Here is a 68,786-nt window from a genome sequence, read left to right on the forward strand (position 1 = left end):
TCTCAAGCACTTTAACCTGCTCATCTGCATTTCTTCAGTGGCAGGAGGTTTCTTTAGAGGCTGTGTGACACACTGCCATTTGGTGCTCTGGTGGATCCACTGCTGCCCACAGAAGAGATGGAAGATGGAGGCAGGCTTTGTCAGAGCAAAGGATGGATTTGTTGGCACCCTCTTTGAAGGTTCAGGTGAAAGCCTTGCCTGCTGCGTGGTGGTGGGTGGTTTGCTAGCAGGGGAGCTGCAGATTTCTGAACGCTGTGGCTGATGAATTGGTTTTCCAGGCAGTACTGCCTGCTGGAGTACACAAGCCACATACCTGAAGGAAGGAAAGACTGATGCTGGGCATCTTTCTTCCACACTTGGATCATATCGGTTGGAAGAGAAAATAAGGCGTGTGCAGCCTGAGTCATCCTTGCACTCTGCTCTTACCATCCTTCGCTGAGATCAGCTGCAGGGATACACTGGCACGTGCTGTAATCCTGGATTTGGACCAGAGAATTTGCTTAGGAGAAACACACCTCACTGTAGGCCTAAAGAGCAGGGTTTCTGCTCTGTGTACAGCGGATGAGCGCTGGAATGTGCTCTGCAGCTCAGATACCCTTTGAAAAGCTGTGTGTGGCACGGGGCTCGGACCCACTTATAATGCTGTCAGGGCATCTTTTGTTTTCTGAACATGACTCGGGGTGTAGCCACCTGGAAAATGGGAAATTGTACCCTGACTCAGGGCAGAAAGGTTCCTTGCCAGACCAGGCTTTGACTGACTCTGACTGCAGCCTGACGCAGAGCTCGTTGCTTTGGTTTCATGGTGAGCGGGTCAAGGCACGACCCGAGGCAGCTGGATTTGCATCTAGTCATCTAGAGGCAAAGGCTGCAGTGAATTTTCTGAGTGTCTCTTAAAGGTACAGCTATCCACAAGAAGCTTTCCTGCTGCTGATGCTGTGTGATTGTCTAACAATAGCCTAGGCCCTAGCCATATTTATAGCCTATCAACTCGAATCATGACTTGCAAACAGTGGTTAGAGGAAGAGGCAGGTGTGAGACTTCCTAAGTGATGTTTTTCATCTTTCTTTCTGCTTTTCTTTCTTCCTTTGGACCTGATCAGTAAAGCAGTCCTTAACCAAATTGTGGTTTTCTGTAAAATGCACGAAACGAAAAAGATTTGGCAGAGCTTTGATTTTTGTCTGGTATGGTGTAGGGTCACCAAGCTACACACACGTGCCCCTTTATATCTCAATTCGTAATGGTGAAGTTACTTTTTGGAGAGGGATTCTTTGTTAATAAGTCAAAAGTTTATCTGGTAACGGTGTATAAAATATGGAAATGGACAGTTACAGCCACCAAAACAGTGCTGGCTGTTTTATCTGTGGGAAACATGCCCTTTCTTGCAGCTTCCTCATTTTAGGTGCTTATTGCAACAAGACTTTATCTGCCTGACTTTGTATTTTTTAAGTACTGATGTAAAGACATTAGAAACAGTTTAATCCTGAGTCATTTAATGCTAATCCTGAGTCATTTAATGTTATCCACAGCTTTTCTAAGCACAGCTAAAGCACAGTTAGAGGTGAGATGATATGCATATCTAGATTCTTTTAATATGAGTTTTAATATTTACTGTTGGTGTATCGTGCCGTCTGCCTTCACATATACGTAAGACCTGGTGTGCACAAATCTCAGACTGAGCTTCTACTACTCTGCAGAGCACAAATGTACACAGAATGTGTTCTCATACTTTAAAGAAAAGGTATTATTCCTGGCAGAAAACTGTCTAAACCCTTGATTTTCCATGGTGCTTTTCAGTCGCTCTGAATGCAGGTCAGATTGGTCAGGGAGAGATTTCTTCTTGCATCACAAGCATTTATCTTAATACTACACATTTCAGGTGTTTCTAAAATGAAGTTCCATTAGTTTAGGGAGAAATATGATACTGTTTTTGTATCACAGACACGAGAGTCCTCAGATTCTTCCTGCTTGGGTGTAACTGAAATGCCACTGAAGCCAGTTTCAATGTTATTCCTTACTTCACCTGACTGTACTGGGCTACGAGTTGGACTCTAGCTTACCTGTCCATCTGTCACAGAATCACAGACTGGTCTGGGTTGGAAGGGATCCCAAGGATCAGAGTTCCAACCCCCTGCCACAGGCAGGGACACCAACCTCTAGGCCTGGATAAATCTATGAAGTGCTAAGCTAACCTGAGCAGCCTATCACTAAGCTGTGTGCCCATTAGTAAGCATTAATGCAGATATGCAAAATGTGGCTAAACAATGTCCTCACGACCGAGAACTGAGGAGGTGGCTGCTATTTCGGAGGACAGCAGTAAGGAGGTGCACATTCCTTAGTTCCTTCCACTCGGCTTCCTCTGGGGATTGCTTTTTCATGGGTTTTTGGACTAATCTTTGAACCAGAGGGAATACAATCAGGCATAGCTCTTCATTTGATTAATTTGGGGGGGGGTTAATTAAATGGAATGCTACTGGTGCGTTGCAAAATGGTTCACAAAATAAACCCACTCTCAAGAGGTGTTTGGCATCCCTGGAAGGATGAAATTCTTTCCATAGTCTCCTGGCCCAGACTCCTGGACCAGATCCCACCTTGTTTGCTTTGCATAAAGAGAAATTTGTGAGAGCAAAATGTGAGGCCATGGCAATCCAGTGATTAAAAACCGATCAGGAAGGCAGGAGTGACAGAATCCAAGATACTTATCTGGGAGCAAGACTCCTAAGTCATTTTGTGGACTGATTTTAAGAGGTCCAAGAGATTATGTTCATGCAATGGCATGAATAAGTAAGATGTCACAGTGCTGTTAATGCGAAGAACTTACTTGAACCCAAGTCTCTCTCAGCCTTCCTTTGGCTTTGCGAGCTGTTTTGGAAGGGCTGTCTCTCCTTTCATAGGAAGTGTTGTATTTTGATAAAAACAAAACAGAAAAAAAGAGTTTCTTTTTTAAATGAAGGATGTCCTCGCTTAATGAGGCTTGAAGTGTTTACAGGTGTTTCCTCATAAGTTCAAATTTAGTGGCCCCAGGGAGTTGAGATTCTCATAAGACAGGAGCAAACACTCAAGTTTTGTATTTTAGAAGTGGTGTGTATTTAAAGGGCCAGGCAGACGTGGCATCTGGGCTGCTTCGGTCTAGCTCAAGTCTACAGAGCCAGTAGTTAGGCTCTCTGAAGCAGCTGAATGCTGTCTTGGGCAAAACAAGACTATCCTTAATGCCCCAGGAGATGAAATTCTTACTAAAAGCCCCTTGTGTTTCTGTGTGACCTAACTGTGCAAATGGATGATACAAGCCCCGTGACTTTTTGGGTTCAAATACATTTTGGCGACGCCGAGCACCCTGCTGTGCATAATATCTTCCCGAGCTCGCTGCTCTTGGAGGAACAGTGTTGATCGTCGTGAAGAACAACACAGAGCAAGGGAAAATGTAGAAGTGGTTGTGGTTGGGAGGATGTGATGACGTCACAGGGTTCAGCGGGAACATGGGGCTTTTAAAGAGCTGAAAGAAACATCCTGACAGTCAGTTATCACATCCCCGAAAAGGAGTCAAACACACATTAGCTATTAAACAAAAGGCAGGCTATCTTCATCAAAGAGAAAAAAAGGCTCCGTCCTGACCCAGAATATGCACTGGCAAAAATGTAAGTGAGCTCTGATTTGTTTTTCCTACCTGTGATAGAAGCTGAGGGTTGTAACGAATAAGTGAGCATGAGCGTAGCACGGGAGGCAGCGCTCGTGAAGAGCTGCGTGGCTCAAGAGAGGCGAGTGATTAAGGCATATGATGCTAATTTTCCAGCAGGGATATTAACACAGGGCGGCATTGCTGCTTTGTTGGCATTCATCACTATGAATCAAGTGGAAGACTATGATTCATAAAAACAATAACAGGATGCAGGTATTATATCAAAGGTTACAGTGGTTACATACCAGAAAATTTTCCTTTTTAAAAGTGAAACCTGTGAGAAATCTTATTTCTGTGCCTTTTTTTTTGATATGTGCTTTTTTCAACTAATAAAAAAGATAAGGAACCAAAGCAGTTGAGGGCAATGCAGTTATGACTTGACAGGAAATCAGTTTTCTTGTTTTCAACATAATTTCACTCCTCTTGGCCCACCTTTGCTCGAATAGTTTATTGATGGTAATACAGATAGGCATTTGCTGCTTGCAAGGCTTTCATTCTCACTGTCTGGATCTGTAGGTGATGCTGGTTTTTGCAGCTGTCCATCCTCTGTGTTTCCCCACGCCGTCCCATTAACCTGTAACAACACAATACACCTGACTGGAAGAAGCTAATTTCTTAAACATTTCCTAGTGACTCACCTGATATGGAACTAATATTAATCTTTTTTATAGAACAGCTTGTCAGCTGCTCAGAGGTTGCTTCACTATGCATGTGCTTTCTGATGTTATTAGCAGTTAATTCATTTTCTCTGTTACACATTTCTCATGCTTTTATCAGCTGAACACTTTGGAAGCTCAAATGTATATTTGTGAAATTCAATAGTGCTTAGATTTTTCTTACAAATATCCAGCAGCAAGAGCACAGCTATGGCAACACACCTTGTGTCCTCCTTCATCTCCTGTTTCCAGAATCATTACGTTTAGGATGTGGAGCATTCTGCAAGGTGATTAGATTTAAACCTGGAATCTTGTTTTTCATCTCAAAAGTCATTAATGGTTGGTTGGCTTGTTGGTTTGTTTGTTTGTTTTCCTGCAATGACAAAGTAATACTAACCACCTGAGGTTATAGGCAGAATGAAATTGGTAACTGAATTGGTATTTTTCCTGCTGTTAAATCGTGCAGTGCTTTCAAAGGTAAGCAGGAATGACAAGCCTACATGAGAAGAGGTCAAAACCTGTATCTTGATGTCAGCCATTCTCTGTTGATGGTTTCTGAACAAAACATCTGACCAATACCTGCTTGTCCCTCCATGTTCCCTGACCTGCCCAAGGCTCGAATCTCCTGTTACAGTAGTGCTGCTGGGCTGCATGAGACATAGGAACTGTCTTGATTTGACTTCTGCTGCTGAGGAAGTCCTCTCCATGCTGTTGATGGAGCAGCCAGACTCCTCTCCAGTTCCTGAGCTGGTTGCTGGAGGAGCCTGGCATTGCATTACCAAGATGCAGAAGGGGCTGAGGGGAGATGTCTGTAGGTGCTGCCTGGCTGGGTCTGTGCTGGCTGTTGGTGTCTGCTGTGTCACTGTATGGTTAGGGTTCCTTTTCCCAACGTGGAACTGTTACCTTATTAACCTGGCTTCTTTTCTATCCCATCACAGTAGTGAATTATGTGCCTTGGCTTTGAAGGTAGACAGGAAGAGTATTCTGATGACTGGGATGCAAGCAGCTCGGGTGCGATTGCCTGCTCTACTGGAGACCCCGAGTGACTTTAGACTGCTCAGATCAGTACAGGTATTCAGGTGTCATGGCCCAGTGTCTTCAGTGGAGGTTAGACTTGTTGGTATCTCTGTGTGTCTCCATTTGGTCTCTCTGGTGCACCTGTATTTCCTGTTAGTGCCACCAGAGAAATTTCCTGCAACATCTGGTCCAAAACACCTTTGACCACATGGATGTCCCAGTGCCCACAGGCAAGCCATCAGCTTGCTCTGAAGTATAGATTGATGTAGAGGTAGTATGGATGACCAAGGAACTTGGGGCATGCTTGTGTGAACCCTAAGCTGATATTGAGAGCACAGAAGCCCTACTCTACTCTGCTCCCTCCTTAGGAAATAGGAGGAGCTTTCCTCAGCCACGTAGAGAGTTTCAGTACAACTAAAATGAGTTCCTTCAGTATTCTGGCAAAAGGGCATCCTGGATAGAGGGGCAGTAATTCTGTGGGGAGCTTCTGAGGGGTGGCTGGAACTTTTGCCCAAGTATGAGACAAAGCATTCCTTGTAGAAACAGATGGTCGTGGTGCCAGCGAGAGCAACTGTGTTGTTTTGCAGACCTGCTCCCAGAGAGATGGGTAAATGAGACCTAGGCTGATACCAGGCCATGCTCTCCCAGGAACAGATATCAGGGTTTGACGTGTCTCACCTTGCAGATAAATTACTGTCCTGTGGTCTCAGATGCTGCATTATACAGTAACCAGGCTAGAGAGGTGTGTGAGCATGTACTGGGTACATGTCAGAGATGCTTATCCCACTTGGGATCCGTCAGAGACAGCAGGGATGCTGCAACCACTGAGCTAGAAGGAAGACCAATGAGCTAGAAGGAAGACCAATGAAGGCACAATCTGAAGTGCCAGTGAAAGCCAATGGGAGTAAGTAACTTCATTTCCCAAGGCTTCTACACTAACTTCATAGTATGGATCTGGTTTCTGAAGGAGACTGGATTAAAAACCAAGCCAATTATTAAGTCCAACTTTACATGCTTAAACAGCAGAGTGACTAGGGAATATGGGGATATGAGGAGGTTCTGTAGCATTGTGTTGCTGCGGGAAGTAGAAGGCATGCTGGATGCTCAAGTATTCCTGCCTTACTGGTACCAAGCTGGTTCCCTGGCTGGAACGCATTTGCAGTTTTGGTCAAATGCAGTGTCAGCTTGAAAGCAAAGGCAGAGACAGAAGGTTTTGTTCCTGTGTGAAAGGAGACTGTATAGAAGTCCTGGCAACCTCTATCATCAGGACACCTAGATTTGGATTAAATTTGGGGTTTAGCAAAATCAAAATGGGGTTTTAAAAGGAATGGTGTCATTTCCATGTGTTTTGGGCAGCTATACAAATAAAACAAAACAACAACAGTCACCAACGAACAAAAAGCTCTCCCAAACTGAAAGCCCAAGAGTGACACAAGAACTCATTTCAGGAGGTGTGACCTCACCAGAGGGCATTACTCATGGGCTACCTTCTGAGGGGCAGCGTCCCTCTTCTTCAGGGGACCCTGCTGTAGGAAGCCCGGCAGGACCAGAAGGCAAACTAACAGACCTTGCCCTCAGCTGCTGTGGTCAGAGGCTCTTGCCCCCCGGGAGTCTCGCATGGCTGGCTCTGCACGCTGGAAATGGTTCCCTCGGGGTCACGGCACAGTGCGTTTCTCTGCAGGAGTGGGGCCCAGAGCTCTTCCGCTCAGCAAAACCCCAGCGCGTGTCTCAGCCCGAAAGCATCCCCTCCCACGGCAGAAGAGAAGTGACTGGTCGGGGCTTCCCAGCTTTTGGCAGGATTCTGCTGAATGGAAGCAGGCCCGGCCCGCGGCCCAACGCCCCCTCAAGGGATGGGGAATCTCTAGTGGGCAGCACCAGCTGCTCTCCCCCTGTGTGTTTCTGTGCAGAGAGTTACTCCGAGGTGTGTTTTGAAGACAGAATGAAGGTACCTTTGGTGCAAGTGGTTTCTGTTTTGAGAGGGTACACAAGCAGGTTGAATGAGTTTAACGCTTAGGGGGTGCTTAAGGCCAGGTCAAAATGCTTTGCTAGGTCAAAATGCTTTGGACATTCAAGTCCTGCTGCACTCCTAAGGGCCTTCTGCACGTAAGGCAGACGTTCAGCTATTTACCTGTTCCACTGATGGCTTGGCTTCCCATGCAACTGAGATACAGGGATTTGCACCTTTTGAAAACCCTCTTCCCAAATGCTTTTTTGAGAGCACAAGGGCTTTTCTGCCCACAACAGATGTGGAGCTCTACACAGCCTTTCTGAAAGTATCAGCTAATGAGACTGAGACGTGAAACTGCAATGTGCTGCACCTTGAGAGTTTTAATTTTGGTAAAGCCTCACTGGGAAAGATGGATATTATGAAAGTTGAGCCCATCCATGCTTCACAAAGCAGGTGTCAGGCTCTACGAATGACCACAGAAGCAATTAAATGGAAAGCTTGCATTACTAAAATGGAAAGAGTATTATGGGCTGGGAGGAATTAGGACGTGCGGGTGAGACTCATGGTTGAGACACTTTCTGTCTATCTCAGCTTCCCCTTTGTAACAGGGGCTCTCTTCTTCTGAAGCAGGTAATTTTTAGTAGCCCTCACCGCTACATGGCAAATCAATCCAACTCCTATCTGGCACTTGGAAGGCCCTCTCTTCCCTCCCTTCCCTCTCTTTTTCCTTTTTCTTTCCCTTCAGAGCAGCAGGGATTTCTAACCAGCCTTTCATCCTGTTTCCTGAGTGTCTTCAGGTTTCCCCTTGACTTTGTTTCTCTCTAGGTGGAAAACTACACAGTCATATTTTGTTTGCTGATCTGCAATACTGTCCTTGTGTTGGCACAGCATGTAGGTTCTGCACAGTTCTTTCCTGACTTCACTCATTCAGATCATCCAGGAGGCCTTTTTTAAAAGGACAGAAGTCAAAAGCCCCAAGTCATGCCCCAAGAACGGTGCAGGTAGGGTTCAAGGGCACATGGATCTGCTAGAATCAAGGACAGTTTGATTCTTCTCAATCTTCCTACTGCAGATAAATGCCTGAAAATAAAGATACTAGACATGATTTTTAAATAAACCACTGTCAAACTAATATGTTTCACTGACTTTGGTAGTTAGAGTGCTAAGTAAGAGAGCAGAAAGAGAGCTAGTCAAATCCTACGCTGGGTTGTTGGTAAGCAAGTGAAATATTTAGTCTATTATCTAATTATGCTCAGAACCCTCCCAAGTTCGTTTCCTTATGCTGAGCAATGAACCATTGCTCAGATCTTTTGCTCATGCTCCGAGCTCTTCTGTTTATAGTAGAGCAGATTCTCTGCCCAGATGTTTGCTTAGTGCTTTCTGTTGAACTAAATCCTTATTGAAATAACAACTGATACTGCAAGAAACAGTACAGACAACAAACCACTCCAGTTTTCCTTGTCAGGATGGTCTACAAAAAATAATGGTAACACTTGAAAAGGTGATTTGGGATGTGTCAGACACACAAAAAGAGCTGCATGTTCAGCCCTTCAAATGCACCTTGGCATGAAAAGCTTGGGGGCTTGAGATATATTTTCGGATGGAAAGGCTATTGACAAGGTAATGGATCAAGCAATAGCCAAAGTGAATGCAGATAAATGTTTTCTGAGTCATTTAATTATTTGCTTAGCAGTGCTGTACACATGATTCTCTGTCTGAGCACGGTATGGCAGGTTTTTCATTCTCAGGGCCAGACAGAGCATTTATTATGTCTGTATTAGTCAGTTTAGGCCAGGTACTAGGGACCTACTAGTCACCCAAGCCTGTTAGCACCAACACAACTTGCTAAGATGAATCTTGGTAGAAATAGCTGAATTTTGTTTCCAAGAGCGTGAGCTGCAGCTGGGTCACTGCAGAGTGTTTCACTTTGGTGAGATCAGTGAAAAAGGGGACAGACTGTGGAGGATGCTGAGGGCTAGGGATGGGGTTGAAATGAAGAACATGATTCCCTGTTATGAGATCTGGGATCTTGGGCATTTAAATGAATTTCAGGGCTTTGTGTTCCTGCCCTGGAGTTGCCACGGCTCAGAGAAAAAGAAAGATTGCTCCCTTTTTTCACTCTAGCAAATTAGGACAGGGCTCATCTTCTCTGGGCAGGACTGGGGAAGTCTCATTCTGTGATTTACTTTGACTCCTAGCTGGATGGCTCTGCTTGAGGGAGCACCGAGACCTGAACAAACATGACACTATTTACTGGCTTGCATAAATGGGCACTGGTGGTGTGATTAGTCAAAGCATCCAAGCCCTGGCTGTTGCCATGAGAATGGCTGCAGTTGGATTACCTCTCCAGTGCCATCTAAATGTCCCTGTGGGGACTGGCAAGTTGTTGTCAGAGTGGGACAAACACAAGACAGGCAGAGGGAATAAGGACTGCTTTTCTGCTGGTTGTGTAGATTTCTAAAGTTCTTTTTTCAAGGGGAATCTAAATGCCCAAGAACTTCAGATCCTCCTTTGCAGGGATCTCTAAAACCACTGAGAGGTGCTTTTGACAGTTCTGTTAAAGCACTGATCCTCAGACAGCTGAATAACTTTGGAGGTCTACAGACTGTGTGACCCTTCCCTCTATCTTGCACAGGGATCCCAGCAGAGCTCAGAATTGGGCTTTCTTTTCCTTACTTCTTTTCCTTCCTTCTTGATCCCCTACTATGGCTGGTTAGGTTGGCTGGGTGTAAATAATTCTCATACAAAGGATTGCCTGCCTAGCCCTTAAGAGCTGCCTTTCACCACGGTGCTTTTTGCAGCGATCCATGATGTCCTCTGGAACGTTATCAATATCTTACAAGGAGCTGTTTCAGTTCTGGGGTCAGCTCTAATCACATCATTCATTTCCAAAGCAGCAGCGGACCCAAAATGCTATTACTAGCTTGAAAACTTAGAGAGCCCTGCAAAATTCTTTCAATCTGGAGTCAATGTAAAGTGCAGACAGCCATGGTGAAATACTTAGTCCCTTGGTCAATGGGCATTGGTGTCTTGTACAAAGGTTTTGGCTGGAGTCTGAGTATCTAGGCAGTGTATACAAAGCTCAGCCACATTTTTTTCCTGTTTATTAGCCAAAGTTCACTGTGGACAATAAAAATGTCAGCAGCTGCCTGATGTGATTTGGTCTTCAACATCCAAGCCAAAGACTCGCTATTTGTTAATTGCAATCTAATTTTTTTGTTATTATTATCATCATTATTCAAGAGTCACTGTTTGCTTTTTGGTGTTACTGCAAATGAGAAAATGTTTTCTATTGTGTTTCTTTTCATTTTGTCATTATACTGGAGGGGAAAGAAAAAAGACAAATATTTACGCTGTTAACGCCGATCAGTTGATAAGCTTATCACAGGTCATTGTGTGAGCAAAGACACAGTAAATCTTCTGAACCAGTGACAAGCGTGTCATTAGTTCTTAAAGATTAGCAGTGTGTTTCAAACTGAGCGCTGGCCTGATGGGAAATCATTGTGACTTGTTTGCAAGGATGAAGGTTTAAACTGATCTTGCAGCTCACGTGTGTGTGAAGGCTGGTTGTGCTAACGTGAAGGTTTAGTGATCTGAAACTTTTCATGCTTCGATACTTGCAGCCTTCCAACAGCTGTTTTGCCATTATATTCCCTCTGGTTTTAGCCATGGTTGAATTAAAAACATAGAACAAGGTGCATTTTGAAGTTGCTTGCTTTGTTTAGCAATGCCTTGGACACTGCTGACCATCCCACTAGATGCTCTGGACATAGAATCATAGACTGGGCTGGGTTGGAAGGGACCCCAAGGATCATAGAGCTCCAACCCCCCTGCCACAGGCAGGGACACCAACCTCAGGCCTGAATCTACACAAGGTTGCCCAGGGCCCCATCCAACCTGTCCCTGAAAGGTCTCAAACCACTGAAGGATGGGGTTTATAGGATTACCTCCCAAAGTGTTAGTCTGCTCAGCTTTTTGCTCACCTTCAGCAAGGGGTCTTGTGAAGCATATTTCTGAAGCTCTTTTCACCTTGTGAGCTGGGGTTGGAGCTGGTGCTCAAAAGCAGACAGCAAGCTCCTCTGTTCATCACCACATGGACTTGTACTCTTCAGGAATTACAATTGTTTTCCTAGGTGCAAACCAGTTGGCAAAGGGATAATCCGTGTGGGCTGACCTTTAGCAACTCCTCAAATGGAGCTGTCGAATCTTTGTCCAGAGTCCACTGGAAGTGGGGAACTTCAGCCTTGTCTGTGCAATCTGAACAGTTTCAGGCTGAGTTGCAGAGAGCTCTGAAATCAAACATCATTATGGGCTTTCTCCTGTTGTCACTTGATACCTAGAGCCAGTGGGACTGCCACGTTTGGTACCTGTGCTTGTTCATTAGCTGTTGAGTTATCCAGCCACTTTAAAAGATTACTCCAAAGCCTCCAAGGTTTGTGCTAGGCTTTTGTCAACGTTTGTTGACATTACAAACCCAGTGAGTGATAAAACCCTGATGAAAGGAGCCTAAACCTACACACACACCGTGGGTTTGTAAGGCAGGTTGACAAAAGCCCTGCATGAGCTAAAATAGATCTACGTAAATCCTACTGGTTGGATTAGATTCCATCCTCCTGGATTTCTGATGCTTCATACTGCCCTGACTTCAGAGAGCAGCTGCAAATTAAGCCCCTGTGCCTATGGTCCTTGGGTTGTGTAAGTCAAGGTAGAGCAGAGTGGGCACTGGAGCACAAGTTCTGCTGTTCCTTTTAATCTGTTTGAGTGTAATTTGGGTGTGCAGACCTCGGTTCGCAGCTTATGACTTAAATAAAATCAATTTTATTTAATAAATAATTAAATAAGAGTATTATTGAAACTCAGTCCAAGGCAGGCATTATAGTTTACTAAGCCCTGGTACAGGGAGTTGGAGACTACTAAATTCAAGTACTTCCTTCACCTGGATTCTTTAATTGTCATTATTTCACAAAATGCTTTTATTTTTTAAATTATCACACTTCTCTTACTTCATGAGGAATTGTACACTGAAGCCAAAAGCCATTTTGCTGTGGTTTGTCTGTAATGCTCAGCCCTGGTATACACTTCAGCAGTGGAAAAGCAGCTGTGCTAGCATTATTTTTATTTCTGGAGGTCAGCTTGGGGGAACTGAAATACCTTCTGCAGACTTTGGTGGGGTTTTTCTTCTTTTTTTTTCCTTTTTTTTTCTTCTTTATTTTTTTTTTGGTTGCCCTGCTTACACCGGAAACTCTGAATAGGTATATTTGTCAGCTTTTACAGTAAATTTCTTCTTTACCATCCCCCAAAACTGGAGCCAGAAACTGCCATCCTTCCCCCACCCTAACTCTGCACGGAGGCCCCTTGAAATCAGTGGGTGATGCAGGGATAAGACACTGCCCAGAGGAACGGTTCGGCCTCGTGCTGTCTCTAGCAGAGCTATTTGCTTTGGTGGAGTTGAGGTTTTCACTGAACATAAACAACAGGAGCAGTGTCTGACCCCACAGGGCTTTTTAGTAAATAATTTCCAAGTGTAAATAATTTGCTGGTAAGGCCAAAAAAGCACCTTTGTGATGGTCTTTAATTCAGAGCTCCTGTCTAGTATTTAGCTCCTTTTCAGTCATCAGTACAGCTCACACTACAGCCCTTTTTAGCACTGTTTTTCGTATTCAGATAAATTAATGCCAATTAAATTTTACAAGTAAAATATGAACTGCATTAAAAGCCCTTGAGGATGCTTGTATGCAGAATATGGGAATGCAAGTAACCCAGTCTGAAGTACCACAAAGAATGTCCACAGAAAGCCACAGTAGATCAGGAAAAGGTTGAAAAATCATATTTTTCCAGCTACTTCCTTAATGTAAAGTTTTTCCCAGTGTGCATAAAGGTAAAAATAAAAAGACAACAGTTCAATGCATAAATGTAGTGTTATCTGCTACCAAAAGTATGTATAACTTTTGAACGAGGTCTCATGATGAAATGGTGTGCAGTCAGTCAGAAAGAGTTAATGGTAGAGAAAAGTTGAAGGGAAATATGGAGTTAATTAAAAAAAACAGAAAGATACATTCTCTTGCAAAAATTTTGAGGTTGACTTACAATGTGTGTTTAGACTCAGTTTTTCTCTCCCTTAAGGTGTAACAAACAGCTCAGTGTGCATATAATTGCATGTAACAGGGAGAGATGACCAGAAGTGAAGCTATTAATCCTATTCCGTGATGTGAAGCACAGAATATAAATCTGACTAAATGTTTCCTGGGTGGAATAATATTCTGAGTTTAAGATGTGAGCTGGATATCCACTGGTACTTCATAAAACCAAAGGCCAGTTGTGATCTTTAGGAAAGGAAACTTATCAATTAGCATATTTACAAATCAAAGTGCAGTAAAAAGGGGCACTGCTGCTATCAATGGCTTTACAAATACCAGGCCTCTCTGAGCTTTGATATCCCATGGTTTCCTTCTATCAATTGCCTCCAAACACTTAATGTAAAATATGTGTAGATAATGCTGGTTTATGAAGAGCTGTGCTTCCTCCTCTCACAGTGCTAGGCCTGGCTGGCTGGCTGCAAGCTTTGCTTCTCAAAATGCATCAGAGTTTATGGATGTATAAACTGTCAGTGTAACTGTCTGCAAAGCTCTGTCACATCCCAGCTCACCACGTTATACACCAGGCTGGGAGCAAAGCTCTGTTTGGAACAGAAACATGACTGTGGTCCAGGATGGCACTTAATTATACCTGCCTGTTCTGGGAAGCTGTGAGGCACACGTGTCAAACCAGCGAGGAGTTAAACAGCTTTCCAAATGAGATGCTGTTCTAATTCGAGCTGCATTTGTAGCTTCTCTCCAAGTAAAGAAGAGAAAATAACTTCTCATGAATATCTAATCTCTACTTTTTTATGTATCTACCTGGCCAGTGATTGTGTTATGTCATAGTCTGGATACCTACTAACCAAACTGCATTACATGTCTGTTGGATGTGCTCTGGTTGGTCTTTCAAGTGGGTGTAAATCAACTGCACGGCAGACTGGTGGCACTGACGCAACACAGAGCAGATACAAGTGGAGCCAGGAGGAAAGGAGTAAACCATTTCTTTTCAGAAGCCAAAAGAGAACAGAGTTTCAGGCTCAGGTGTTAAAAAGGTGGAACATCACAATTACCACACTGAAACCTTGCTGAAGACAGCAGGATGACAGGTTTAGTCTTAGAGACAGTTTGAGGAAAGCCAACATTTGTTTGGTGCCTCCCTCTCTTTGATTTTTGGCTACTTGGTTGATAAGTTTTGAAGAGGGACACTGTTTTTTATCTCCCTTCAGATTGTGTGGCTCAATTCACACGTTTATAAAATACATCCCCAAAAGGAGGTGGAGACCTGTTGACAGCCATTGCTTTTAGGAACAGAGTATTGCCCTCTGTGTAAGAGCAGCAACCCCTTTTCCTTGTGCTGCATCCTCCCTGGCTTCCACAAATACCTAGTGTAATGTGCCTGTTTAATGGAGCATGTCCATTATACTCTGACAGGACAGAGCTCCTGCGGGCTGAAAACCCACCTGCCACCGTGGCAGGGAAACCAGCCCCCCTGGGCTGCACAGCCTCTAAGCTCTCCTGGCCTGAGCTATGTATGAATGCTCTTTTGCAGACAAAAAGGGGCTGAGCTCCTGAGTACTGCTGTTTCACAGCAGGAGGGAACCGCAGGCACACTTATTTCAGGTTAGGTTATCTTCATGATCCATCTATATGATTGCAGCATCCAAGCAGCAAAGGTAGAGAGGAGACCTGTGCCATCTGACATCACAAATGGGCCAAAAGGCGTCATTAGCTAAGAACAAGAATATGTTTGAGTCCAGACTGCGAGCACACTGAGTGGTACAGTCTGCAAACAAGCAGGCTGCCGTGGGGATTTGGGCTCTGCATAAATAGCAGGAAAAGAAAGTAAATGTCACCTGCGTGGGGTGTTTTGTTCCCTCAGCTTCTGCTCCAGAACAGCAGCCGCAGCCTCGCCCCTATCAAGGTGTCCGTGTCAAAGAGCCAGTGAAGGAGCTGCTGAAAAGGAAACGGGGAAACGTCCATAATGCCAGTGCAACGGCAGCTACAACGGTAGGAGAGAAAGCAAACACAGGAGGGGAGTTCTTCCTCAATAGCTAAATGATTGACCAGCCCTGGCACCAGCTGGCAGTGCTTTGGTAATGAAAGAAATCTTGGCATCTCTGAAGTGTTTTGAAGGCAACACTGCTTCACGTTACCAGGAGATACCATGAAATGTATCTTTACTTTAGGTGGAGTGCCTGTGGGGTGCCGAGCACCTTCAGTTAGCATTGGAAGGGTGAAAGTGGTTTGCTTTTGGTAGGATCTAATTCCTAGGAACAGAAAGTGGCTTGGAAGATAAGCAGCTTGTTCCAGAGGACAAAGAGAGATTCAGCCAGAGCCATCTTTGGCTGCTGCTTAGTTCCAGCCTACCTCTCTCTGTCCTCCCAGGAGGAAGCAGATTAACTGGGTCCTCTCTGAAGAGGAATTCACTCTGCAACACAAGGTTTAAATACTGTTTAAGGCCCCCTTGAACTGAAGGGACACGTGGGCTTTGGCTGGACCCATGAAGGGGCCTGGGATTATACATCCTGGGTGACGTGCTCTGTTCTGGCCCTTCTGTGGAGGCAGGTGGGAACGTTCAGGCCCTGACATTGAAGTAGTAGGTGATAATCAGTTGGCAGTAGCTTGCAGGTCCCCCTTTGTGCTTCTTAGAGGGGAATGACTTTAATGCTTATGGTCTTTTTCTTCTCTCTTCTAGGTTGTTTTGCCCCATCAGCCTCTTCCTTCCTATTCACCAATGGGTAATGCTTCCCTGATTTTCTAAGTGTTTGTCAGCCCTGCTGCAGGGAAAACTGTGCTGGGCTTTAATCCTCTCCTGTTTTTTAGGCCAGCCTTGCACTGATATGGACGTTGCTGCCCCTGCGTTGCCTGTCACAGATGAAGGAGCGCTCTGTTCTGGCTGGATCTCCCAGCCCTCTCCCACATCCTTACAGCCTTTAACTCAGTGGACCACTTACCCTGATTACATGTCCCACGAAGCAGTCAGCTGTCCCTACACAGCAGATATGTATGTTCAGCCCATGTGTCCCAGTTACACGCTGGTGGGACCCTCATCGGTTCTTACTTACACTTCTCAGCCGCTGATCACCAACTTTGCAGTAAGTCAGAAATACCTGGGCACCTTCCAGCAAGGGCCACAGAGAGTGCTGGGTGCAACTAATATCATTTACTCACTAGAATGCTGCGTGACTTCATCTCACAGGAGAGGCTGTCACAGGCAGCAGCTTTCAGCACAGGGTGTAACTGTCTCATGGGTTACACCGAGGGTGGGAGTGGGAACAGAAAGCTGGAGGGAACTTGCACTCATGTCAGCAAGCACCTGGGACACCCACAGCCACCGCTCTCATGGGAGCCTGCGTGGGAAAACTGTCACAGTCAGTATAATGCTGCACCCAGAGAGACAGGAAAAGGGATGTTAAAAGCGAGACTGAGCATCCTTAGTCTGTTGTTTTGTGTCTTTCCCCCATCCCACCTGGCCAGTTGTCTTATTTTGGGTTATCTGCCTTCTCTTGTAACAGCCCCGAAGCACCACCCCTGCCGTAGTGCCTCAGCTGGAAGTGACAGAGCAGCAGCCACCTCTCACGTACTTCCCGTGGGCACAGCCCCTATCTGCATTGCCAGCCTCCACTCTGCAGTACCAGCCAGCTTCTTCCACGCTTCCTGGGCCACAGTTTGTGCCCTTACCCATCTCCATCCCCGAGCCAGCCCCACAGGAGCTGGAGGACGCCAGGCGAGTCATCGGCACGCTGCCCATCGAGAAGCTCCTTCTAGAAGACGAAGACAATGATACGTATGTTCTAAACCATGCTCTCTCTGTTGAAGGGCTTTAAGTTGCACATCTGGTACCTCACCTACTCAGCACTCCACCTGGCACTGCAATGAGTTTTGAGTACAGAGAAAAAGCAGGCTGGGGGGTGGGGTGGGAACTTTCCTTGTGATTTTTGGTGTCCACCTCTAGCACACCATGACCTGTGTGTTGTGTGAAACTTGCTTTGTCCTGAGGCCCAGGGGGTACAAGACTTCTCTGCTGTTAACAGTTCCTGCTACCTCGCCCAGGCAGGCTTTTGATGCCACATAGTTCTTGTGCCCAGCATCAGCACAAGGTGACTTTCCTCAGACGTAGGGCATGGACTCAAATTGATGTGCTCCAGTGTAGCTGTGGCCAGCTGTAGCATCCAGTGATGGCACACTTCCTTCTAGACCTCATTTAATAGGACTTCTTTTCAGAGTTCAGTGTAAATGCCTTGTGTGTGTATGTCTTTGCCCTGCCTGTGGAGGAACCTCTACCTGATCTAGGACTCTAGAAAATATTTTGGGGGCCTAAACTGATTTTTTCTTTCCCAAATTGAACTGCCTCTTTGGAAAATAGGAAAATGCAAAGTGTGCTTTTGTGCTGCTGGTACAGGTGTGTTAGTCTGAAGACAAAAACCAGTACAGCTGAACCCAATGCCAGTGCAGTGAGACACCCCTGCTTACAGAGCAGCACAAAATGGCCCAGACAAAAAGTTTGAGTTCTCAGATGGAAGATACCCATTCAGGTGTGGGACAGTGCTTTGGAGTCATAGCTTTTCAGCTGCAGAATGTTTTTAGACTCTAAAATATCCAGCTTTGAGCTGGGGGGCTGATTTAGTGGCTGTCCTACTGATGGACAGATCCTGGTCCCACGAGAGTCGCCAGGAGTTTTGCCCGAGTCAGGGTTGCAAGACATGGCCCCATATCAGGAGATCACTGAGAAGACAGGGTGTTCAAAAACCTGGACTTCAATCTAACAAGGAATTCATGGCCTTACTCTTAGCTAGCAATGCATTTGCTTGTTCTGTAGCACTTGAATGTGAAGTCACTGATGTTATGCTGAGCCAGGGAACCTCAGTGACCTCTCTTGTGCCTTACTGTTATGGAGAGTTTCTCTGTGCTTTATCCCCCCAGACCCACAGACACACACATTTTCTTTATAGCTTTCTGATTTTCTTGCTTGGAGAATGAGTAGCTTTACTTTTTTTCCTCTGATGCAACTGTAACTATTATTGTTGATGTTCAGGATTGCCACACCACAGGCAAAAGATACATCCCCTTCTAACTCTGTTTATTGTTTTCTTAATAAACAAGGGAATCTTGTCTGGTGAACACAATTTCTCTGGGTTTTTCTGCTTTCTAAAGCCCAGGATCTTTAGGTCATTTTATTATTTGCAAGTCTAACTGCCAATAATTTATTGCAATATTACCGGCTGTCCAGCACTTCAGTTGGCACCCAGGCAATATTTCAAGTGACCTTAGAATTAATGCTCAAATGAGGTTTGCAAGCTCATGTCAAAAGTCTTTAGGACTTGGAAAGCATATTTTGTTATTTAACATTGACCAATCTGGAAGACATAAGCAATAGCAAACAATAGTTGTTTGACAATAGCAGTAGTTGAGGTGGCTTACATTTGCAGAAAAACCCAGCAAAGAAATGAATTAGAAGGTGCTTAGTTCACCACTGCTTACCCCAGTTTTATAGGCACATTCAGCAGGTGAAACTGGGATAATGCAGTTGTGAATCAAGCCTGTGGTTGCTAAGACTGCTTTTGAATTTCTTTCACTCCAATGTATGTAAATTCTGTGTGTGGATATGAAACAATGATGAACTGTTTCAGAATTTCTTTCTGGGTTGTTCTGGTTAGAAAAAGACAAAAATCTTTTTCAATAAAGATCTACAGTAACTTTACCATGCCTGGAGTGTTTTATTTCCTATCCAAAAGGATGACCCAGCATTGGGTTAGTGATCAGTTTGTTCCAGAACGGCTGCACAGGCTAGGACCACAGATTAGAGGTTAGGCTTTCTGCTAGTTTCACACATTAGAGCTGAGCCTGACTGACTGAAAATCAGACTGGCCCCAAAGCTGCATTTCTACTTCCCGAAATCACAAGGTGTGGCTCTGGGGTGCAAATCTACCTGAGGAAAGAGACCCCTGCCCACCACCTTCTGACCCTAAAGCATCAAATGAGGCTGTCTGGAGTGAAACAAGCTCAGGGGCTGGTATGGCTGCCTGTAGGATGGTCTTCTCCTGGTCAAAGAGGAAGTGCAAAGCTACCCATGCATGCCCAGCACCCTTGCAAATAGGAGCTGGGGGAATGGAAGTGGTGAGTGGCTCTGTGTCCTTCTCTTGGGATCCAGCCACAGAGCCAGGCAACCACAGTGAAGCAGTGAAGTGTTTTCCCCATCACTAAAGGCCAGGTCACCAGTAAGCCCGTGACGGCTACGGGCTGTGATAACTCTGTCTTATGCACAAGATAAGGACTCGTTCCCTCTCACCCCTAGTTCTGACAGAGAAGTAGAGCTTAAGGAGCTGTTTACAAACACACCATTTAGGAAAGGCTGTTTGTAACCCTGGCTGGTGAAATACCACCAGTGCCTCCAAGAGTGTATCACCCCAGCAAGTGATGCACACCTACGATATGTGTGCACTGGGCCCCAGCACCAGGCACTGTGTGGAGGGCTTATCTACCTCCCAAGGGTATTCCCACCTCAGAGAGTGCTGCAGAGGAAAGGAGACAGCTCAGGAGTGCTGAGGGCTCTGGAAAGCTGCAGTTGTTTTGAGGTAGGAAGCCCTTTCCATGGGCGTGGGGCGCTTTCAAGTTCAAGCCTTTTGGGGCTCATGGCATGGTTTTGCGGGGAAAAGACCTCCCAAAGTGTGGCTGTGCTACCCTATGAAAGTGTTTGCTCCCAGGGTGCTTGGTGGCAAAGCAGTGATCAGTGTCTTTATTTACTTGTCTTAGAATTCTGCATATTTATGCAGCTAAAGGTATGAGGGCGTATACACTGGCAGCTGCGGAGCGCATGAAACTGCTGCGGAGACTCGATGCCAAAGAACACAGAGGAAAGGTAATACAGACCACTTTCTCCTGCAAACAGTGGTGTCTGGGATGGGCATGGGCTTTGCATGACTGAGAGCGACTGGTGCCCTGGAAAATCCAGCTCTGTCTCTCTGTTACTGTAAGGAAGGCTTGGGCATTGGTGTGTCTTGAAGAGGTGCACATGGGAGGGTCCTAAAATTAGGTAGGATGAAAATGAGGTTTTTCTCTTTTCAGACTACAGTTCATAGAGTGATCTAAGACAGCACTGGTCTGGGAAAATAGGTGTATGCTGGCAGTAGTCTCTGTGGAATTGTTTTATGAGCAGCAGAATTATGCTAGCAGGGCTGCATCCGACATAAATAGTGTTTCAAACGTGCTGCACTTGGGTTGTCATCAAAGTCAGGGCCAAAGAACGCTAGAGGGAGTGCAGCAGGAACTGGGAAAGCATTGTCTCCTGCGAGCCCATGATGCTATGGGTCCCAATGCATGGGATTCAGGCTCTGCCTGTGAGCTAGCTGTCTTTGGCTTGGGATTCTAGATGCCATTCAGCCTTTCCCTGTTCCCCGTTTTCCAATAGCATCTGTTTTCTAGGCTCTCACGTTTTGTCTGCTCTGCGGCTCTTTTCAGACTCCTCTGCTGGTGGCTGTCACTGCCAGGCAGCCAGCCATTGTCTATGATTTGATCCAGGCAGGAGCAGATGTCAATGCTGTAGACAACAAGGGGCAGTCAGCTTTACATCTTGCTGCCACCTATGGCTATGCCCGCGTTCTTCAGGTAGGAAAAGCTTTTACAGTATTAACTGCTGGCAATGTAAACCCACAAAAACGTCAATGTCTTTATATCAATGTCTTTAAATAACTGCTGGAAGGCAAGATGTCAGTAAGCAAGGAGGGCTGACCAGAGCCTCCTTTTCCTTGGTGTTAGAAATCGATTTCCCAGGCTATTCCTGATCCAGGGCCATGCTTGCAGCTAACATCAGCCTCCTGCCACAGGGGAAATGACTTGAGCAAATCTGGGGGGAAAAGCAGCTTCATTCTGCCAATCGTTGCCCTAAATCTGCTGGTGGCAGGCCAGGCAGGGTGGGCTTGCTCCGGCTTGAGCCCTGATTGTTGTACTGATGCCTGCATTGGAGGGGCTTCCCCAGAGGCTGCAGGCAGCTGTGGGGCGTGAGGAGAGGAAGAACCCCAGAAACCCCTCCCTGATGTCAGCAGCAGCAGCAAATTAGTCCAGAATGGAGCCAGAGGTGGCAGGCATGACCCTGCAGACAGAGCCAGCACAGGCACAAGCTTCAAACTGAGGCACATTTGCCACTTGATGCTAAAACAAGATCTGTGGAGGGAGATTTCCCAGGGCATGAGAGAAACCAGGCACTCCTGTACGGCCAGGATCCACTAGAATTTCATGACTTACATGACCAGATCTTCCCTTCTCTATTGCTGCACAGGGTCTACATTCAAGCTGTGTGCTGGCCAGACTCCAGCAGTGATGAAGAGCAGATTAGCACCTTAGAAAAGGCACTGTGGGAATTTTTGGAAGGGGTTACCTAGCAGAGAGAAGCAGAGTGAAACATGTCTCTTAAACACTTCATTACTGGCTGTAGCATGGAATTAATAAAACATGCCTCCCTTGATTCATGGCTGCTGCTGGGTTTACCTGAGGGCAGGGCACAGGGTCCTCTGAGGATGAGGGATGTGCAGGGGCTACCTGGCGTGCTGGCAGTCTGTTTCCAGTGTTCATCAGCTCTGCCTGGCCCACGCCCTGGGTCAGTCATAAGCAGCAGTTAATGTGTAACACGGCGTGTTCTCTGGAAAGCAGGTGTCTCATTCAGTGGGGAAAAGTGTTTTACATCCAGACGATTCCAACAAAGCCTCCCAGAGTGCCCCGTGCCGCTCGGTGTTTATCTTGGAGTTGCTTTTCTTTTCCCCTCCACAGAGTGAGGGAGAATGTACACAGCCCTACCCCTTGCTGGGGTCAAAGCCATGAAATGCTTTACAGGGTTTTTTTTTTGTTTGCTTATTTATTTGTTCTAACGGATTAAACATCTAATCTCTGATCCTCGAGCAGCTCGGGGCTGCCTGTCAGTGTTTGAGCTGTTATATTAATTATTGTTTAGAAAAGGGAGCACAAAGCCTAACCATTCTGGGTAATCCTTCAGGAGAAGGGTTCTGTCCTGTCTCTTGTCTAATTTAACATGGGTCTGGATGAGTCACTGTGCTGCAAATATTCTTAGAACAGATGCTGTAATGTGAACATCTTTATTCAATCCAGAGTGAAAACACATTGTCTGTAATAATACAGGCAAGGACCTACCTGGCTGCATCGTACTGAATCCATCATTTTCTTAAATTCAAGAGTTTTAAAATGTTTCCTCTTCTAAATTCAAGCAGTACTCATCTCCAGACCACTCTTTATGGCATTTGCAGGCTCTGCATCCCCACTGCTGCAGCCATGTAACCAGCTGTGGGTTTAACCCATCACACTGCTGCTCATTAGAAAGAAAAAGTAAATAAATCTGGTCTGAGAATTTCCCCTGTCAGCAAACTCTTAGGCAGTAGTTCAGCTATACATGTCAAGGAGATATTTTCATTTATCCTTGCCAAGAATAACTCAGAATAAATGTGAATTGGTGTTACTGGTGCCTAAATTTTTTTTGACTGGTTTGGGTTTGAACAGCATTCTGCTGAACTAAAATTTCTCCTTTCTCTGTTGCTTGCAGGTTATACTGTCTCTAGGTTTCCCTCTTGATTTAGAAATGAAGGATTTCGAAGGTGAGACACTTCATAGAAATGTTTTATAGTGGTATTAGTAAAAAAAGCAGTTTGTATTGGGTTCTTCAGTGCCTGAGGCTCCCTGGGACTTGGCTGTGTGCTCGGAGTGGCCTCAGAAACTGCCTGGGGGAGGGTCATTGCTGTGCTTTCAAATGCCATAGAATTCAGTGGTGCTGCTGATTCCCTGGTGATTGAATGCACAACTGGAACAGAGTACACTCTAGAGTGTCCCACAAAGTGTCTACTCAGCCAGTATGGTACCCCTGAAACCAGAGAAGGGCTCCTGCCTTAGCAATGCATGTGCAATAAATATTCTTTCCCGCCAGCCCTCACTTCCTCTCTGTACATCAGCAGCTTTGCTGGGACCACTGTCATCTCCCTCCCTCACTTGGTTTTCCAGGCCATACCCCACTCCACTGTGCTGTTCTGGCCCACAACGCCCTGCTCCGAGACCAGGGCTGCCAGGCATTGCTGCAGGAGGAGCAGCAGAAAGATTTTCAGCACCAGAGTGAAGAGCTGGAGTCCTGTATCCACCTCCTGGTGCAGACAGGAGCCTCCATCTACAGCAGGGTAAGGGATCAGCTCAGTTATCCCTCCACTGTTTGTATGGGAACTCTCCATTGCCTGGCCTGATGCTTGTGCTGTGTTTGAACTATGGAACTGGCAGAAGGAGAAAGCCTGCTCCCCTTTCAAGTGATGGGTTGCAGAGTTAGTAGCTGCATTTTGGAGTTAGTTTCTTGCAGCCTGAAACAAACACTGGGCAGTAAGAGGGCTGCTGAAGGGCAGGATGTCCTCTGCATTAGCTGCAGAGCTGGCCTGGACTTTTCTCCAGTGGGTTTATATAGTGTCTTCAGGTTGTTCTGCAGAATGTTTCTTATTTTCTTTGGGTTTTCTGTTTTAAAATAGGATGTAAAAAGCAACAAGACAGTTCTTCATTACACAGTCCAAGATGGAAACATCTCCCTGCTCAGATACTTCTTGGAGCTGAATGCTTTCAAGTCCAAGGACTTTGTCAACAACAAGGTAAGCTCAGCCATGTGTGGGCAGGACCTGTGTGCACATCCCCAGGAGGAGGAGCAGCTGTGAGCAGTGTGAGACCTGTGCTGCTGTGGGTGGCTGTGTGCAGACAGAGGCATTAGGAGAGCTCTGGGGTCCTGCAGAAACCAGTTATTCTCTTCCCATAGACATTTTCCCTGGAGGAAAAAAGAGCAATAGTTTGTGAATCTGATGAGGGTGTTCAGGTAAATAAACACTTCAGTCAGTCTTGAACTCTGAGTTCTGTGTGAAACACGTGCCCCTCTTCCAGCAGGCAGAGGCTGACAGAGCAGGAGAGGGAGATAGCCAGGGGAGAGGAAAGTGGTTACTTGAGGAGGAACTTGAACTTTATTACAGTAGGCTGAGAAAACAAATCTGCACTGATGCAATGGGTTGCTCTTGACAGCAACATAATGCTGAAAGACAGCAGTTGAGGGCAGCCATGTATCACCTCTCCTGTCAAGCATGCTGTCCACAGGAAGCACAAAGCTGCTGTTTCAGTTAAGGGAGATGGTGACTCTTTATGCCTTAGATGCCATGTTTAACTCTTCTGGCTCTATTTGAGCCTGGAGAATCAAAATATTGACAGGGCCCACTGAGACCTGACAGCTTCCAGGAGCAGTAACAGAAGAAAGGCACATGAAGCAGTGGCTGACATTGCCAGGCATGAGGAAACCTGCTCTTTGGAGTCAGCATCCTTGCTGACAGAATGTAGGAGCCTAGGCACTGTGGCAAGTAGACCACCTCTGACTTTGGGGGCCTGAGACTCTACACAGCCCTGCTTACTGAGCTGAAGGTTTGCTACCATTGGTTCCTCAGGGCAGGGTTTCCTAGGTTGTATAAAGCAAGCTAGAAACCTTCCCAGTGCTGCTGTGGTCACCCATTCCCTTGCTGCCCCATACTTCACCCCTGAGCAGATACCAGGCAGTGACACTATCTCACAGATGTATCAGCTTCACCCGTCCTCCCAAGCAGAAATCCTGACATTCCTGTGCCTTAGCTGAGACATCGCTCTGCACCAGAGCCAGAGCTTTGCCTCTTGCCTGGCTACCCCATCCCAGCAGGAGTAAGGGGGTGATTCTGAGTGCTTCTGACAGGAAAGGGACAGGAGGACAAGGACAGAGCTCCATTTTGAGAGGATCCATGTACTAGCTTTTCATTTCAAGAGTTTCAGTCCCTTAGCCTTGCTTTTACTCACTGGAGCATCCACATTCTTGTATCCACCAGGAAGGAATCAAGTGTTTTCTATCAACTCAGTTGCTCACTTGGGAAACACACCAGGCAGCTTCACCTTTTCCCCCCAACAGATTTCTGTTGGACTGGACCAAACGTGTTTTGCTTCGTATATGTGGGCAATAACAGGGAGTTTCTGTCTTCCTGTGCAGTGAAGGACCCTATGCTGCCTTTCCATGACATTCTTCCAGTGTCTTTGACAACCAGTTAGGCAGGTGCTAGCTTGTCTGCAGGGGTCTGCTGTTGTCTCTTGATCACAATCCTGTGAGAGCTTCCTGCCCTGATAGGATCACTTGGAGTCCTCAGCCTTGTTGGTGAGCTGTCTGGGGCAGTGTAAAACACAAGGTTGCCTGATACCCATCCTGGCTTTTTAGTTCTTCCAAGGATGAAGAGGACAAGGAAAGAGGGATGCTGGGGTCCATGTTTCAGGCTCCATGGCTCACCCCCTGCTTCTTGTGGTTGTCTCGTTTCAAATCCACTTCCTTTTGGATTTCACAAGAAAAGCATCCAGGCCTTTGAGGTATTTTTCACCTGAAGGGTTCCTGGAGCCTAACTATTGGTGCTCTAGACTTGCATAAAGCTCTGTTAAAGGTGAGGCTTCAAGATCCTGCCCTGTCAGACTGCCTTGTTTTCTCAGCCCCACGCCTGGATTCGGAAGCTGTCAAGTACTCCTGTCACAAAGATACAGCCAAGAAATGCAAATGTTTCCATTTCAAGGAGTTAAGAGGAGTTTGTAACGATCCCCTCACTGAATGGAATGATGAAATCGATAGGCATCTGTTTGTTCAGGGCTTGTAAAAAATGCCTTGTCTCAGAATAGCTGTTAAGATGTTTCAGTTTGGGCTTCAATGTCTTTTATGGCTCACTGGTAAACAGGACCTGAAAATCGCTGGTATTCCTTTTAGCAGCTGGAATAGGGATACACATCACAGTTTGTGCCCAACCACCCAAGTTCATGAGGAATGTTTGACTGTTTCAGAGAGAAACAAATACCCAGCTGCCTGAACCGACTTCTGGTAGACTAAAAATACCTTGCCTTGTGCATTTGCTTATTAGGTTTTTCTCATTTAAAACCGTTACCAGTCATACCTGACTAGGCAGGGGCACAGATTTCTACACGGTCTGGTGACAGCAGAGCTTTCCTGCAGCAAACTGCTGGTGCTCGGCCCTGCGCCCTCCCGTGGCTTCATAAAGGTCCATTGTTTCTGTGAGCATCCTGGGGAGCCAGCATGTGGGTAGGTGGGCCCTTCACCTGAGGCCTCTGCTTAATGACAGCCCCGTGAAAGGAAAGCCAAGCAGCACCTTTAGCACTCTGGGAAGGAACCAGGAGAAGGTTTGAGCTCAGTGTTGTTTATTTTGCCCACTGCAGAGCCAAACCACCTCGCAGCTGTCTGGTCCTCAGCACACAGATTCACTGAGGGACACGAGCGGCTGGACCTTGGGCTTGGCTGGACCACAGGGACAGCTCAGCACCTTTCACAGCATCTCCTTTAATGCCCTCAGTTTGGTGACCTGGAGGAACTTGCACAGTCAAAGAGCACAAATGGGTCTGCTATTGCCAATGACTGCACAGCCCCCACAGGATGGGTAACACAGGGGAATAAGGTGTTTCGTGTCCCTTGGACTGGCTTCACTGTCTCCCAGTGAAGTAGTTCCTATTGTTTCTCCTGTATAAATATGGATGTCACGTGGTGTCTGTCCTTCTCCCTGTGAAATAACTCGTCAGGTCTCTGCTTCCACGAGGGTACAACTTGTCAGGGGTTTGGAAAGTGATCAGAAATGTCCCTGATACAGAACTATTTCTTAGCTGTAGCCAAAGCATCAAAGTCCCCCAGTTTGTAGTGTCCTATCAGAGGTGAAAATCTAAATACATAAATCCTCTGCCTGGGCATACATGGGAGCTATGGAACACGGATATTCCCTCACCCCCCAGTAAGCAACTGAGTGAGACTTTTCCAGCTCTTGCTTCACAAGTCTGTTTCTAGGATGGTTCTGTGCAGGTGGCACAGCTTATCAGGAGCTTTATCCGAGGATTTTATCTTTTTCTTCTATTTTTTTGTTCCACTGCATTAGGCACATGGCAACACAGCTTTGCACATGGCAGCTGCACTGCCTCACAACAAGAACCAGGAAGAAATCGTCCAGCTGCTCCTTGACCACGGGGCAGACCCAAGCATCCGAAACTTAGACAACGATCAGCCCATTCACATGGCTCCTCCTGGAAAAGCTGGGGATCAGGTATGTTATCTGCACTGCTGCTGCTTCCTAACGTGTCTGCACACACCCCAGCTGCCTGTCCTCACCAGGGAAACAGTGACAACAAGCCAGATGTCACAGGTTCGGCTCGGTACGTGTCAGTGCGATGGGCTTGGGGGCTCCCTGCTCCAAGAGCTCTGTACTGGAGGAGCACAAAGCAGGCATCTGGAGTATTTGGTACCTCAAATACTTGGTGAGTTCATTTAGCCCATGATTTCGGGCTCCATTTGTCCTAACAGTCTCCCAGGGTATGAGTGAGAGGATGTGCCATCAGGTTGTTGCATGCTGCATCCTGGGCTCTCTGCTGATACACCTGGTGTGCTCCATGCTCAGTCTGTGGGTCAAAGGTTTAGTCCCATCATCGTGGTGCTCATCCTTCATCACCTTGTGTGATTCCCACTGTAATTCCAGGGGTACAACACACAGCAAGTACAGCAGTGATGAATACACAGTAACAGGTTATTTAGCAATTATCATCATCCAATGCATGTGGTACTCCAAACACATCTGGGGAGGTATCAATGGGCAGTTCTTTTGTAATGGCAACAAAGCTGAAAAGAATGATGAGGTTTCATGCCTACAGGTATGGAAAGGCTCTTGGAGCTCGCTGTAGTCTCTGATGTGTGTGTGTGTGTGTATCTAGTTACACATGTGTACAGGGGGTGCTGTGTGTGGGTATTGCAGCATCTGGATGCAGTTTCAGATGGTACATTAGGAGCTTCTACGTTTTTTGGCAGGTTAGGCATCTGCTGAAGAAAGGGAAAGTTGCATCTGCCTTCATTTCCTGTCGTGGAAATGCCAGATCCTAGGCTGCCTGCGAGTCCTGGCGTGGCTTTAACTTCAGCTTGCCTCTTCCAGAAACTGTGAGGATGGTGAATCAATACGTCCCTGCTCTTTGAGTCTTTAGATCAGGTTGAGGTGACAAGTGTTGCTCCACCCGTGGCCCATATGTAGCCTGTAAGATACCAGAAGATGAGCTTTCCAGTGGGTGAAGACTTATTAATTTTGTTAACAATGAATGCTAATAAACCTCAAGCATTGCCTGCAAGCAGAGAGGCAAGCAGAGCAAATGGCTGCTAGGTAAATAAGCCAATGTTTGAGGCACAGCCAACCTTTGATTTGGTGGCAGCTGAAACCCGTGGTGGGGACAGACTCAAGATGGTATTTTGGCTATAAAAGGTTGAGAAATACTGCTCTAAGACAGGCTTGAACTGTGCCTCTTACTAAGTCTTGCACAGAGGTACTTGTTGAAATGCTGAAGCCTCTGTTGTGTGCCTCCATTGTTCCTGCTGGTCTGGGAATGCAGGAACCTGAGGGGAGGGAGAAGACTGCATGGCAGAGGTCAGGGCAGCCTGAGGAGTCATCCCTGGCTGTATTTTACCGGAATGAATGGACATCCAAACTCAGGAGCTCCGAGCAAGGGCTCCTGCGAGCTGCTGCTATCCCGTCTCCTGGCCCTCTGTGGAAGAAAGCTGAAGCAGCTGTCGCTTGCCAGAGTCTCCCACCCAACCCAAGAAAGGGAAACGGATGCTTGTCAGAGGAAGTACACGGGGCAAGTTCTCAGCACTGCAGGTCCACACGGCTCCTGAGTGCTTCCAGCCAAGGGATTCCTCCTGGAGACATCTGGTCCAATCCAAGTGTCCAGCTTTGGTGTCAAAGAATAGCTCTGGAAGCACCTCAGAGTGAGGAGCTGAAGCCTCACTTGAGCTGCATAGCAGACAAAGGCTTCCTTTGGGTCTTCACCAGCTTTTCGGCACGGGCAGGGTAGAAAACCTGAGAGCCCCGTGGGGCTGTACGCAGCAGGGTCAGTGTGTGACAGGGTAAGTGCTTTCCCATCCCCATTCTTACCCAAGGGGACGTTTTAATAGATTCTTCTTACTCTTTCTGTGAAATGATTTGTGAATTGCTGTGCAATCAGCTGGCAACAGTGACTCTGCCAGGTCAGTAGGATTGAAGGAAGATGCCCAAAGGGAGTGGAAGCCCTGTTTTGACAGCCCTTTCATAGGTGTCTCATCTTCAGCACACATTCTGAGTTACAATCCACTGATTTCCCAATGTTGAACAAGTTATTTCCTTCTAACAAACAGGACTGAACAATAAGATGAAGGGCAGTTGCCTTAAATCACTGCAGTAACTTCCTTGATCACCAAACGACAGCATGAGGTTTTTCTAAAGCACTTGTCACTCTCACAGGCCTGGGCTGTTTAAACAACTGTTTACTAGACTTGAACAAAAGCTCTTAAGAAATGCAGAGCTCTTCTCAGCTTTCTCAGCCCTCCTCTCTGCTGGTTTGCTGTTGCTTCTCACTACTTGTACCTACAAACCTGCCAACATCCGCTGACCAAAAAAAAAAGCAGATGTGAATTTGCATGTGTTTGCATAAATTTGCATGTATCTGGGCACAGGCCAGCCAAAGCATGTGCTTCCATACTTCGAAGGGATGTTAGAACAAGCCCTGAACTGAGTGATAACTGCATGGGTGGGTCAGTGCCTGTGTGGCAAGACAAAATGGTCAATAAAATACCCCGTTCTTGAATTTGCTAGCAGCAGAACTGCAAAGCTGCAGCCAGCACTAGGGAAGAGATGAAAAGCTTTTGGCCACCCAGGAATGTTGGAATGGTGGAAGTCCTTTGGCAGCAGGTGGGAAAAAAAAATACATGAGCTGGTTTCTAGAGTGGTTTATCTCTTTCTTGGTTCATCTGCCTGCTGCTGGGTGTGTAATACAGAGCAATGCCATCAGTGACTTGTGGTCTGTAAACATCACCGTGTCCTGAATATCAGGGAAGATACCAGTCAGGGGAGGAATGGATGTGGCTTCAATCAGAGCATCACCCCAGCAGCCTGCACTGCTCAGAGCTGAGAGATGAGATTTGCAGAGGGAAGATGCCACGACCGACCCGGGAAGGATTTGTTCTCTGCGTGGGCACATCTGTGTTCAGCTTCCCAACGCACATCTGTTACAGGCCTGGCCTGAAGCCAGCCAGAGTCCACACGCTGCTCATATGGTCTTTGGACCAGATCCACGAGACAGTTGGAAGCTGCTGCTTCCCCAGTCACCTCAAGCACCTTCCCCTTCCCCGGTCAAGCCAGCCGGTGCCTGGCCTGTGCCCTGTGTATCCAGAAAATCCCTTGTATGGCTCAAAGGTTTCCTGAGTGTTAAACCTTCTGTGCTGTGGTGAATTGAATTGATTTGAGCTGTATCTTAGTTCCCAATTAACCCCTCAATTCTTTATGACTGTTTCAGGGGAAATGTGCCTTTTATGACCTTAGCAGTCCTGGCGTGTGCGATACCCCTCTATTTGCACAGTTTATCTCTTCCTACCTGTGGTTTTGGATAAGTTGCTAATAACAAAGGCTTTTTATCACCAAATAAATGCTCTGAAGTGGCACCATGGAAAAGGCACCCGGCGGCTGGCGAGAGAAACGTTTTGATCCAAATCCGCGTGCGATGTATAGAGAACCTGACAATAAGAACCTTTTTATTTTCTCCATAACTGTGGGTCACTTCTGGAGTTATTCATGGCTTTTGTAGGGCTGGCGTGCTCCTCGCTTTTGTGTAAACACCTATTTCTGTAGGTTGGCAGCACTTCACCTGGCAGGGGCTGATGAAATGCCAGCGTTTCAGCAGTGCTGTGCCAGCTCTGTTGGAGATACAGCCCAAAGCTGCTTTCCTTTAACACACCCCCCCCCTTTGTTGGAGTTTTTTTGTTGGGGGGGACAATAAAGGTGGGAATGAATGTATTCCTCATAGCCACAGAATGCAGACTCAGCCTTTGAATAGTTGTCCTCCTGATGTTTCTTTTCCTTTCTTGTGTCAACAAGGCTTCATTGTGTCAACAGTCAGCAAGCTTCTACTTGCACTGGGTATGTCACCTGGACTCCACTGAGATGGAGCTGGGGAGCAGTGTCCAAACCGTGTTTCCAGGGGATTGCAAAATAACCGGTGAAGGAGCAGTAAAGAAATAGGAAGAGGCTGCAAGGGAGGGCAGTGCTACTTACTTAACAGAGACTGTTAGAAGCCAGAGACCCTGGTGTATAGAAACATTTGGCTTTGTCCCAGCAGAGCAGTTGACAGTTCCAGAGCAGCTGGTGCCACGCAGCAAGAGGCCAATGGCTGTTGAATACCTGCTGTCTGTAGGAACTCACTGCATGATCCCATCTCAGGAGCTCGGCCACTGTGAGCCCTGGAAGCTCAGTGGACAGACTGGACCAGCCCTCCAGCAGACAGCTTCCCACACCAGAGGAGTACTTTGCTTTTTGCCTGGGTCAGGCAATGTCCACGGAGCAGGAATAAGAATGGGGCGTAGGGTGGATGTGGGAATGGCTCACACTGCTATCCCTAAGGGGCTGTGCCTAAACAGCAGCCGCCAGTTCAATGATGGGCACCACCTCTCTGTCGCACGCCACAGCCCTTGCAGGGAGCGATCCTCTCCAGAGGAGCAGCGTAACCGCTGATATCTGCACAAGCCTGTGCCACAACACGCTGATAGAGCTGCAGTCTGCTGATAACAGGCCACATTCAGGTACCCGCCTGGCGCGGAGGTTGGCCAGACCTCGTTAGGCTGTAAGGCTTTATTTGACTTCCTCGCCAGCGCTGGTGTGTAGGCTGGGATACTGTAAACCCTGCTGCAAGATGTGCTAATGGGAGCGCTCTCCTTAATGAGTGCTTACCTGCCCTTTTCCCTTTGCTGTGTGAGAACGCCTCGTATCGGCTCTGTTAAGCCCAGGCCGACGTTGCCAACCTGCGGGGAGGATGTGGTCACCCTGCTTCCGCTAGAAGACTCAAATATCTTGCCTCAGCCTTCGTGTGGTTCTTTCATGTTGCTGATAAGGGGCCCCATATATAAAGATATGCCCAGTCCTCAAGCAGAAGGCAGGAGTGAGTAGCTGGCACTGAGCAAGCTGCGGATTCAGTAGAAGTGTAACCCTCCAGCATCCTGAGATAACACCCAGGGGATGAAGTGCCTGCCAACGCTACTGAAATGACACCTATAGAGTGTTTCTGCACGGGGTTAATCACACCTTTATCTGCAGCAAAGATAACTGGAGCTGATAACTCCTGTTGGCTTTCTGGCACCAAACGCATTCGTCGCTTGGGCCAGCTCTAAGATTAGTCAGGTACTAGCAGGGGAGAGGGGAGGATATTATTTAAAGGTGTCAAAGTATTTTAAAGCAAGTTTTTGGGGAAAAAAGAGTAAAGGAACTGGGTGTTGGAAAGGTAGAGTTATCTTTATGTCACCTTCTTGTGTAGCATGGCAAAAACAAAATGTTCCATCTAGGGACCTCAGCTGGACGTGGGAATAACAGCATTTTCAGCAGGTCTCACTGAACAAATGTTACTCTTAGTTCTTCATACATTTCACAGGATGAGGAAACATTGGTTGGATTTTTTGGTGGAATGAAGAAAACCTCCCTGTTTGCCAGCCAGATGCATGTGTCTCTTGCATCCCTCACCATATGGGCTGGCTCTGGGAGAGAGAAGATTATCAGTTAAGTGTAGAAGTGTCTGGAGGACAAGGTGAGCATACAGCTAGTTAAACCCTTTCCTTTTCTTCACAGGTGCAGTTAGTTTTTTGCATTTGTGTTGGATTTGATATGGAGAGGTGCTGCTTTCTTTCCAGACTTGGGTGCTCAGCTGAGAAACTGATGGCCTGGCAATCTGCCTCACCAAGTGAGTAGGTGAGAGAGAGTCTCAGAAAGGTCTGGGTCTGTGCAAGAAACAGGGAATCCTCAGGTATGGTAACCTTCCCATTTTCTACTTAAAAAAACATAAAATCATTTAGCTCCTTTTCAGCTGATTATGCTGAAAGACACAGAAAACCTGCCATCAACAGAGCAAACTCTACAAAGGGCTGCCAAACTACATCAGGCTCGCTCTGAAACTCTGCCTTCATGGGGAAGCAGGTGTTGAGTAGCAGCCAAAGAAGTTTGGCACTGGATCTAACCTCTGCACAAGCCTGAGGGGCCTTTCTGGCTCTGGGCTTAACCCCGAGCTTGCATGGAAAACAGGGGCTTTCCTTTCCTGTAAGAACCCCTAGCGAGGCAGCCTGAGCAGCAGCAGTGGCCAAGGAGCTGCAGGGATGTCTCGGAGCGGGATGCCACACAGCTTCTCTCTGGGGAGTGTGGTGGACACTGAGATAGAGGATTTTATCTGATGGAAAGGGTAAGTGAGACCCTTCATCCTGCTGAGTAGGTTGCTGAGGGTCTCTCTGCCTCACCTCTGCGAGAACAGGGCTAGGGGTCCTTGGACATTTAGCACACAAAGAACAAACAGGCTTCAGCATGTGTACCAAACTATTTATTTGTATCAAAAAGAGCTGGCCTAATGACACGTGGTTAGTAAGGCAGCTTAGGATTCCTTTAAAAAAAACAACAACAAACAGGAAAAAACAACCCCCAAACCACCACCACCACAACAACAAAACACCCCTGACCGTACAAGACAGGAGGACTAATGTAGTGACAGCATCACATAGAAAGCTGTGAGTAGTGAAGAATAAACTGGAGTGTGTTAGGCAGTGCAACTTTGCATAGTTCATGGGCAATTAATCTGATTTGGGTACAGTGGATGTGTAAAACCACAGTCGCCAGCAGCTCTAGCAGACGTCACGTTTCCTATCCTTCTGAAGAGGTCGTCAGCCATGCCCATGGGCGGCAGGTAGTCCATGCAGTCTGTGCTGGGGCAGAAGTACTGCGGGACCCTGTTGTCCACATGCTGGGAGGCACAGGCTGTGCAGCAGCAGGTAGAGGTGCCGTATGGGGAGGGGGTGTGGCAGGACCACTCCTCGGCAGGGTAGCCGTAGGTCCTGGTGTCCGGAGCAGAGGGTGGGCTGTGGGTCAGCGGAGTTAAAGGAGACAGCTGAGGAGGAGAGCAGCTATAGGTCAACGGGCTGGACAGATCAGCTGAACTGGGGGATCCGGCAGCCTGGAGTTTGAGAGGGGAAATAAAACAACAAAACAACAGGACATTTCAGGCTGTCATTTGGGGAAACAGCAGCCAGAACTCCCATGCTGTTCGTCGCCTCTCTCCGGAGGGTCTGGCTACCCAGGGAGGTGGTTGGGCCCTTGGAAGCCTAAACCCTGGAGGCAGCTGCTGTGACATTGGTGTTAACAGGGAACTTCTGTGCCAGCTAGACAACTGCCAGCAGGAACCAGGCGATTCTTTGCAGACAGCCTATGGGATCTGTAGAAGGGATATTCCCTGTCCTGCAGCCTCTCCCCAGGTTTGGCTGGGCCTCCCTGTCCTCTGCTCCCAACGGGACACCACGCCCAAGTCCACACACGCAGCCTGCGCTGCTGGGGCTGTACCCCACGGCCCGAAAAGCAGTCACATCTCCCAGTCAGCTTGTGATTCCCTTCCCTGTCTTCCCTCTGAGCACGCCTGTGGCTGCTCCCCTGGGACACAGAGCTTACCAGGTCCTGGTTAAAGCAGAGCGGGACCGGCTGGAAGGTATCCGAGGTGTAGTGTGAGGGTGTCTGGAAGGCACTGAAGGCTGGGTCTAAGGGCGCATCTGCCTGAAGACAGGAATCCACCAGCTGCTCCAAATAGCTCGGGCTTTCTTCACAGGAGAGGCGGTTTGAGAACTGCCACGGTGGGCAGTAGTTGGGAATGGAAGAGATGGGTTCTGTGTCAAAAGGTGCTGGGAGAGAAGGGAAACCAGACAGTAGCAGATTATTCAGTATTTGTCCTCACAAAGGGCAGGTGTTTCCCTAGGTCAGGTTTCAGTCCTCTTGTTATGTTCATTTCCCTATGGATTTAGAGAAGGAAAACGTTCCTTTGAGTGCAGGATGATTTTTCCAGGGAAACAGACACGAGGAAGAAGATGCACAGTACCACACCAATAACATGGGAACTTTAGTTCCCTTGGAAAGATCTAAAGCTCTTCAAATACTGCTGAAAACTCTTCTGGCTCCAGCTGTTTCTGGCAGGGATCCAGCTGGAAACTCCCTCTGACTCCTGTCCCTCTGACCTCCCTTCAAATGTCGGCTGTTTACAGACCCAGAATTTGCTGTGCAGTGATTTACACTTCACAGCTCGGCAGCTGGGTCGTGCCTTTGCATCACCCAGTCTCCAGATGCAGGGAAGCCACATCTGGAGGATGAAGGGGATAACACTAGAACAATTTGTCTCTGTTATCCTCCAAACAGACAGCAGACAGTCATCACTGCTTGCAGGTTCAAGGTAGCAGAGTTTTAGCTGGGTGGAGGAAGTGAGAAGCACCCAAAATACATAAACAGATGGAGACTTTACAGCCTGAAAAAGCTTTGGTATGTCTCATATTTCTGTATTAACATAAGCAAATTGATTCCCAAATATTGATGGTTTAATCATTTCCTCATCCATACAATGTATATATTCACACCTGCCCAACCTTTTTAGGTCTCTCTGCTTTGGTTGTAGAATAATTGAAGGGTCTGTGAGCCTAAAGTGCAATTCCACCCACCCCTTTCCCCCTTCCTTGGATATTCACACACAGGAGGAAAAAACCTGACCCTCCTTTCCCTGCTACAGATGCTGCCAGGAGTGTGAGAACAGCCAGCTCTGCTGGAGCTTGGCAAAAGCTCCAGGGGGATCTGACCCTCTGGCTCCAATGGGACCCACAGGCTGCAGCCTAGAGAAGGTGATGCCAGCAGTGTTATTCCCATGGGGATGAGCATCCCTCCCTGGAGGGGACCTCACTCCATGCTGTGGGAAAAATAAACTGCACAAATGAGAGCTGTGAGCCTGCTCCTGAGCAGGGTAATGTGCACTCTGCTGGCTTCACGGCATCCTCATCTGCATTTCATGGGCTCCTTTCAGGTGCTGATTGGCTGCATTGCCTGTTATCTGGCAGTGCCTGCCTCGACCAAGGGCTGGAAAGACTCTGGGCTGTGGGAAAAATTGGGAAGGGGATGGGAAGGGACATGCGAATGGACTTTGTACCAACCTGGGTGAGGAGGAGACACAGACTCTGAAAACTGGATGCTGCTGCTGCCCCAAGAAACCTGACCAGAGAGAAGGGAAGAAAAGGAATTGTCGATACCGTAACACAGGGCAGCATTCTTCTGCATGCTGAGGTAAGTCAGGATTTCGCTTCAGCCTGTTTACACAGATGACATGGAAGACTCCCCCAGCATTGACAGAACAAGGTTAATATGCATAACAAGATTCTTCCCTGGGTCTGTAACAGCGCTGGAGGAGCACAACACCAACCTGGTGTGAACCCCCTGGTGCAGAGCCTTGCTAGTGTGCTCTTCCTGCTGCCTCGTTACTCTTAACTCAGCAGAGATGTGGCTGTCTTGGAAACGTCTTAATTTCGAGGGCTGTGAATTCCACAGTGGGGACATCACAAGGAATACATCATTGGATAAATACGATTGATAATAAGTAATTAGCAAATGGGAGCAATAACTGCAACTGGAGGTGTGCTGGTGGCTGGCTTACTGTGCTTGCTGTTGGTGTCACTTGAGAAGCAGCTCTGACATCGCTCCCCACAATAAGGCAGCTCTGAAAAGGGACAGCCTCATTTTCTGAGGAATGCTGGAAGCTGAAGCGGACAGATCAATCTGATCTAGGAACCTGACCTGCCAGAGGGGAGATCCACCTGAAAAGTAACAGGAGTTCTGATGCTCGTTATCTGGGACCAGGATTTTACTCTGCAAGTCCAAATACTGGGAGGGTTCCTCAGTTTAATTCACAGAGACTTCATCTCCTTTATTCACAGTGCTATTTAGTGCCTCATTTCCATTGGAACAAATTCTTGGCATGTGCCTGTGCATTTAATGCGTGAAATAGTGGCTATTCTGAGAGTGCCTGTAGGACCTCCCTCCTTCCCTTTGGTGGCAGATACGTAACAGGGGGGCAGCCGTACTGCCAGCAGCAGAAGTTTTCAGGTTTGGCGTTTCTCAGCTTTTTCTGCCAGCCCGAACCTCAGGGGCCTCTCCAAGGCAACACGTCCCTCTGCACACACAAAGGCAACCCCTGCACTGCCAAAGCAAAGCAAGCACTGTGGAATGTTGCTGTGGGAAATGAGAGCTGGTTCCACACGGCCCTGCGACGCTAGCTGCGCTGAAGAGGCTGCTCTGTAAGGGCTGGAAGGGAGGAGGGACCCAGCATTTCCAAAGCCCAGCAGTTCTGTGTGCTGCTCACACAGCCCTCTCTGCCTGCGACTTGCTGGCTGAGCAGCCTTTTGTGCAATCAGCTGCAACCACACATGGGAGGTGGGAGAAGAAATCTGAACACCATCCAAAGCTCTAATGTCATGAACCAGGAAGAAGTAATGATTTACCAACCTCTTTATGCAAATCCCTAGAGTGGCTGGAGCTAGAGGACTCCTACAAAGACTGGGAGGGGAAGAGAGAGAGAGTGTGTGTGTGTGTGTGTGTACAGGACAGGAATGGTTGGACTCGGTGATCTCAAAGCTCTTGTGATTCTGTGATTCATGTTGTGCTAAGGAGCCTGAGTGGAGCAGGATGGAGCCCTGCCTGCTTAAGGAGTCGTTGCCCATGCCTTGCTTTTTTCCTTCCCACTAGCCAAATCTTGGGCTGTCACCAAGTCCCAAGTTCCCAACCCCTTTCCACTGCCTGGGAGCTGCTGGAAGCAGTGTACCTCTGGTGCTTTCCTTTTCTGCCTGACCTAACTGGACAAGAGGAAGCCTCCAGGCTGTGGCAGTCTCTTTGGCCCAGCCTTGGATTACAGCCTTGGCAAAAGGGTGAAGAAAGGAGACACAAAGCAGACCCCAAAAGACTTTTACTTACCGCTGCCCCAGTTTCTGCTTGTTGTGCTCTCCTCTGCTGCAGTAACTCCTTGACTGTGATCTTTACTCTAACACCTTGGTACACCTTGGGCTTTCCTGAAAGCATTTGTGGAAAAACTCTTTACAAAACCAGAAGGCTTTCCGAACATATTGCAAATCCAGCATGGTTTTGGGCTTGCTCTACACAGAGCCTATGTAGACTTAACGGATGACTAACAGAGCACTGTTAAGCCACTTGTAATCACAGTTTATAACCCTCTTTAGTACCTGCTATTCAAGCTTGTGACAAGGAGACATTGACAAAAAAAGCTGCTGCTGTTGATTTAGCGGTCATAGGTGTTTTATTCTCTACTATCTCCTTCCCCCCTCCCCTCCCCAGGTGTCCTAATACCAAGCTCCATCTGGTGCTACTGCTGAATTTATTCCTATCATATTTGCCACTCCTAGGACCTGAAAATAAAAGTGGGAAGCACTTCATCTGGCAGATAAAGTCCGGGGACACAACAACAGAAAAACGTGGGCAGTTATTAGGAGGGCTGACCAAAACACACATAAAATTACTGCTTTCACTAATCGCTTCCAGCAAAGTCTACCCTTTATCCATTATCGCTTTATGTTGCTCCTTCTGTACAACTCCAGTTTGTTTCAAACAAGCCTTTAGGCTGTCTTTAACCCAGCCAAAACCATCCAGCAATCATCAGTCACTGCCTGATGAGGGATTTTTAATACAGGAAATGGCACACAATTTACCTAGTCTGAAAAGCCACTTTCACTTGCTGAGCTTACGCTGAAATCCTTGAAGCCCCTGGCAGGCAGTTCTGTCTCTCTCCTAACTTTCTGCTGTTATTTCCCCCTGGTAACAGATCCTACAGACACTAGTGCCTTCTCCTGCAGTTGCATGCTCCCTGTCCTATTGCTGGGGCATGGAGTAAGAAGATAGTGCTGGATTTGTGAGTTCCAGCCACATACCTAAGAAATCCCTTGCTGTAAGCACTGTTCTATAATCTTATCCTGTTGCTGAGGGCTGCAGAGCATCTTCACCCTCCGCTCTGCCCAACCCCAGCCCTCCTGCTGCCCCCTTGGTGCTCTGGTTGAGGACATGCTGGAACAGGCACACGGGTCCCTGGGGAAGGGTGGCTGGCTGAGCCGGCTGTGCTGAGCCGCGCTGGGGATTATTGCTTTCATGGGTTGGTTTTGTTTCTATTCAACAAACTGAAGATGGGGAAAACGAGGGGAGGGAAGGGTAGAATTTAACGAGAACACCCCGTTACCTGGCTGCCCTATAGACAGGGAGGGCTCTGAGCTAGCAACCGCTTTCTGCAAGTTTGGGTTCATGCTGCATACAGCCTCTTAGCGCAGGCAGATGGATAGGGCTAGGGGCTTCGCTACGGGCAACTGAAATTAGCAGGTGAGGTATGGAAGCATCTGTAACCCAGGGGCTGGCTGTCAGGCAGGCTCCACCCCCGCATTGTGCGCCGTGGTTCCTGCTTTGCCGGCGCCCGAGCCCCCAGGGTGGGCTGCGTGCAGCTGAAGCACGGAGAGAGGGGCTGGAAGGAAGGGGCCGACTGATGAACCTGGGGCTGGGGCTGGGGGAGCGGGGCGGTGATGGTGGGATGCTGGTCTGGCGACGGAGTGGTGAGGGCAGGCTGGAGCTGGAGCAGGGTGACAAGGGCAGGCTGGGGAGCCAGGGCAGACTGTGCGGGGTGGGCACAAAGGGCTGGGGAGGGGGCGGGCAAGGGGTGCGGGGCCGCGTGTGCCGTCCCGCCGCGGCGGCTGCTCGGGCAGCGCTTCCCCGCCGGCAGCCGCCGGAAGGCGAGCGGGGCCGGGCCGGGCGGGCTGTGCGGTGCCCCGGCTCCCCCCGCCGGCCGCCGCCGGGCCGGCCCTGCCCGCTGCGCTCCGCTGCGCCCCGGCCCCGCTGGCGGCCCCGCGGCGGCGGCCCCCCGGCCGGCCGGGGTTGGCACTTGGCGGGCAGGAGCCCTTCCCTGCCTCCTCCTTCCCTTCTCCCCGCCCTCCCCGGTTCCTCCTCGCTGGGAGGCGAGGTTGCCTCAGTCGCGAAATGACCCCGGCGAACCCCGAAACAGCCCCAAAATGGGGTGGCGGGGGGGGATGGGGAAGAAGGGGAAGGGGCGGGGGGGGGTGTAGCGTCGGGGCTTACCGGACATCCTGAGCAGGAGCGGGCAGCACCTCCCCGGGCACCCGGTGCAGCGGTGGCCCTGGCCCTGGCCCCAGAGCAGGTGAAGGGGGCAAGGGGCAACAGGCTTCAAATTTGGGGGCGAAGGGACCTGCTTGCCTGGTGGCAACGCCAGGTGGATCCTGACAATATTATTGTTTTATCCCTACAGGTATAAGTTTGAGTTTTTCTCTCCTAATGCCAAGTATTTAAAACCTCTAGAAACCAATGATTTGACAATCAATGATTGCGCGATACTTTCAATTTGAATATTCAAAGGCTCCACAAAATGGGCTATCTTTTTGTGAAACCGAGCACATCCCCATCTAGCAGAGGGTCTGGGGGAATAAGATCTGGTGGGGCCACCCTCCCCACCCTTTGCTTTTGGGGCATTTGCAGGGTTTTATCCATCTTTCCCCAAATGAAGCAGATGCCTCAAAACAGGCTCAGTATTTTCCCCTCAGATACACAGGCTGGGCTCTAGCCCTCTCATATTACATTTGCTGCCTCCAGAGAAGACTCTGCAACGGATGGAGCTGCTTTTTGCACAATTTTTCACATTTTGAGGTGAAAAACTAAGATTTTTGGAAGAAAATGGCCTCAGCTGAGCAAAGTGGCTGCCCTGGGCATCCAGGGAGCTGAAGCTCCCTGAACCCCACATCTTTCCACCATACTCCCTTCCCTCTGCCCAGATGCTGGCCTTATATTGAAGTGTATTTGCGTTTTTCCCTTAATTCGGACTATTTGCTCTTGCTGCACAGATTGGGCCCTCTCTTGTTACACGCTTCAGCACTGGCCTGGCCTGTGTGCTGCGAGCGCTGGGGTTCCAGTGTGTGGGAGGATGGCACAGGTTTTGGATCACCCTTCCCCACGATACAATGCTGAACGAATTTGGGATTTTCAGGTTGCGTTTCAATTTTCCCCTGGGCGCTGCAGTCTCTGCCATGTCCCAGGAATAGCTGGCTGAGGCAGAAAGCAGGCCAGGCTGTTAATAATCTACTAGCAGTTCGGTTTGGCTATTGTTGCAGCTGAATATTTTCTTTTCCTTTAAGTTGAACAAATACACTTGATTTCTGTGGGGAGTGGTCGCAGTGGCAGTGCTGTTCCTTGCCCTGAAACGTGCCTCTGCAGCTCCTGGTAGGCCAAGCCTTGCTCAGGGCGGCTCTTGAGGAATGCTTTCCCTGAGCCCCTCCGGAGAGGAGCCCTCTCCCCAGCCTGTGATGCGGCAGAAAGGCGGGTGCTGTGCTGGGGGGGCTGCAGAGGGGAACTTGTGGGGTGTGTGTCACTGGGGTGTGTGTAACCAGGGAGTGCACAGGCCTGCCTGTGCCAAGCAGCTGGGGACCCAAAGGCCGTGCGCTGCCGGGGCTGCGTGCAGCTGAAGCACTGGTGGTGAGTGGGTAGAGCCGGTGAGGCTGCGGGCGCTGTGCGGGGGAGCGGGCACTCCCCGGCCACGGGTAATGTTTACCTCTGTAACCAGAGACCACAGAGGAGAGCGTGCAGACTGCTTAGCTCCAGTCATGACCGAGCTTTAAGGAAACACGAAGCACCCGTGTTCAGGGTGTTCCTGCGTATCCTGGGTGTCGGGGCATTTTACAGGCTGGCAGACGCTCTACCTTGGTTAAAAGCTGAAAGTCAAAGCGGGTCAGACTACAAAACCTGTTCGTGTTTCTCCCTTAGAACCTGACAGAAATACAGCCAGGCTGCCCAGGTGTCCCTTGGAGAAGGCACAGCCGAGATGGCTGAGGGTCACCCCTTCACCATGTCATCGAGCAGCAGCTGAGGACAGCGATCCAGCCTGGCAGTGCGGCCAGCTGCGGCGTGGAACCACGCTGTGGGCTTGTGCAGGTTTTGGGGCACAGTGGCTAGGAATGGGCCACGGAGACCTGCACACCCCTCAGATGTTCTGGGGCTCCTTGGCCCTGGTCAGGGGAACAGCTCTGGCTGAGCGGGTGGTACCCTGGGATGCTCCGCCAAACGGGCACAGCCAGGCTGCCCTCGACCTGCGCTTAACGTGTGTGCGGAGGAGCCCTGCCCGCCGGCTCTTTCGCGGACCCTGCCCTGTCCCGGGGCCGGCTTCGGGCGGCGACCCCGGGCGGCTCCGCTGCCCCGGCAGCGCAGCGACACCTGCGGGCGGCCGCCCCGGCCCCCGGCGCTGCGGCGGGTGGAAGCCGGGGCTGCGCGGCCGGTGCTCTGGCTCCCGGCGCTGCTGCTCTGCAGGACCCGGGGACTTGGATGGCCTTTTAAGGGCCTTTCCGACCTCAGGCAGCCTGTGCTCCTCCGGTTCTCAGCTGTGCTGCAAGGGGTCAGGGCTAGGAGAGGGGTCAGGGCAAGGAGAGGTCTGTCCCGGGCAGCCTGCGCAGACCCTTCCCCTTTGGGGTCCCTGGGAGCACTTGTGCCACGTGTTGATGCCAGAACGCACTCTGGATGGTTGGTGGGTGCCCGAGCAGTCAGGGAGCTGCTGTCTGCCAGGTGTGTGCGGAGCAGGGGGCTGGCACGGGTGCTGCCTGTGCACTGAGGTGCAGGGACGTGCCTGGGCTACGGGACGAGGGGTGCCAGGCACAGGGCTAGGTGGGACCACTGTGAAAGAAAGGGCCTGGCCCTCTCAGCAGCTCTCTGTGGCGTTGCTGGGCACTGCTGCCTGTTTCTAGCCGCAGTGCTGTGTCCCTAGGCCACATTCTCTGCAGAGAGGTGGCTGCAGACAGCTTGGCATGGAGTGATGCTCTGGGCCCGCTCCTGTGCCCCTGATGCCTTTTATAATCCCTGGAGGGAGCCGAGAAGGCTCCAAATGCCCCATCAGCCCCAGTATGTGAAGAGAATAGACTAGGAGGGTATTAAAGCATCTTGCTGCTACATGCTCTCAGACCCTGGAAGGTGCCTGCTCATCCTCGGCGAGGCATTTGTTGCTGCTGAGGGGTGAGATGGCACAAAGCAGGCAGCCTCTGCCGGGTACGGGCACAGCAGGCCGGGCTGGCTGCGTGTGTGAGGGTTGCCCAGGTCTCTGTGTGTGTGTTTGCGTGTGCAGAGCTACCTCTAGTGGCCGTGGGACCCGGCCCTGGGACTGCCCATCCCCTCGGTCCCAATTGCAGCCCCAGGTGGGTGCCTTTCTGGAGCACCCTGGGGCTGGAAGCAGACAGCCATATACCTGCCGAGACAAAGCTTCGGGTCAGCTCACTTCTGTCAGCCCGGCATAGGCAGGAGGGGGAAGAGCTCGGTGCCCTGAGGGAAACTGGGGAGGCTGTGCTTTGTTGGGAGGGGTGGGAGGCCTCCTTGGGTGCAGATCAGCAGGCAGAACAGTTCCCCAACAGCCCCACCAACACCCTAAGCTGTCTGCCAGGCCATTGTAGCACGGTCAGCTTTATTTTGTTGTAGCCTGCTGTGCTGCAGGCTCAAAGGTGCCATGCCTTTGCCACTGTGGCTATAACTGTTGCCCAAGACAATGCCATGTGCACAGCATGCTGGCCTCAGTGATGTACATTCATACCACTAGATACCATTATACAGCCCCTGTGCTATTAACGAGGGCTTCCCTCAGCCCCTGCCCTCCTTCCCAGCCTTCCCAAATCTCTCCTGGTAATGTTGCTTTGTGGATGTAGTTTAAGGTTCAGAGCAACCTGTTTTCTTGGCATCTGAAAAGAAGCACCCGAGATCCCTGTTTGTAGGCAAGGCTCACAGAGTACAGGTAGTTTTCAAGCTGTGTACACTACTGCAGCACAGCCAGTCTGAGAGCAATGACTTCCATAAGGCACCACCAGAAGCTAGAAGTGGTATATCCAAGTGACTGTATTTCTAAACAGAGCATAAGGCATTGCACGTTGTTAGCATTCTCTGTTTGAAGGACCAGCTTTAGGAAAAAGCATGTAAGTAATTAATTTGCTTCATTAATGGTCCATTTTTCTTTTCCCCCAGCTCTTATCTCTCATCAGTAAGTTCTCCGCCCTTCGTAAGTCCCCCAGACGGGACCTCCATCCTCTTTTGCCCAGCCAGAGTTATCATGAAGAGGTGGTGTCTCCGAGGGCTGCTCTGGTGAGAGGTGGCTGATCCTTGAGGTAAGCTCATTTGCCACAGTCATGAATGGTGAGAAGGAGTAGGGAGAGGCAGCAGCATAGCTGGAGGAGTAGTGAACATCTTCAAGGGGATGCAGAGGGTAGGACTGGGCTCCGGGGATGGCTGGGGTCCAACCTGAGCTTCGGTATGGGGAAATGCCTCCAGACTCCTGTGAGGAGAGGCAGCTGGCACTGGCAGGCGGCGCTTGCAGGAGGTCTGAGCATGAACTGTCCAGCTGGCTGAGACTGTTGGGTGAGGTCTGCTCCCAGGGCTCTCTCTGCACGAAGTGGGGAGAGAAGGCAAGAAAGGCACCTGAGAATAAAAGCTTGTCCTGGAGGTAATGGCATATCTAGCCTGGCTTTACCAAGCCGTGATATCCCTAGGACCTAGCTGGGGACACACACCAGGGTTTCTGTTGCTCTGGAGCAGCATTTGGTGGTATAACTGGTGAAAGGAATCATCCCTGTGGTGAGTGGTGGGCAAGGCCTGGAGCAGGTTCCTGGTGGGACTGACCAGCCCTGCCCTGAGGGGGTGTGAACCCAGCTGGCTTCTGGGAAGCAGCAGGGATGGGGATAGGCAACAGCTTGGTGCCAACAGAGGATGTTTCTAGAAACTTAAGGAGCTTAATGGAGTAGTTGCTTTGTGGAGCAGGGGTGGTAGTTCATTTAGGAGCTGGTCCCCAACAAGAAGAAGGGACAATTAGATGGGAGAAAAAACACTCCACCCTCAGCCCTGTTCCACCTGCTGTGGCCACCTCCTGGAACAGCCACATCCTCCCTGCACAGGTCCCCCTGACTCAACCCCAGCTTTAGACTGGGGAACCTCTCACTGGGTGGCTGAGCACAGTAGACTCACTCACGAGTAGGAAATGCGCTGTGTCGTTAGGGAAGGACGGCAGCAGTGGGGGCACTGGAGAAGGGCTGAAGAAGGAGCTGGTACCAGCTGTGAGGGCAGTAGCACGGTAATCCCCATACTGGTCAGTGAGAAACGGGTCCGGAAGCGCAGGGTAGCCCTGAGCAGCAGAGGAATCACATGAGAAGGGCTTGGACCCTAGAGAGGGCGAGTAGACATCACTGACAAACTGCTTTGTGTTGTGGGCATCCAGCTCAGTTGTGAAGGATCTCCTGACACCGTAGTAACCAGCCATGGTAGGTGAGCCTGTGGTGGTCAGAAAAAAAGGTTGTCTAAAGGCAAACCAAAGCAGCAGGACCTGGGCATCTCTGCAGGTGCAGAGCCCCTTCTCTCTCTAGCATCACCCAGGGCAGGAGTCAATTTTGTATTGAAACAGGTGTGACAGCTCAAGTGATTTTAGCACCTCAACTGCCCTAATCCAGCTGATAACCTCCATCTGCAGCAAACCAAATGTGTTTTGGGAAGCTTTAAGTACAGGGCCAGGGGGACAGACTTCAGTTTTTCCAGCCTTTGTTTCTTCCTTGTTCTACTGCTAGCCCCTGAGGAGGAGGAGGAGGAAGAAGATGGGGTTATGGCTGCAAAACTACATGCCTCTGTTCCAGCATCACTCCCTTTCCTTGCCCAAGAGCTCAAGGAATGAAATAGGTCAGTCTCTGGTTTTATACTCTTTCTCTTTGGCTCCGAGGAAAATTGGAAGATGCAGAGGGGGGAAAAAAGGGTGCTCTGTGTAGTGCTTCTATCAAAAGAGGTGGGAACTGCTTTTATGTTGCCTGTTTTACCCCTCTCTGGAAATTTCACAGAGCCTACAGGGGCCTTTCTCTTACTATTGCTGTTCCTGTTTTGAGTCTTAGAATGACTTTCCTGCCGGGCTTTTTTGAGGGGTGGCCTTGCTCCTTTGCTCCCCTTGCTCTTTGAAGGAGAAAAGACAGGAGCAGCGTTAACTGTCCAGCCTGCACAGAAGGTATTTACTGGTGGAGGAAAGCCTCACCTGGCATTTGGACAACTGATGGCTGTGGTGTGCTGGTGCTGCCCTGCAAAAGATAAAGACATGTTTTAAAATGCGCTTTCAAAACAAGGCAGCTCTAAGTGTGTAGGTTTTGAAAGGTGTGGGCACAGTTCAGGTGCAGTATTTGAGCCTTGGTGCTATCAGTGTGAAGAGCTTAACTAGGAGACTCGGGAGGGTATTAGCAGATATAGGCTGAGAAGAGATTCTGAAGGTCTTTCACACAGTTGATAACAATAGAAGCCAGTTATCTTGGTATTTCTTTCTCCTGTACCACGAGGCTCCTTAGTGCAGGTGTAATGCTGAGTGGTCAGTTTGGTGTTGGCAAGAAACAGGTCTCAGTCAACCAGTACCTAAGTCTCTGCCTGGTCCAAACAGGCAGGTTCTTCACTGCTTGTGTTCTAGCCCGGGTCTCCTGCGCAGAGGGGCCTGCTTGAGCAGAGCAGGCAGGCTGTGTGGAGAGGGCAGGTGTTTCTAGCCCCTGTTTGGGTTCTGCAGCTAAGATAACAGTAATCTTCTCTGGGTCCCTAAGCAAGAAGGAATTAGCCCTGAGTGACCCTGGTGCTCGCAGGGGCTAATTCCTTACAAAGCAGCGTGACAAAGGCACCTGTTCCTCTGGAGCAGAACCCATACCTGGTGTTTCATGGGGTTCTGACTCCAGGCCCTCCAAACACACAGAGCAGAAATGCACTGTCCATGGCTGCGTTTGCCTCAGCTGTGCTGTCGCCCTGGCTGCTGCTGCTGGTGGCAGCATGCTGTTTTCAGTTTGCATAGCGCAAACAGGAGGTTCCTGCTGTAGCAAGCAACCAAATTTAGAGGTTTAGATTTGAATTAAATTTGCCAGGGCTAGGACTTCCTTTTACTGCTGGGGGAGGCTTGCAGCTGCTCCCTGCTCCGTCATGAAAATGAGCTCTGGGCCCACGTAAGTCACAGGGGCTGCAGGAGCGATAGGAGGTGTCAGGAAGCAGCCCTTTGGCTTGTGGGCAGATGAGAGTGTTCACGGCGCAGGGTCAGGGCCGGGGCTTGCACCTGGCTCCAGCTGGGCTGGTTTTAGGCCGCAGACCTCAGAGAGAGTCATCGCTGGTAACACACGCTGCCCTGCGAAGGTGAAGCCTCCACATGCAAATGTGCTCCCAGCAGACACCCCTCTCAGCATGTGTGTCACTTCAGCGATTCCTTCTGCTTCAGGGCTTCCTTGCCACCTCCTCTGCCTGCAGTCAGCTTGTGCCTGCATTTGCTGAGGAGGAACCTCTCTGGAAGCAGAGCTCTCTGCTAGTGGCTAGACCCCAGTCTTAAGTGGTCTGGTATTGTTGTCTGGCACTCCTAGTCTGTGTTTGAGGAAATAGTTGAGTTGGGAGGCACAAGTAGTGCAGATGCTGCCCACAGGTCAAAGGAGTGCAGTGATGAGAGCTGGGATGCTTCACTAGAGGGCCAGGAAGGTGCCTGGGCACAGCAGCCAGCCTCTGGCATGGAGCATTTCAGATTACCCACTGAAACTATCTGACTGTGTGTCCCAGGCAGCAGGTCCCCCCGAACACACCTATGACAGATAAACACAGAGCTGCCATGAGCTGCAAGGGCTTTACCTGCCTTAATTCAATCTCAGGAGCCTCAGCAGCAGCCAGTCTTTGGCCTTCATCCTAGCAGGCACTCGCATGCTTGCAGAGACCTCTGTTTCACTTGCCTCAGGCAACAAATGGCTCTGCTTAATTTAAGCCCATTAGTTCATTTCCTCCCTGCATTACTTCCTTTCAGTGCTGTGGGACTGAGGTAGCTGGATCTTCTGCAGCACATCAGTGTCTGTTTAGCATCACTCAGCCCGCAGCACGTTCAGCTGTTGATAAGCTCAGTCTCAGCCGGCCTCACACGTGACCAGGCAGAGATGCTGGCTGGGGGTACCCCAGAGAGAGCTGGGTTGCTTTGCTTCCTTGGTAACACGAGGTTTGTTCTGCTGCAGGGCTGCCTTGGGGGAGTAAAGGTAAGGATCTGGGTCAAAATAGGTCCCCACTGCAGGGCCAGGTCCTTATGATGCTCTTTGATCATGCTCTGGCTTCCCTGCATCTCCTCCCTGGGCCAAGTCTGCAGTACAGCAGCTGAAGTAATAAAAACTAAGAACAAAAGCAAAGCTTAGTGTGGGCAGGGTGCCTTACTGGTCTTCTGATGGCAGGTTTGCTGAGTGATCTGTCCCTGGCCTCTGAGTGCTGCTGGGCATAATGTTTCATCTGTGGCTTGCCCACCTGAGAGGAGGGTGATCCTTTCATCACGCAGAGGGCAGCTGCTGGCCCGTGCCTGTGCCGTGGAGGAGCCAAATGAAAACATATCAGCCTGTTCCTAAAGCCCAGGATTAAGTTCTCTTGCCCTGCAGCTGGTGGAACCTCAGAAGCCCAAACTGTATTGTTTTCCTCATGGTATCTGCAGGCTTCCTATCACTTGATGTGTGCAAGGACTGTCACAAGCCCTCTGCTGTTCTGCTGCCTCAGTAAAGAGCCCAGCAGATCACCTCTGATGGGCAGTGACCTCTCCATAGCACCCACAGGCCTCTCCTTGCACAACAAAGCCTTACTGGTTTTATTTTGGAGCAAAGATCACGCTCCAACAAAAGATGCAGCTAAATTACACCGCATCATAAACACACAAAGGGGTGTTCAGTTATTCGCCGTTTACTTTGATTCCAGATTATATTGTGGCAGATAACCAGAGCTGTGCCCCCAGCTGTTCTTTTCATCAGACGTTGGAGCAAATACGGATGTTTGCTCTGCACAATCATTTCTTGTGTCTGGGGGAATTAGCAACAAGGCTGCTTTTTGCATTAGATAGACACACAACTGCTAGGCTCTGGAACACAAAGCAAAGGGCAATAAAGCCACCAGCAAGTGTTTTACAGTTCTGAGGACTTTTGATTGCAACCGTTGGAGCTTCTGCCTGCAGAAAGGGAGCAGGTAAAGCATGATAGCCATCGGCAAGGATCTGTGTTCTGGGTGAGTGCAAACACAGCAGCTGCTTCCTGCTGCTCCCTGAAGCAGACTTCCCAAATGCCTGCCTGGTTGGGAAGCATGTGTTTCCCAGCAGCTGTCCATGGCTCAGGGGGTCTTCTGTCTTTCTGCATCAGCTGAGGGCTGTGATGAGATCTATGGCTGGATGCTGCTTGCTTTGGTAATGCTCGTGCTGTTCTCTGTCTGGTAGCCCAGTTGACAAGCATGAAAGTAACAGGGAGAAAAATATTTCCAAGTCCCTTTGAGATCACTTTGTTTTGCTAAAGGCAAAAAGCCCGAGGCAAGTGGCTTGAGAAGAGAGGGGAAAAGATCAAAACTCTGAGTATGTGTCTTCTGCTGCCAGTAATTTGGGTCTCTGCTCCCACCTTTTCCTTCCAGGACACAGTTTCAGCAGCTTGACTGCATCTCCTCATCTGTCAGTGGCTCCCATTCAGCCTGGGAGTGAAGTGCTGCTGCTTGGGAAAGGAGAATCTTGGAAGCACACAGGGAATGGCTTAAGGAGCCAAGGAGTGCCACGGGCCAGGCCCTGCAATATTGTGTCCCCTTCTGGGGACAGCAGTGCCTTTATGGCCAGTAACTGAGGAAAAATGAATGTAGCATAGGTCTCCAGTTGCCATAGAACCACTTTAAAAAGGAATCATCTCTTACACACTGATGTTTGGCCTCTTTCCAGACCATCAGATCACTGTATCTCCCCTGGCATTCCAGTATGCCAGTGAGGAGCTGGAAGGGGCACAGTATTTGGGGAAGAATATCTGGTTTTGTGGCACCGAGTTGTGTGGCTGGTGAAAAGGGAATAAGGAATTTAACAGTGCTGATTTCCTTTAAAAAATACATGCAAACAAACAAACCCAACCCCAAACAAAGGAAGTTTTAGTCTCTCAAAGGTTCACTGATGTAAAAAAATTAAGGAGCCATCTGTGAACTTCTGGAGCAGATGCTGGTGCTGCAAGTGGTTTTGCTGTTCCCTGTCGATACTGGCAGTGCCCTGACCTCAACATAAACCAAACACAAAACAAAGAAACCCCAAAATAGTGGGGGGGAAAGTGACTTACGCTGAAGCGGGAGCCACTGCTCTGCCTGGATCGCTTCTCAGCAAGAAGGTCTTTGACTGTGTGTTTCACTCTCACTCCTTGGTACACCCGTTTGCCAAAATCTGTGGGGACTGAGGGGATGGAAGGAGGGTTACAGGGGTTCAGTGAAAGCACAGGGCAGCTCCAGGAGGTTGCTACAGAATTAGCTCATCTGTTGCCTCTGTAACTGAGTTAGGAAGTGTGTAAGACTTGTTATCAATACAAAATCATCCCTTGGGACCCAGCAGCAAGGACTGCTCATCTGTGGCGAGCAGAGACTGAGGTGCCCTACCCTGTATTTCACCATGTGGTTTCCTTGCAGCTCCCTCTGTGCCAGATAGGGCTATCTGATGGGTTTTAGCTTTTGTTTTTCTGAAGATAGCTCTGGGGGGATTCTGCATTTCCCCTTTGGTCAGCAAAACATGGTTTAACTGTACAGCCCCCACTGCTTTCAGCAGAAGTGCCGTGGTTCAGCCCCTCCTGGCCCTTCTGGAGGTGCTGGCTATCAGCAGAGCTGTGATCTCAGTGCAGCTGAGGTGGAAATACCCCAGCTGGTTGGAAGTGGCTCCTCTGAACTGGGATGTGGATCGTGGTGCAGGTCTCAGGAAAGGAAGGGGTCTGGCTGTTCAGGCTGCTTTTTGTCTGCAGCAAATACAGACAGGTACCTGGGGACTCTGTTCAGGGTTACTGAGGAAGGCACAAAGAGGGGTACAGCACCCCAAAGGCTGATGGCAGTCTTGGATATGTTTTCTTGACCTGCCTGGAAGGCTGCACAGCAAAGGGTCTGTGTGGCTTTTGGTGTGAGGCATCTGTCCTCTTACTCTGCCTGGATAAAGCCTGCCACGATCTGCCTTGTGTAAAGGCATTTTGGCATGAGTGAGGGCAGAGGGCTACAAGACCAGGCACAGCTAGCTTTGTCCTGGCTGGCTGGCTGTGCCCCAGTAGAGAGCTTGCACCGTGGAACCAGGGAGGAGTGTGCACGTGGCTTTATCAAAATCTGCCAGACAAGAGCTCTGCTTTGAAGCTAATCCCTTGGAAAACAGGCAGCCGTGTTCTGAGGGAATACAGACAGCCATTGCACAGCTGATGTGTTTGATCTCTAGAGCTGTGATTTGCCATCTCACCCCTCTGCTTTTCAGGATGTGTCATTTGGCTCTGTTTAGGCTTTCATTCATGTGCCACTGTGTCCCCAGGTGCACACACACACAGAGAGCTTGGGAAGGGAAGAGTAGCAGGTTTGAACAACACACAGTCTCAGTGCTGGCTCGGGGTTACCCTGAATGCTTTCTGTCAGGACACAGCACTTGAAACTCCAACTCTGTTTGGATACCAACCAGCCAGACTTCAGCCCAGGCACAAGGCAAACACGTTACAAGAGGCACTGCACCAGTTCCTTTAGAGACACAGCATTGCCATTTGATAGACAAGCCTGAACTGTGCCATACCCTTCCCTGAGTTCCCTCGTTGCTTGATACCTGCAGTAACTCACCCAGCCTTTGCTAGCTGCATCCAGGTGAAGATTCAGGCCAGGGGAACTCTTGGAGGACCACAGCCAACGAGACAGTCTTGTATTTGATTTTCAGAACGGGGATGTTTCTAACATAGCTTTACTGGGAAAACTGTGAGCATCTTTTACTCTTTAGTCTAGTGCTGCCAAACCCCACGGCCTCTTTGTGTGAACTGTCCTTGCTTCTCTCTGACTGCTTCTAGCAAGTCTGATGCTCTGCACTTGGGCAGTCCTGTTTTCCTGACATCTTTACTACGTGGCCTATAGACATTAGACAAACACTTCCACCCATCGTTACTTTTACACGTGGGTGCTGTGCTGCTGAAGTTACTTCACTCATACTCAACAGTTACACCTCTGCTCAGATTCTTACAAGGAAGCAATGTAATGTCTCTGTGCCCTAACCCTGTCTTTATCTTGGCAGTCCAGCCTCATGTAACTAAACCTGTTGCTTTTGGTGAGTTATCCAGCAGCTGATGCTGAGCTATTAAAACTCCAGATAACTCTGCTATTGGCAGCACTGGGGAAAGGGGTGATATTTTAGGCCCAAGATTATACAATTTTTAAGTAAATTGGATCATATTTTACATCATTTCAACCTAACCACCTTTTGGAAAAATATTGCCCTGTAAAAGAACATAAATGCAGCCTAGAGAAGATGGAACATGTTAATAGATACTCTTAAATTCCTGGGTCATTAAAGATGCCACATGTTTATTTCAGACAATTAGTTCTGGGTTTTTTTTTTTTTAAGATTTGAGCCCAAGAACAGCATGGTATGTTCTTTCCCCAATATTTCCCCAAAGATGCATGTTTAGAGTTGTGAAAGGTAAAGGGGGTGAAACTCACCTGTTTCCATTGTCGCTGCTGCTGCCAGGTCCAAGCTCTCAGGTTCTGCAGGGCTTTGGGGAAGGGCTCTCCGTCATGAGTGTCGTGGAGCAGAGTGAAGGCAGAGCTCATACTCCACTGGGAAAGCTGTGGCTGAGCCTGATGGAAATATTTTCTACAATTTAGTGATGTCTCCATGATACCTTGTTTGGGATTTGCTTAAATGCAAATCTCTCCATGTGTGTTTCACTCCCAATTTGCATCGTCAACGCGGATCTTTCCCGAAGAGTCTCTTTCCTGTCTGAGCTGACATTTCATGGATGAATACTGAGATGAGGTTTATGGGCAGAAAAACCTTGGGTTAAAGTGGAAGGCTGATAATTCTTGCAGTGATGAGCCATTTCCTTACAGGTCAGGAACCTGGCTGGAAAAACAAGGCTTGGGACAAGAGCATCTTCTCGTGTGTAAGTGTGAGATACCCATGTGCAGTTGAGGGTGCACACAGCAGACCTTACTCAGGGAGTAGTTCTGTCTCTCTGGGACCCCATGGGCTAGCTTGTGCATTAAATAGTTAAAACTGGATCTCTGGACACACTGAACCCAGGAGGCTTTTGCAAGCAGCAAAAGCATCTGCCAGCACCTCTGTGGGGAGAGGGGTAGCAGCCAGGACTGATAGGAACTGCATGCTTCTGGGTGGAGGCCAGGGTTTGGCACTCTGTTATCAAGCAAGGGGTCCCCTTTCTGAAGGTCTGGGGTTAACCTCCAGTGAGGTGCCAGAAGAGGACCTGTTCTTACTCTGCTGTTGGGCCCAGAGTAAAGGGAACTTTGGCCAAGGCTGCTATAGCCATTCCTCTGTTACCAGCCCCCAAATGGTAGCCAGTCTGTCTGTGCAGTGTCTGAACCAAGAAGCCTCTCTTATTTCTTGCTTTCCTTTAAACACAGTAGCTTATACCCCAGTTCTGCCCCACACCTGTGTTTGCTGTGGGGACACGGTTTCCCCGTAACGGGGCTCTTGCGGCCTGTCAGTGCGGTGAGGACGGGCTGTGGGGAGGCAGCTGGTCTCTGCAGCAGCCTGTGTACAGGCAGAGCGCATGGAATGGCTGTGCTCGTCTCACAGGAGCAGGACAAGGCTGGCGCCAAGATGTTCCTCGTATGGAATTACTTCTCTTGCAGAGGCTGCTGCCAGCGTGCGGGTCTGTGACGTCAGAGCCGTCCCTCTCTAATTCCAGGCACTTTCCCCAGCCTTAGCCTCAGCGCTTCTCCTGTCACATGAGCTGCCTTCCCGGGGAGGGCCGGTGGGGTTTTAAGCACAAGCTGAAGCCACCGAGGCGAGCGGGGAGGGCAGAGCTGAGACAACATCCCAAATCATTCCTGATAATCTTTACTTGGGGATGCAGCTTGGGTATTCTGCCTGCTCTGATGTGGAGCTCAGGACCACCAGGACTTCTCAGAATGAAGCCCATGGAAGGCTTGAGCTCATGTATGTGCGATCTTCACCTCTAATATGTCTTATTTCGACCCCTTCCTGGCACCCAGGGGTGTCTCAGGTCTGGCTGGCAGGTGGCAGAAGGGGCTGGAAGCCCCAGCCGGCTTGGGAAGCGCGGGCAGATGCTCAGTCCCGACAGAAGAGGGCTGTCTTTCTTTGTCACTAGCACCCTTAGCGTGCCACCCGCCTCCCGGCAGGCTGCCCGGGGGCTTTGTCCGCCCTACTCGGTGTGTGCACACGTGGGTGCGGATACACCCGCTCAGCCCCAGCCCGTTCCAGCCGGCTGCCCGTCGGTCCGGCCGCTCCAGGCGCTTTCTGGCGTTGGAAACACCGGGTCCCGCGGGGAACAAAAGTAATGAGAGAGAAGGTAAGACCCGGGGCAGCCTTTTTTTAGGCGAGATCCGCTTCTTATCGCCCGCAGAGCGTCAGCCCCGGGCCTCCCGGGTGCTTTGGGTGGGTGCTTTCCACGGGGGCACGTGTGTCTGTCTGCCCGTCTGTCCGACGGGCTTAGAGGAGCGGCTGTGGCCCGGCCAGCCCGGCTGTGCGGCTCGCCCTGCAGCATCGCGCCGGTGCCGGTACCGCAGCGAGCCTCCCGCGAAGCGCGGGGGGATGCGGCAGCCGATGCGTTGGGTCCCGGCCGTGCTTCCAGCCCGCCTCCCCGGTACGGGCGTGTTCTGCGCTCGCCGCTGGCCCGGCCCCGTTCAGGGGAGGAGCGGCTGCGGGCACTGCCCCGCCGCAGCTCCCCGCTGCCGCCGCGGAACCTTCGGGAGGCGGCGCCGCTGCCCGGCGGGCCCGCTCGGCTGCTGCACGGCCGCGGCCCGGCTCCCGCGCGGGGATTGGCCGGCGGGCGGGCGCGGTCCGTTGGGTTCCGGTACCCCCGCTCCGCCCGCGCCTCCCGCCGCGGTGCCTCGGGCCCGGCCGCCGCCGCGTTCTCCAGGGTTCTCCGGGCGGCGAGGGGAGCTCCGCGGCCTCTCCGTCCCGCCCTCCCGGGCCCGGCGTCCCCGGCCATGCCGCCCGCCAGGCCTGGCGGCAGGGAGGCCTTGGCGCTGCAGTGCGAGTGGGAGGCGTGCGCCTACGTGGCCTCGAAGATGGAGGAGTTCTGCGAGCATGTGGCCCAGCACCTGCGGCGGCACCTTGCCGGGGAGCGCCGCGACGAGCTGGACCCTCTCGGTAAGCAGCCGGTAGCCCCCGTGGCGGCGGCTCGCCAGCCCTCCCTCTCCTCTGGCGAGGAGCTGGAACTGCGGGGAGCGAAGAGCCCGGGGCGGCTCTGCCCGGGGCAGCCGGGGCTCTGCTCAGGGGGCACCCGTGGCGCCCGCCGTCTCCCGCTTGTGTTGCAGAGGAGTACACGTGCTTGTGGCAGGAGTGCGGCTTCTGCTCCCCAGAAAGCTCGGCTGACCTCATCCGCCACGTCTATTTCCACTGCTACCACACCAAGCTGAAGCAGTGGGGGCTGCAGGCCCTGCAGAGCCAGGCAGATGTGAGCCACTGCCAGCTGGACTTACAGAGCCGCAACATCATCCCCGAGATCCCGGAGAACTTCCTGTGCCTGTGGGAGTACTGCGAGGTGAGGGCTGGCCCTGTGCTTGCTGCCCCTCGGCGGCCGAGGGAAGGACAGGCCTGGTGTGTTTGTACCTGTGCTCTGATTCCTTCCCCACACCACCCTTGTTCAGTCTCTCCCTGCTCCTCCGCAGAGATCGTTTGATAATCCTGAGTGGTTCTATCGGCACGTGGAAGATCACAGCTTCTGCTCGGAGTACAAGGCAGCAGGGAAGGAAAACCACGTGGTTCTCTGTGGCTGGAAAGGTTAGTGGGTGCAGGTTAGGCCTCTCTGGAGAGCTGTGCAAGGGGCTGGGTTGCAGATGCTGCACAGAAGAAACTCTGTGTTCCTTGGCAGGGCTGCAGAGAGCCTGTTGACCTTCAGAAATATGTGTGCACAGTCCTAACAGTCCAATATTCCTGCAGAATTTCCTTCAGGGAAGGAGCTGAGTGCATAATACTGCACTTTGTGTTTCTGGGTCATTAGTACTGAGAAGAAAATGCTCCAGCTGAACTTGTCTTTTCAATAATGCCTTTCTGCCGTGCCTGTGCAATTGATTGCCTTAGCTGCTCGCAGTGCCCCGTCCTGCTGCGACCCTGCTCTCTGGACTTCTGGGAGCAGGGAGCTGCTCCGTGCTCGTCAGAGCAGCAGCAGGGCCGGGCTGTGGCTGGAGGCCGGGCTGTGACTGGTGTTTCCCTTCAGACTGCGACTGCTCCTTCAAGGGCCGCTGCAAGCTGCGGGAGCACCTGCGCAGCCACACGCAGGAGAAGGTGGTGGCCTGTCCCACCTGCGGGGGGATGTTCGCCAACAACACCAAGTTCTTCGACCACATCCGCCGCCAGACCGCGCTGGACCGTAAGCTGCTGCGGGCAGGGCAGGGCAGCAGGGGCTGGGTTTGCCCCCTTGTTGTGCCAGAGCTGCCTGCCCTCTGCACGCACGGGGCGTGGGGGTGCTTGGCGGCACCCTGACCCCTCTGGCGCCTGGGCACCGAGACACTGATGAGTCTCTGGGGCGTGTCTTGCTGAGCAGGAGCGTGGGTGGAGGCTGACGGGGCTGCGCGGGGCTCACACTGCTGTAGCCAGAGCTGCTCAGCCTGTAGGGACCCGGACTGGAATCCAGGGCAGTGCCTGGTCCTTGCACAGCACTGGGATCTGCCTGTGGAGTTCTCTTGCAGTGTGCTGTGCTGGTTGTCCTGGCAGCACGAGGAGGCAGACTGGTCTTCCCAAGGGGCGGGTTTTTTGTTTGGCTTTGCAGTCAGTATCTGCTGCCTCTGTGTGGAGAGAAGGGTTCCCAGCTCCTCTGTAACTACTGCTTTTTCTCACCTGCTGCTCTTTGTGCTGCTGTGAATGCTTCAGGCTCTTTTCTCACCACCCCTTCTCCTTCCCCCCCTATGCTGCAGAGCAGAGGTTTCAGTGTTCCCACTGCTCCAAGAGGTTTGCCACAGAGAGGCTGCTCCGTGACCACATGAGGAACCATGGTGAGTGAAGACCCCTTTTCCCAGCTGAGGCTCCAAACAGAGAGAGTGTGTGTGTGTGTGTGTGTGCCCTCCCCTGCCTTAGGGTGACGTTTCCTACCCCTTCCTTTGCACAGTGAACCACTACAAGTGCCCCCTGTGTGACATGACCTGCCCCCTGCCCTCCTCCCTGCGCAATCACATTCGGTTTCGGCACAGCGAGGAGCGGCCGTTCAAATGTGACTACTGTGACTACAGGTGAGGACAGGGGCTCTCCCTCTTCCCAGGATGGTGATGGAGAAGCACACAGGGTGTGTGTGTGTTGCACCACACAGCCTTCAGCTCTGTTCCTTTGCTTCCTTGCAGCTGCAAGAATCTGATTGACTTGAGGAAGCACCTGGACACGCACAGCAAAGAGCCCGCTTACCGCTGCGAGTTTGAGACCTGCAGCTTCACTGCGCGTTCCCTCTGCTCCATCAAACTGCACTACCGGAAAGTCCATGAGGTGGGCAGGGGGCAGAGCCCTCTTCTGCTCTGTGCTCTCTCTCAGGGAGGCAGAGAGCTGAACATGCTCTACAGGAGCTGCAGTGATGTGATGTGCCCCAGGCCCTCCAGGGCTGTAGGAATGTGATGTCAGGTTGCGTTCCTCTCTCGCTGCAGCAATGACACGTCTTCTCAGAGAACCCAATTCCTCCTTCCACACGTCTGTGTGGGAAGCAAGCCCTCTGATGGGGCTCATGGGGTATTCACACCGCTCTCTCTGCCCTTCAGGGTGACTCAGAGCCCCGGTACAAGTGCCATGTCTGTGACAAGTGCTTCACACGTGGGAACAACCTCACTGTCCACCTCAGGAAGAAGCACCAGTTCAAATGGCCTTCGGGGCATCCTCGCTTCAGGTACTGCCCATCCTTAGCTCCTCACTACCTCCTCTAGTGCAAGAGACAGCTGGAGCTGCATCCTGCACCTTGCTGGAGCAGGTACCTGGCAGTGCTTGGGCTCTGACCGTTGCCTGTAATGTGCTCAAGACCCATTTCCCAGTGACTGGGAGGCACTGGGCAGCAAGCACTCAGGGGCAAGTGCCAGAGCAGTACTGGGTGGCAGCTCCAGCAGTGGGTCAGAGATTAGGGTCAGGGGTGGTAGTGATGCCATCACAGCTTCTGAGCTTGGCAGTGGCCAGGTCCGGGTGAGAACTGCTGCAGATGAATCTCTTGACAGATGCCTCTGCTGCATCTGTTCCAGGGAACTGGAGAGCCTAAAAGCTGGGAGGGCAAGGGGATGGACTTCAAATGTGCCCTGAGAAACAGTGGTGGAAGGAGATGGGCTTGGGAGAGGATAGAGGCTTGGCAGAAAGCTCATAAGCTGACACATGGTTATGCTTTTAGGGGCAGGGGCTGGGGGGCTTTTATCTTACTTGCCTGGTACCGTGTCTGTAGTAGCACTGAGCATTGGCAGCTGGAATATAGTGCTCCTTCTGTGGCTGCCCCATCAGGCTGCTCCCTGTCTCTTGGGAAGGGGCTGCAGTGTGACTGGCTCCATCCCCCCCTCCTGTCTCTGCTCAGGTACAGGGAACATGAAGATGGCTACATGAGGCTGCAGCTGGTGCGTTACGAGAGCGTGGAGCTGACCGAGCAGCTGCTGAAGGACAGGGAGAAGCAGGGCCAGGATGGCTCAGCTGAGTGTGTGGTGCTGTCTGAGGGTGAGGGCAACCTGCAAGGCATCATTCTGGAGGCCCCAGCTGAGGCTGCTGTGGTGGAGAACAGCGTCGCTGGGCTGCGAGCGGTGCCGCTGCGCCCGGCACCCTGCCCTGCTGCCACACCTGAGTCAGCACAGCCAAGTGCCTTCCCGGGAGCAGCACCCTCACTGGGAGCAGCAGAGCAAGAGCCTGTCCCCCCAGCCAACCCCATCATCCGTGTGGTGAACCGGACCAACGAGCACGGGGAGAGTGAGACTGTGTATTACGTCATGGCCAGCACGGCCTCGGGGGAGCCGGGGGCAGCGCCCGGCGGGCTGGCTGTGGAGCCAGAGGAGAACGTCATGGACCGTCTGCAGAAAACAGCTGAGGAGCTGGGCATCCAGATCGTGTGAGGAGCTGAGGAGCTGGGCATCCAGGTCGTGTGAGGAGCTGAGGAGCTGGGCATCCAGGTCGTGTGAGGAGCTGAGGAGCTGGGCATCCAGGTCGTGTGAGGAGCTGAGGAGCTGGGCATCCAGGTCGTGTGAGGAGCTGGGCATCCAGGTTGTCTGAGGTGCTCACCCGCCTGTGGAAAACTGCGTGGGATGTGCTGGGGAAGGGGTGGTGGGCGGTGTTGGGAAGTGCTGGGGGAAAGGGATGAGCTTGTCTTCACCTACCTGCAGCTGTCTGACTTCCCCCTCTGCTGTCCCAGCCTTGCTGGCTGCTGGTTCTAGTCAGTGTGGGGAGAGGGGTGGGGCGGGTCTCCCTCAGTTGTGGGTCCAGGGATCTGAGCTGGGAAGAGCTGCCTGCCCCCTCCTTCTGGGGATTAGGGACTGACAAGCCTCTCCCACCCTTCCAGGAGTCTTGGCCTTAGCCTGATGCAGGTCTTCCCCTCTTGGTTGCTCAGTGGTGATGTGGTTTCTGCTGCTGTGCAGCTAAATTCTCGGTCCTTGCTGAGCCTGGTTGTCAGCCAGGACCTCCCCAGGCAGGATGATGTGCTGAGCAGACACTGTGGCTGAAGCCTTTTTCCTGGGGAGATGTGTGTCCCTTAGCAGGTATGCCCTCCCCCATCCATACTTTGATGTCCAAGGGATGGCATGTTCTGCTTCTGCTTTTATCAGCACTCCCTGCACATCATCTTCCCTGGGTTGTTTAGCTGGTGCTGGTGGTGGCACCACCGATCCCATTGCACCCTTCTTCCCTGTGGGAGGAGAGTGCTGGAGGTGCTGTCCTTTGCAGACACTGGGGCCTTCTTCCTGCTCTTGTCCTTCCTTGGGTTTCCTCCCCACATTGGGGGTTTGAGCTTCTGGTTGAGCAAAGTGTACAAAGAGAAATAAAGGTCAGGCTGCCAGGCCAGCCGGCGTCTGGTGTCTGTTTCAGCCCTGTTCCTGCCAGCCCTGGCACGTTGTGGTGAAGGGATGAGGGCACTGCAGAGCTGCTGGGATCTCGATGTGTCCTGTATGCCTGGTGCAGCTGGTGATGCTCTGGAGGGTGTTGTTCCACATCCCCAGAGGTGGCACTGCAAGGCCAGTTTAAGCTCCAGCACTCCTGTTCCCTGCTGTGGGTTTGATTTTTGCTGCCTCCCTCGGGGTATATGAGAGTCAGCTGCCTGTAATATAACTCTTTGAATTCAGAGAGTAGTCTGGGCTGGTGAGCAGAGCCAGCATGGCCTTTGTCCAGTGATTTGGATGAGGATGAAGCTGGAGTCCCTGCAGTGACACCCGAGGCCTCCCCACGCTGCGTGTGGGGGTGGTGGTGTGCCCAGGGGGAGGCAGGGCTGGGCACAAGCTTTCAGCTCGCTTCCCTTCTCAAGATGTCCAGCAAAAGCTGTTGGAATTCCAGGTTAGTGGAGAAAAGCACTTTATCCTAAACCCTTGGCCATCTGCTCGCTTTCTAATTGCAAACACGGCGAGTGGCTGGTGGCTGTGCCCTCGGGCTGGGGTGACCTCTTAAGCCCGTGTCCTGGGTGAGGGGCAGCGTGCTCTGAAGCTGCCTGACACGGGGCTGGGTGAGGAGCAGGGATGAGGAGCTGCTGTGTGGGAAGGCTTCCTGGGGCTGGATCCATGTGTGAGGGGTAATCCACATGCCTGCACCCCAAAACTCTTCTCTCCAGGGGTGTGCACGTAGAGTGTCTTCCATGGGCCAGCAAAACGCATCTGGGGCCACCATGTCCTCAGGGTGAGGCAGCGTGGGAGCAGCTGGCAGTTCGCAGCAGCCCTGACACCGGGCACTGCAGGAGGATGCTGGCTGGCACTGGGGAGGGCATCCCTGGGCCACCAGCGTGTGATGTGGGCAGGCTGTGCCCAGCCTCCTGCACCCCTGCCTGGCCCTCGCTCCTCAGTACTTGGCAGAGCTGGGCCCAGGAGATCTTCGAGAGGAGGGCTCCCTGCCAGACCTGCATTCGCAGCACTTCCAGCCTTCCAGCACCACCCTGGGCTCTGCTGCCAGAGGCACGGCTGTGCCTGCACCACCTCACGCTACAGCAGCCCTGAGCTATGTGAGGACGAGCTGTTGGAGTGGAGGTGAAGCTCTGGTGGCTGGGAGAAGTTGTCCCTTTAAACACTGGGCCCAGGCAGGGTAATCTGCCAGAGATTAGCTGTTGGGGAGAGGATTGGCATTAAAGGGAATGCTTCCTCCCTTCCCCCAAGTCCTACAGCATCCCCTGTCCTGTGGGTATGGAAACCAAGTTCACTTTCTCCTGGGAAAGCAGAGAGAGGGCCTTTGATTTGAGGGGCAAGGGGAGGAGGGCAGAGTGTGCACTATGGGACTGGGCCTCCTCCTCCTCACCGTGATGGCCACGCTGGTCTCCTGCGAGGACCCAGAAGGTAACGGTGTTTGGGGGAAGAGGGGCTAACAGGGTACCCCAGAGCTGCTGGCACCTGGCTTGATGGGTCTTCCCAGCAGGGAGTGAGACCTTTGTCACATCCCTGTGCTGAGGCTTGGCACAGGGGAAGCGGGAGCTGGGGGCCACAGGCGGGTGCACAGGGGCTGGGGTGGGCTGAGGCAAGCCTTCACTGGGCCTGTACCACCTCCCCACGGGTCTCTGGGCGCCGGGGAGCTGGCAGGAAGGGTGGTCCTCAGCCCCTTGCCCCAGCCTTGCTCTGCTCTGCTCCCTGCGGCACCAGGAGACCTGGATACTTACTGGTCCGGCACAGCGCCCATCTGCCTGGGGGGCTGCAAGGGGAAGCACAAGGAGCTGAAGAGGAGCCAGTGCGGGAACGGCAGCTGCTGCTGGCTGGGCTACAAGTCCTTCTGCCGAGGTACAGCCAGGGCAGGGAGACCCGGGGGAGGTCCTGGGGATGGCTGCAGGGCTCGGCACAGCCAGCCTGGGAAGGGCAAGTTTTGTGCTGTGCAGCCAGGTACCCGGGGTGTGAGGCGCAGCCTGGGGCACTCCCACAGCCTGCCCAGCACCCTGGTCCTCGCCCGGGACCCGCAGCCTCCGCCGGCTGTGCCTCCTCGGGTCCTGCTGAGCAGGCTGCACCGGGCGGTGGCTCCCTGCTGCCCCCGGGAACGTCCCTGTCCCCAGTGAACTGCGGGCGGCCCGAAGCGGATTTCCACTCGGTGGTGCACGGCAACGACTGGTGGGTCGGCTCCGTGGTGCGGTACAGCTGCCGGCCGGGGTTCCTGCTGCTGGGGGACCCAGCCAGCGCCTGCCAGGCCGACGGCCGCTGGACCCCCAAGCCCACCTGCCTCCGTGAGTACTGCCGGGTGGCACGCTCAGCCTGAAGGGGCAACCTGCCTGCGTGGGCAACAGGGGGGAGGGCTGCAGGCGTGCCTCTTGCCCCTCTTTACCCCCAGCCTGCTGCAGGAGGGCTGCAGGTGGGCGCCCTGTGACATACACGCTCTGGCCCCGCTCTTGCAGGGATCTGCTTGCGAGGTCGCATTGAGATCAGCGAGCGGGACATTACTGGGAAGTGCTCCTCATCCTGCAGCTCCCAGGCCCACCTGGGAACCTTCCTCAACCGTGGCTGCATCAAGATCTCGGCCTGTGTCACGAAGCACTCGGGCTGGGCCCGCTGGTTCCTGCGCTGCGACGTCTGTGAGTGTGACTGCCACGTCCCCTGCGGTGAGTCCCAGGAACGGCTGCCCGCCTCCTCTGGTAAGGGTCTGCCTCGCTCTTCCATGGGAGGGGTTGGCACTGAGAGCTGGGGCCTGCCCAACAGCTCAACATGTCCTGCTCTTGCTCTCCCTCCTGATAGTTTCCTCCAGGTAGAGCTGGGCCATCCAGGGCTGTGGCTGCTGCCCCGGCACCAGGGAAGGCTTCCACCATGGATGCTTGTTCCCCTTTGCCACGTGTCTCCATCGCTCTGCTCCTCCCGTAAGCTCCGTCCATCCCCAGGCTGACATCTGAGAAGAGATGAGAGCTCTGGACTCAGTCTCTTGCAAGGCTGTCTTCAACCCGTCCCGTGACTCTCCAGCAGCAGAGGATGCTCCAGGAGCAGCAGGTGCTGGGAAGCTGCATGTGTTTCCTGCAGCTGGGCTTGGGCATGTTGGTGTCTCAGCCTCTTGTTTGCCAGACTGTTTTCTAGAGGATGTTCATATCCCCTTTTTAGAGGGGAGGCAGCAGCCTGTGTGCTTGTGCCTGTTGCAGAAGTGTCTGTCTCACCTGTGCTGCAGGTTGGGATTCCTCCCTGCCAGGTATTTCCTACACATGAGCCAGGCCCTGGGCTGGAAGGTGGATCTGCCCTCTGTGCTTGCTGTAGCTGTCAGGCAGAGCTGGAGCATGGGACTGTCTGTCCCCATGTCCCTCTATCCCCATGCCATGGACAGGGCTGGCAGGGCAGAGCTGCCTGGCCAGGGCCAAGCAACTCATTGCTGGGGAATCAAGTCAGTGGAACTGACTGCCCCATGGCCTCCCTGGGAGTGAACTGTGTGAGGATGGTCTTAGCTCCCAGGTGCAAAATCCTTCCCATGACCTGACCCCACACCTGATCCCCTTCCAGGGGTCTACAGTCTTGCCCTGAGACACCCCCCCTTCACCCAGGACTCCTCTCCTGGCAGCCTGGGTGCACAAAGAGACATGGTGGGTGATGGCCTGCAGCCCAGATGAGTAAGGCAGCACAAGAGGGGTGTTCTGAGCCCATCAGGGCCTCTTTGGTTGTGTAGCTGAAGAAGACCTGGGGTGTGGGCCCATAGTGACTCCTTCCAGGCATTTGAGAAGGGAGCTGGGGCTGTGGGTTCTCCCTTCCTGCCATGGGACCTGTTAGCCTGTGCATGGCTCCTTTTGTTGTGGCCCTTGGCAGGGGCAGCCTGCTGAACCCAGAGCAACCCAGATGGGTCCTGTGTGGCTTTTGCTCCATGAGGAGATGACTTAAGACCTCCATATGGAGCTTGACTCCATGGCTACCTCCTTGTGTCCTCCCCCTTCCCAGCCTGTGGGCCACCCTGCCTCAGTGTCTCTGGCTGTATCCTGCTCCAACAAGGAGCCAAATCACTGCCCCTAAACTCTGTCCCAGCCCAAGGCTGGCTGTGGGAGGAGAAAGCTCTCCTTGGCTCAGCAGATGGCTTTTTAATTAATACTCTTGTTAGTGCCACTCATTTCCATATGTCTTTCATGTTTAAGTGCTGTGGTGGGTGAGAGGTGTGAGTAACATGGAGGATGGAGCCAGGCGTGGAGCTGGGGAGGGTGGAGGTGCCAGGGGACGGCAGGTCCTCCTGAGGAGCCACAGAGGGGAGTGTGTGCTGGGGGGAAGAGCCCGGGGAGGGGGGCACCCTCCTATCAAGGTCCTTTGTGGCCAGCTGTAAGCCCACCAGCCCCTGGCTCTTGACGTGTGGGTGCCCCAGGCAGCCTGCGCTTCACCCAGCGTCTGGTGCAGCCCCTGTCCCAGGGCAGGGCAGGACCGGGAGGATCTGGGCTGGGAGCACAGTTAGGGCGTGTTGGGCCTGCGGGATTTTGGGCTGAGGGGGTAATGGGCGAGGGGAGAGGGGGGGGAGCTGTGGTGGGCTCTGCCCTATATATGAACAGCAGCGGGGGCACCGGGTAGGGGTGCTGGGGGGCTGCAGAGGCAGGGCTGGCACCCCCCCCCGTCGGCAGCACTGGGGATGCTCAGGGCCTTCTGGCGTGCGGGGGGAGGGGGAAATAGGGCCGGTCCCTTTAAGAGGATTTTTCGCTGCCTGGCAGTGCTGCCCGTCCCGCCGCCCCGACCGGCAGCGGCAGCGGGGACAAAGCCGGCGGAGAGGGACAGCGCCGGGGGGCTGCGCCCGGGGAGGGGGCGGCTGCGAACCGCTGCTGGGCCGGAGGCGGAGAGCCGCCCGTCTCGCCCTGCCCTGCCCAGCCCAGCCCAGCCCTGCGGAGGGATGATGGGGAGGAGACCCCGGCTGGGGACCCGCCGGGCCAGCGCCCAGCCCGGGTCCCGACACTGAGGACCGGGCGGCTACCGCCGAGCCGCTCCCTGCTGGGGCCGGGGGCTCCCGGCTCCGTCCCCCAGCCCCCGCCGCGGGCATCGCCCCTTTGTCTGCGGAGGAGGGAGAGGCGCAGGGCGCTGCGGCGGCGGCGACAGCAGCGGAGAGGAGCCGGCGGCCGGAGCCTGCCAGGTGAGAGCCCGCGGCGCCCCTTCATCCCCGGAGCAGCCCCTTCATCCCCGGAGCAGCCCCTTCATCCCCGGAGCAGCCCCTTCCTTCCATCCCCTGCCCGGGGCGGGGGCCGTGCGGGCGGCGGGGGCTGCAGGGAGCCGGGATGAAGGGAAGAGCATCCCGACAAAGCTGCCTTCCCCCACCCCTCCTCGCCTGGCCGAGGGGCTAAGCCGGGCAGAGCGGCTTGCGGGATTTAGCGCTCCTTGTGACGCCCAGCCGGAGGAGTCAAGGTGAGCCCGAGGGCGATTCGTGCCCGGAGCCCCCCGGGGCTGCGTGCCAAGGGTGCCCCAAACCCCGCGGATGCCGAGATGGGGAGCTGAACGCCGGGATCCTGCATCCCTCTTCTTCCCAGGGTTTGGGGTTGGCTTTTTTCCAGCCCTTTCAGGGATGGATGTGTCTGCAGCGGGGAGATCTGGGCTCCTCGCTGTTCCTTCCAGGGGCTGGGGTGTGTGTGCACTGCAGCTGCAGCGGGGGAGCTGTCGGCAGCCTGCGCCTCGGCAGAATGTAGGTTAGCAAAGCATTAGGGGGGTGAGATGGGTGCTGGGCCCGGCCTTGCTTAGGCAGAGCTCAGTCTCCTTTTGTGGGTGCTGTGGGGATCTCCAACCCCCTCCCAGTCCGTGGTGCCGCAGCGGGGCCCGGGGTTAGTGCATCCCCCCCCTGCTTGGCTTAGCATCCTCCCCCCCAAGCGCTGCAGAGAAGTGGCCAAGCCAAGCAGAGACGTGAGGAGCTCGGCTGTGCTGCAGCCAGCTCTGGGGAGAGTCACCAGCAGAAGATCCCACCGGGTGCACCTGGCAGGGGATGCTTGGGCAGGTTGTGTGTGTGTTAGCATCACACCACGGCCTCAGGCAAGCACTGCTCCAGTCTCTGAGGCTGTGCCCGTAAAAGCCACGAAGGTGAAATGGGCTGAGGGAGGCTGGGAAGGACTGGTACTAGTTGGGCCTTCTCCCTCCTCTCTTAAGCCTGTCCTAGCAAGGCCACGGGGACCCTGGGCACCAGCTAAGGGACTGATCTAGCCACAGCTGCTCTGCCCCAGGAGCCTGGGTGAGGCACAGCGTGCTTTGTCTGAGGAACTGGCTGGAACAGGCTGCTTGCTTGGGACCCTATCCCTGCGCACTCCCAGCCCTTGCGAGCCCAGGCAGGGGTAATACCTGGTGAGCCCTTAGGGACATCCAGGCACAGCTGGGTGTCCCCTGTCAAGGGCAGAACCTCAGCCATCCCACAGCCCATCCTGCACACACCGGGGAGCCCAACAGCAGCGGGGCTGGGGGAGTGAAGAGCCTGCCAGCTCTGCTGTCAGAGCTGGACGCAGCCACAGGAGGTGCATGAATTATTGACTGTGGAGCTGATCAGCTGCTTCGTGCTATGAGCCCCTCAGTGCAGGCCTGGCTGCCCTGGCCAAGTCCATTTTCCATCCAGCTGTGCATGCCAGGCCACAGCTGGGCAGTGTATCGCAGGGCAGGGGGGGCTGTAAGGCCTGGAGCCAGGAGGAGAGTGTGTGAGGGGACTGGCTGTGGGCTGGTCCCTGCAAGCTCTGGCCCTGAGCGAGGGGCTCACTGTGTCCATCCCGACGTGTTTCCTGCAGAGCAGCAGGATGGCAGAGAAGGGCATGGATCCCGCGTGCGTCTCCATCGCGCTGGAGGACACGGTGTGCCACGCCAGCCCCCCAGACGCACCGCTCCTCACCACCCACTTGAAGAAGGTGGAGAACCACATCACCGAGGCCCAGAGGTTTTCCCACCTCCCGAAGCGCTCGGCTGTCAACATCGAGTTCATTGACCTGTCCTACTCTGTGCGGGAAGGCTCTTGGTGGAGGAAGAGAGGTAGGAGCTGCTGGCTGAGGAAGGGTTTGGGGGAGGGTCCTGTAGGGCTATCCCACCCTTCCCTGGTTTTGTCTGCCTTGATCTCAGCCACATCCCCGCTGTGTCCCTCTGTGCTGGGTTCGTTGCTCCCCTGCCCGTTCCCTGCTCCCTGCCTGCTGGCTTGTCTGGGTGCAGGGCAGGGGGGGCTGCACGTGGGGACCCTCAGCGGGAGGTGCCGGGGCTGCTCGCCCCATGCCCGCCCTGTTGTGCCCTGCGGCCCCGCGGTGTCTGGCTGCCCTTGCTGGGTGGGGGGAGGCTCGTGTCCCGCAGCGGTTGCGCTGGGCCTCTGTTGTGTAACGCTGGAGGAAGGCAGGAGGCAGAATCGTATCCCAGGCAGGAGGCTCTGGCCAGGGCGGTGTCGGGGAGACAGGGCAGATCTCCTGGGTCAAGGGCAGCTGGGATGGATGAGCTTTCCCAACGCTGTTCTTTGGGGTCTGATGGCTGTGTGAGATGTGCCAACAGCAGGACACCCCAAGGGGTGCCCCAGCTTGCAGCCCGGTGTGGAGAACCGGTGTGGTTTGCAGGGGATTTCCTCTCCAGCAGAGGAAGATTTCCTCTTCCCTGTGTGGCTGGGGCCACGGTCCCCTCTCCTGCGTGCGAGACTGGCCGAGAGCTCAGGGTGGGGAGAAGGGAGGCAGATGGTGGCTGGTGGGTGGTAGTCTGCTTTAATTAGCGCTCTCAGTTAATGGGATGCCAATCAGACAGCCCCATGAGGTGGAGGGGGGGAGCTGAGCTGGGGAGGCAGAAGGCAGGTAGGGGTGAGTGGGGGCCTGGGGTGAGCAGGCAGGGGTTGCAGGGCTGCTCGTCAGGGTGTCCTGCCAGCCAGCATTGCTGCGTGAGGCTTCTGGCCCTGTCCCCAGCCAGACTCCACGGCTAGGGAAACTGAGGCACTGAAAGATGTGGGACTGGCTCTGATGTCCCTCAGGATGGGGTCTGCCCGTTTGTCTGGGATGCTCAGGAAGCATCTCGGGAGGAGCTGCAGCACAGCCATGGGTTCAGCAGGGCAGAGCGTGCTGAGGCACCCCGAGTCCTGGGGACCGGGAGGGAGAGGGAAGGGCTTGGGCGGCTGGACCAGCGAAGAGCGCGCAGGGGGGATGCTGGCATCTCGGGGTGGCGGCGGGGGGTCTCTCCTCTCCCCAGGCGAGGTGCAGGAGCGGTGGGGAGCTCCCGCCGCCCCCCCGGGCTCCGGGCAGGCTGCCGGAGGGGTTACTGGCAGTCAATGAACGCGAGTAACCGCTGCGCAAGCTGCAGTGGCGCCGACGTGAGCAGCATGCGCGGAGCCGGAGCCATGTGCGTGCTGCTGGGATGAGCTGGGGCTGCTGGGCATGCTCGCTCTGCTGCCGTCATGCACAGCCCCCCATCCGCCCCCCCCGCCCCTCTGCCAGGGGGTGCTGGGTGCCGCCTGCCTTACTCTGAGGGATGGAGGGGAGGGACCGGGAGGTCTCGGTG

General features: G+C 52.0%; 6 protein-coding genes across 6 annotated transcripts in view; 4 read left to right on the top strand and 2 right to left on the bottom strand.

The window, feature by feature from the left end:
* Positions 1 to 3,616: 3,616 nt before the first annotated feature.
* POU2AF1 (POU class 2 homeobox associating factor 1) lies at positions 3,617 to 17,198 on the top strand (the record flags this gene model as incomplete). The annotated part of the gene is made up of 5 exons (XM_084274847.1): positions 3,617 to 3,632; positions 15,251 to 15,378; positions 16,067 to 16,109; positions 16,195 to 16,466; positions 16,887 to 17,198. 5 exons carry the CDS (start codon positions 3,617 to 3,619, stop codon positions 17,196 to 17,198), a joined length of 771 nt encoding a protein of 256 aa, XP_084130973.1.
* Positions 17,199 to 20,055: 2,857 nt separating this feature from the next.
* NFKBID (NFKB inhibitor delta) lies at positions 20,056 to 28,303 on the top strand (the record flags this gene model as incomplete). The annotated part of the gene is given in 8 exon segments (XM_084274912.1): positions 20,056 to 20,112; positions 20,114 to 20,230; positions 20,830 to 20,976; positions 22,919 to 22,970; positions 23,371 to 23,540; positions 23,877 to 23,993; positions 27,312 to 27,476; positions 28,232 to 28,303. Coding segments are annotated over 8 exon segments (897 nt in total).
* Positions 28,304 to 28,397: 94 nt separating this feature from the next.
* POU2AF3 (POU class 2 homeobox associating factor 3) lies at positions 28,398 to 38,336 on the bottom strand (the record flags this gene model as incomplete). Its single annotated transcript, XM_084274914.1, has 7 exons — positions 28,398 to 28,449; positions 28,876 to 28,953; positions 32,166 to 32,236; positions 34,105 to 34,419; positions 34,908 to 35,134; positions 36,422 to 36,479; positions 38,232 to 38,336. 7 exons carry the CDS (start codon positions 38,334 to 38,336, stop codon positions 28,398 to 28,400), a joined length of 906 nt encoding a protein of 301 aa, XP_084131040.1.
* Positions 38,337 to 44,319: 5,983 nt separating this feature from the next.
* Positions 44,320 to 52,791, bottom strand: POU2AF2 (POU class 2 homeobox associating factor 2; the record flags this gene model as incomplete). Its single annotated transcript, XM_084274915.1, has 5 exons — positions 44,320 to 44,721; positions 45,304 to 45,602; positions 46,345 to 46,387; positions 50,408 to 50,517; positions 52,782 to 52,791. The coding sequence occupies 5 exons, from the start codon at positions 52,789 to 52,791 to the stop codon at positions 44,320 to 44,322; spliced, it is 864 nt and encodes a 287-aa protein (XP_084131041.1).
* A 2,462-nt stretch (positions 52,792 to 55,253) lies between these two features.
* Positions 55,254 to 60,242, top strand: HINFP (histone H4 transcription factor; the record flags this gene model as incomplete). The annotated part of the gene is made up of 9 exons (XM_084275018.1): positions 55,254 to 55,416; positions 55,584 to 55,810; positions 55,938 to 56,049; positions 56,486 to 56,638; positions 57,183 to 57,260; positions 57,374 to 57,494; positions 57,603 to 57,741; positions 58,008 to 58,132; positions 58,796 to 60,242. 9 exons carry the CDS (start codon positions 55,254 to 55,256, stop codon positions 59,319 to 59,321), a joined length of 1,644 nt encoding a protein of 547 aa, XP_084131144.1. The 3' UTR covers positions 59,322 to 60,242.
* A 6,818-nt stretch (positions 60,243 to 67,060) lies between these two features.
* Positions 67,061 to 68,786, top strand: part of ABCG4 (ATP binding cassette subfamily G member 4) — a gene marked incomplete at its 3' end in the record, with an annotated part of 6,767 nt that continues 5,041 nt past the window's right edge. Inside the window, exon 1 of the mRNA XM_084274840.1 lies at positions 67,061 to 67,298. Within this exon, the coding sequence (XP_084130966.1) occupies positions 67,070 to 67,298 (229 nt within the window). The 5' untranslated portion in view covers positions 67,061 to 67,069. The remainder of the gene's footprint in view (positions 67,299 to 68,786) is intronic.

Source organism: Gallinula chloropus, assembly GCF_964237585.1.
Source record: "Gallinula chloropus genome assembly, chromosome: 24".
NCBI classification, from domain to species: Eukaryota; Metazoa; Chordata; class Aves; order Gruiformes; family Rallidae; genus Gallinula; species Gallinula chloropus.